General features: G+C 45.1%; 3 protein-coding genes and 1 long non-coding RNA gene across 4 annotated transcripts; all 4 read left to right on the top strand.

Annotated features, from left to right (window-relative positions):
- The first annotated feature begins 43,640 nt into the window (after positions 1 to 43,640).
- LOC115610484 lies at positions 43,641 to 45,440 on the top strand. Its single transcript, XR_003992254.1, has 2 exons — positions 43,641 to 45,059; positions 45,359 to 45,440. It is a non-coding gene; the product is annotated as an uncharacterized LOC115610484 (long non-coding RNA).
- A 1,122-nt stretch (positions 45,441 to 46,562) lies between these two features.
- Positions 46,563 to 49,568, top strand: LOC115610223 (G2/M phase-specific E3 ubiquitin-protein ligase-like). Its single transcript, XM_030491369.1, has 9 exons — positions 46,563 to 46,790; positions 47,396 to 47,482; positions 47,582 to 47,683; positions 47,964 to 48,088; positions 48,170 to 48,329; positions 48,414 to 48,520; positions 48,722 to 48,835; positions 48,991 to 49,132; positions 49,293 to 49,568. Exons 1-9 carry the CDS (start codon positions 46,563 to 46,565, stop codon positions 49,566 to 49,568), a joined length of 1,341 nt encoding a protein of 446 aa, XP_030347229.1.
- Positions 49,569 to 53,543: 3,975 nt separating this feature from the next.
- Positions 53,544 to 56,368, top strand: LOC115610222 (serine/arginine repetitive matrix protein 2-like). Its single transcript, XM_030491367.1, has 6 exons — positions 53,544 to 53,746; positions 54,014 to 54,173; positions 54,258 to 54,364; positions 54,570 to 54,683; positions 54,836 to 54,957; positions 55,140 to 56,368. Exons 1-6 carry the CDS (start codon positions 53,544 to 53,546, stop codon positions 56,366 to 56,368), a joined length of 1,935 nt encoding a protein of 644 aa, XP_030347227.1.
- Positions 56,369 to 56,486: 118 nt separating this feature from the next.
- LOC115610221 (protein SON-like) lies at positions 56,487 to 58,098 on the top strand. The gene is made up of 2 exons (XM_030491366.1): positions 56,487 to 56,581; positions 56,648 to 58,098. The coding sequence occupies exons 1-2, from the start codon at positions 56,487 to 56,489 to the stop codon at positions 57,783 to 57,785; spliced, it is 1,233 nt and encodes a 410-aa protein (XP_030347226.1). The 3' UTR covers positions 57,786 to 58,098.
- Positions 58,099 to 70,239: the final 12,141 nt, after the last annotated feature.

Raw genomic sequence — 70,239 nt, 5'->3', positions numbered from 1 at the left:
CACAAATCATAGCAGGAAGGACAAAAATCTTCACTCTTTAATGCTCTCCTGTTATTCCACAGTCATGAAGCCAGCCAGCATTACTGCTAAATTTCACAGTTCCTTAGCCTGGATCCATCCAGTAGCTTCAGGTATCTAATGAGGGCGCCTACATTAGGTCTTGACCACCATCATCTTTGTAGTTTGTAGGGCTTAAGCATCCCTAAAGAGCCAGGTTCATGCTTAGGAGTGATTTCCCTCTGCTGAGTGCAGCAGAAGCCTAAGGAGATAAAGCTCTTAATTTTGGTCCCTGGTGATAGGTGGGGGGCTCTGCTGTTCTTATCAGCCCATGTCCCTGGTGGCTTCAGAGTGTTATTTTCTCTTGGTACATACTGTACCTTAAGGCAATCACTGCCCGGTGTACAGACTCCAAGAACCAGTCTCCGCCTTAAGGTGCTAACAAGAGCTTCAAAACAGCATCGTAGCCAGTTCCCTGAGTGCCGACAATTTTAAACATGCAATTTAAGTGCTTCCAGGCTGTCTTAAATTTGTAACATTGCCCAGGGTCTCAGAGATATTTATTCTAATTATCATGTTAAATAAAACACTGATTTAGCAAGGAGTTCCTAACATCAATCCCTCTCATCTTATTCTCCGGCACTGTTCTTGCTCAAACCAAGGCTTTCTCAGAGGAAAAGGACATTTTTGAGCACTGGGTACATTGTCACAGAGCATGCACCAAACAATAGCTAATTTACAGTAGCCAAGGATTATACTACATCACCTTTTTATTGCACTGTCCTCTGTGGGTTTGTATTCTTACACAGTGAGTATAACTCTGGCTTTTATGGAAGAAAGCCATCATCCTCTCCTAGATGTTATCATGGAACTGTTTGGTGTAAGTAATGATATCCTATTCAGCTCTTTGATTTCAGCCTTCTAGCCAGCTTTCATTTTTGATTACCTTCAATTAGAAGGTACTTTGAATTTTTCTGCTGTTTAATTGGAGAATGAGAATAAAGAACCAGCTAGAAACAAAGAGAATACAGAAGTATTTTCAGGTCTTTGCGAAATCAGAGCAGCAGTGGATGTGAGAAGGGGCTGTTTCAATTTGTGTGTGACTTTGATAGAAGCAGAGGGACCGAAGTCTTATGGTTTTTAAGTCAAGTGCCTCAAAAAATAAATTGACTGCAGCTGAGATCTGAAGCCAAATACTTTGTTTATTTCCTTTGTATGTGTGAGAGTACACCTTTTAAACTGCCACAGAAACTCCCTAATTTGCAATAATGAGATTAACTGGAAGAGGAAGAACAGCACAAGAAGAGACATCGTATCATGAAGTAATCATATTTATTTATTCCATGCTGAAAACAATTATCCCAGCTTTCTTTTGTCTGATTTCTAAATCACTGGGCCAGAGTTACATCAGGAATAAATGCAAGTAGTTCTGCTGATTGCAGTGGACTGCATTCACCAAAATATCAGTTTCATGCTAGCCCAAGTAAGTAAAGAATTCATAATATGGGCACTCATTGTAGATGTAGCTTTGCTAGATGTTTGCTGTTGATCATCGTTTTTGTCAAGTAATAGAAGCACAGGGAGGCCATAATAGGCATGGAGCAAAGATGGCTAGATGAGAGGCTTTTGGGGTGAAGGTCAGGGTGGGAGCAGGTTGCTTGCCCAACTGCAGGGATGGTATTTATGACTGTGATTTTATGATATTTTTACTTCTTTTCTGGGCTGCAGCATTCTTGGCCAGGGCTCCCTGCGTACACACATGCCATCCAGCACAAGCAGCACGGCGCCTGCTCCTGTCAGAACTGTCTAGGTCCATGTTGTGATATATTTTTAGACCATTTCTAGTACTAGCCTGAGTCGGCGGTGATACAGGTTTTTTGCCTGCACTAGGCTTTCAAGCAAGCCAAAATCTACTAATTTTTCACCAGATCTACTCCGCTGTGTCTTTCCCATCCCTGTTATCTGGGCTGGCTAGATTAATAGGCTTGTATGGGATGGAATCGTATTTTCTCTTTTTATTGTAGGCCTAATGGACTGCACCAGTACCTGCTACAGGCAGAGAGCAGTTGCAGAGCGAGAAAAGTGCATGTTCCGATACACCTGTAGTCATTTGCAATATCATGCTGAGGAGTAAGGCTTTCCCACTTCCTAAAGCTAGACCCTCACCTGAAGTAACATGGCAATACACCACAGAGTTAATGGAGCACAGCCAAACTGCAGCAGCCAAGAGCTGGGCCCTGCATCTTGAAGTGAATTTGCTCGGCTAATTGCATACAATTCCTGCTCGACCAACCTGATCTCCTTCTATGATAAGATGACCCACCTGGTTGATGAGGGAAAGGCTGTTGACATTGTCTATTTGGACTTAAGTAAAGCATTTGACACTGTCTCCCACAGCATTCTCCTGAAGAAACTGACTGCTCACGGCCTGGATGGGTGTATTCTTCACTGGGTTAAAAACTGGCTGGATGGCAGAGCCCAAAGAGTGGTGGTAAATGGTGTCACATCTAGTTGGTGACCGGTCACTAGTGGTGTCCCTCAGGGCTCGGTGTTAGGGCCAGTGTTGTTTAATATCTTCACTGATGATCTGGATGAAGGGATCAAGTGCACCCTCAGTAAATTTGTGGATGACACCAAGTTGGGTGGGAGTGTTGATCTGCTGGATGGTAGGAAGGCTCTGCAGAGGGATCTGGACAGGCCAGATCGATGAGCTGTGGCAAATTGTATGAGATTCAACAAGCGAAAGTGCTGGGTCCTGCATTTCAGCTACAACAACCCCACGCAACGCTACAGGCCTGGGGAAAGCTGCCCAAAGGAAAAGGACCTGGGGGTGCTGATTGACGGAGCTGAACATGAGCCAGCGTGTGCCCAGCCAAACAAGAAGGCCAACAGCATCCTGGCCTGTATCAGCAATGGTGTAGCCAGCAGGACCAGGGCAGTGATCATCCCCTGTACTCGGCACTGGTGAGGCTGCACCTCGAATCCTGTGTTCAGTTCTGGGCCCCTCACTACAAGAGAGACACTGAGATGCTGGAGCAGGTCCAGAGAAGGGCAACGAAGCTGGTGAAGGGTCTGGAGCATATGTCTGATAAGGAATGGCTGAGGGAACTGGGGTTGTTTAGTCTGGAGAAGAGAAGGCTCAGGGGGGACCTTATCACTCTCTACAACTACCTGAAAGGAGATTGTAGGGAGGTGGGGGTTGGTCTCTTCTCCCAGGTAACAAGCTATACGGCAAGGGGTAACAACCTCAAGCTGTGCCAGGAGAGGTTTAGGCTGGATATTAGGAAAAATTTCTTCATAGCAAGGATGATGAGGCATTGGAACAGGCTGCCCAGGGAAGGGGTGGAATCAATGTCTCTGAAAGTGTTCAAAAACCATGTAGATGAGACCCTCAGTGTCATGGTTTAGTGGTGGTCTTGGCAGTCCTGGGGTAATGGTTGGACTTGATGACCTTAAAGGTCTTTTCCAACCTAGTTGATTGTAAGATTCTAAGTGCTCCTTCCAAGCACCTGTAAATTGTTGAGTTTAATAGGGTGGCAGCTGCTGCCTGCTCCCTAGGTTCTTGCTGCCTTGGAAGTATATGGGAGATAAGAGCAGCAACTTGCAGCGTAATTATCTTTTTCTCCATTTCCCTCAATTTCATTGTCATGTTCTTTTCTTTTAAGAGTGCTTAAAAGCATTTGTTGCTCCTTATAACACCCACAGGAGCTGTTGCGAAGTGCACTTTTTGTGCTTAAGGTTTCAAAGCCTAAAATGTCTGACTTTAAGAGTTTTGGAGAGTGGTTTAGTTTGAAGTGTGCTGCCATACAGACACCTGCAAAACAGTGAACTTAAGCTGGCACAGCTGGAGGGACGGATGGCTCATAATAATGGGTGGTTACATTGCTGTGTTTCAGTGCCCTTCTCCTCCTGCAGGAATAAGTTTGTTGCTCACTGAGTGGGAAGTAGATGCCTGAATATTTGGATGGATCTGGCCTTTGGATTTGGAAGCTTGATGCCCATAGTGGGACAATTGCTTTTGCAAACCATAGTAAAAGGGACATAGAGTCACTAGCAATGAATGAGAGAGATTTTATTTGCACAAGTTGATAAAATCGGGCAAAATCAGAGCTTCCTGTATGAGTTTCTGTAAATAACGTGCCTGTGCAGTGGAATGGATTTGGCACACCTGGCTGTAGGATTTACCTGGCTGGAGTAGCCCTCAATCTGCAGATAGCAGAGGGAGCTGAAGCTCTTAATGCAGATACCTCCATCAATTCTTGGACTGTCTTGGCAGAAAACTTCCTTGTGATTCATTACAGACAACCAGGAAGGACTCTGGCAGGTGATGTATTGCTCTAAAGCCCAGCTAGGCTTATCACAACCATTTCACCGCTCCTAAAGTAGGTAAGGGTTGTTGACTCTGCTGTTGTAAAGGTTGAGTGCAGAAAAGTCAGCTACTTCAGTTAAGAGTTAGGATGCTACGGACTTTCTAGTCTTTCTATTTTTGCAGGATAGAAACGTGTGTATGTGCCTGGAGTCTTCCAACAAGCATTGCCTTCACGTGTAGCTTTGTGCTGCCATGTCTCTTCTGCCTAGGTTGTCAGGCATGCGTTGGCTTAAGCACATTTCCTTGTGTTACAACTGCATCTGGGTGTGTGACCTAGGCATATACATGAGTGAAAAGAAGTAAGAGGAGATCCCCTGGTACAGGAGCATTGCCTGTAGTCTTTAGAAAAATGAGCTTTTGTGTTAATGTGTTATTGGTAACAGAGGAACTCCTGACCTTGAGCAGTCAGAGCTATCCTCAGCCAGGGAGTATCTGGAGAAGGCCACCTGACTTTGCAATGCAGTGGGTAGGTTGTTCCCCTGACAGGGAGTGGTGAAGCCTGTATGGCAGGCCCTGCTTCTTAGTACCAACAGCATTTTTAATTCAGCAGGTGAAACAAAGAAAGTACAATAGATCTCATTCCCTGATCTGACAGCAAAATAAGATGGCAACCAAAGGAAATACCCAGTTGAGCTTTTGAAAACCTGGCCATTGGTTTCGGAATTTGATTTATTTTTTACCCCCACTTTGTTTATGCTTTGGTTTTGTTTATGCTTTGTTTTTTCTTTGTTTTTGTTTATACTTCATTTGTACTTGCCTAGTGGCCAGAGTTTCCTCTCTGTTCCTGCACACAGATTACCTCTCTTTGGCTTCAAAGAGAGAATAAGTTTAACTGGTACATTAATAAGAGGACAAGGCCTGCCATGATTAATAGTCGCATGAGAACATGAGAATATTTAGTTATAGCTGTCCTCAGGAGAGAAGAGTTTCCCAAATATCTTAACAGAAAGAAGGAAAAGGGACAATTTGTCTTTCTCTCCAACCACTGTTTGGATCAGCCAAACTGTGTTTAGTTGTTTACAGAAAACTGGGCCGACAGGTTAGGGGCTAGCCCACCAACTATTAGCTGCCTGGACCAAGCTCTTGGTTGGTGTAAATCGAAGAAAGCCAACTTGTCTCCACTGCACATCTGGCCCCATTGTTGTCGCTTGCTTTTTGACTTCAAATCTGGGGAAGGCTGTGCCATCAATTAGCCAAAGAGGAGGGCTGATGATTAAAGCAGACCCAGGATACAAGAGTTGCTTTGGTATAGGCAAACAGCAATTGGTGAGGAATAATGCTACCTACAGAGAGAGTCTGGGGGAGACCTGGCAGTGAAAGAGTGAGGTGGAAAAAAAAAAAAAGAGCTTGTGAAGCTATTAGAAAAAGTTTGGCTTTTGCTAAAACTTGGAGTCGCACTCCACTGGGAGCTCTTCTAACCCCGGGGGGTGTTTGCTGTTTGAGATCATTAATAGGCAGCTCAACTTCCTCCACTGTGATTGGCTGAGCCAGTATATTCCTATTAATTTGACTGAGCTCTGAGACAGAAAGGAAATACAAAAACCTTTTCAAGTTGCTTGGTATCTTCTGGGATCTCAGGCATATGCAGGTCTTGAGAAATTCTAACAAATTCAGGCTTGGGGGTACATTTTCTAAGCAGTTCACAGGGGTTTAGCTGCATGTTAATGGACAGTGTTCAAGTGAAATGTTGCAGAGTGGTTTCAACATAAACCTTGTGGTGTCTAGTTCTGGTTTTTAGTGGGAGTGATACTATCTCCAGGAATAATCTAGCCTTTCAGAGAGGCTGATATTCTTCCCAGCTTTCACAGTGTAAATAAAATTGGTTTGGATATTTATAGCCCAGATCAGCAGCTGCTGTAAGATATATACCCCAAATAATAGTGGTGAGATCTATGGAAATGCCTCTGGGCTATAGCCCTTGAGTAGCTGCCCCAGCCTACTTCCTCCCCCTGTGTTTCACCGAGTGAATAGAAGCACTTGTCCATTGACTAAGCTCTTTTCTTTGCCTGAGATGATTTAAATTACCCTACAAAAAAAGCAAGTGAATTAACAGAGCAGGAAAGTGAAAAATGACCCTTCTGTTTTCCAAATCATTCTGAGATTTGACATCTGGGTCTTGCTGCTCCCTGGAACAAAGTGAGATTTTTTAATTGCTGAATGAAAACAGCAAAAAAAAATTTCCTCACTTTACCTGTCTCTGCATTTAACCTGGAGTTCTGTGCTAGTTACAGTAATGTCCCTGTCCATTTCCACAAAGCGCTTTGCACACCATCCTAAAATTAATTTGTACCTATTGTTCATTCAGGTGCCTTCATGCTTGGCTATGGAAGTGTAGAAACCCCCAAAACAGTTCCTTCCCAGAGAGCTGCTCTCGATGCTTAAGATGCCAGGCAAGGAGTAGATTCAGGTGCAGACACATAAACAGCCAAAAGAGAAGTGATACCAGGAGGCACATGGCACAGCAGCCTCAGCACATGGGCTACTTCACTGTTACCAATGATGTCCTGAGATGATGTATGCATAAGACACTAGTGCGTCAAGATAGAATACAATTCAAGCATGGGTGATACAGCATTTATACTGCATGTAAAAGAGCAGGTATACAAGGTTTAGCTGTCTACCATGAGAAACTAGCTTCAGGGAGGACAATGCTTCACTGATAGAAGAGAATGGCATAGTTTGTATGTGTGTGTATATGTGTGTGTGATTCAGTTCATCAGCAAAGAGTGCAGCAATTTTCCTTAATGTGAAACATGTACCTTGATCACCAAATTATCTGCTTGCACATTAAATTATGCACTGTGATCTCTGAAGTGTATTAAATATTGAAATCAGAAATTTTATCATTAATGAAACCTAATGAACAACATCATTGTGTGCATCAGTTGACTTTTGTCAGAAGCAACCCATTGTAATTGGAAGGTGACTTTTCTGAGTATCTGGTGGTGATATGCCAATTATTTCAGTTATCAATGCCCCTGGAGGCTCCATATGTCTACCATGGATGTTTTGCCTCAGACAGTCTATGGAGTAGGGTTTTTCAGTATGTAGATAAAAGCCAATCTGAATGGACTGGAGGAAAGAGAGACCAGTTTTTTACCATGCAGATTTATAGCTAAAGGCATTCTACCAGCTTCTGTATTTCAGCTTCTTTCATCCTGTGAGGTGACTTTTAGGATGTTCAGTTTCTTTGGACTTTGGGTAATAAAAGCACAAGGTGATGCCTTCACCTATAGTTAATGTGTAGGTGCCTAAATTAGAATATATACATATGCAGTGCAAAAAGTGCCTGAGGATGACTCTAGGTAATTCCATCTTTGAAATGTTTGTTACTGGAATTATTGAGCCAGTCAAGATCAAGGTCCTATTATAGCAGTCTGCCTCTCCTCTCCTTGCTCTACAGTTTAAAGAGAGGGGTAGGAAAGTGGTGTGACTTTTTCAAGGTTACTCAACCTACCAGTGACAGACCAGGAGCTAAATGAGAATCTTCTGCTGTTTGGTTTACATTGCAGTACAGGTGTTGGATTGCAGGTCATATATATTTATGTCTGAGTTAGCTTTTAACTAGCAGTATGGGTTTCATCTACTATAAACAGTGTCTGGGTGGGCTTGTCGAAGCCTAAGTCACTGCTATGCCTACCTATACTGTCCTTTCAGAGTGTCCATATGATCCCCGTTTGCGCTATGAAGCCCTGAACAAATAAAGGTGGAGGCTTTGCAAAATGCTCTCACTGATGAACCTGCTCGCTTTCTGCTCGAGTGGATAAGTTGAAACCAGATTTGGATGTAATTATCCACAACATGGCAGATGTCACAGGCTCACAGTCTGATGGACAGCAAGCTCCAATTTCTGGTCTCTGTTCCTCAGCTGGGGTATTGGCTGCATAGCGGTTCCCTCCAAGGTGCAGTTTGATAAAGAATGAGTGGTGCTGTGTCTCTTGCCCTTTTCTGCTTGGACCTGTGGGGCCAGGAACATGATGGGTTCATTGCATTATAACCATCAGTGTCAGCTATCAGGTGCCTGCCTAGCTGGTGTGTGCCTGTTGGGTGCAGTTGGGTATTGGCTTCCCCGGGAGGCTGTATGCATGCACTGACCATGCTTACAAACAAAGTCCAGCCTGCTGCTGGATGAGACCATTTACAGGATTTAGATATGTCTCACTTTTACACCTTTCTCCATTGCTGCACACTATTAGACTCCCTTGTCTTTTATGAAGGTTCTAAATTACTACAGTAAACAGTATTGTTTTCTGCTGGTTTAACTATTGCATTCCTTAAGGCTTGTTTTTTCAGTGCTACACTTTACTGTCTGTTAACTGGCTTTTTATCTGCTCTGCCTCTGACTGTCTTCTGTAAAAGCCTGTAGTAAGCCACAGTTTGCCCAGAGGAATATTCCAGGAGAGAAAAGGAAGAATTCAGGAACAATAATAATGCAGCCATGGCAATACTATTGCCAAATAACACTACAAAAACATTTAGTCACGAAAGAGTGGTTCCCCCCCTAGGTATCTACTTGCAGTACAAAAAGAATAGCTCCCCAGGGACTTGCTACTGCTTGGAAGAGACTGCAGGTCTAGTTTATCCTCTGTAGATGTGTGTGCAGCTTACAGGTATCTTTGAGGTTTGCATTAATGAATGCGGTATCTTCTCTTCTTCATTGTTTCTGACCCCTTTTTCCCCAAATATTGGAGGAGAAATGGATTATATTCCATCATATACTCCCTTGGGTGTGATAATTGCCCTTGACTGTGTTTATTTAGGAATCTGCCCTCTCTTTGTTTCAGTTCCCAAACCCCTGTTTGATGTGGGGACAGAGCAGAGATGTATGACTTTGCAGCCTCTATCAGCATAGGTGAACAGGGGGCATATGTTGTTCTCCACACCCTGTCTTATAGAAGACAGGGCTGAAATTCAAAATTTCAGCATTTGATGGGCATTTGATGCCCTAGTCTAGTGCTTTATCCCCCTTAATTCAAAGACACTGGGCTATGCTCCTCCGTTGTTTGCTATGGCTTGCTTAAGGGTTTTGCTAACTTTACTCTGAAATCTGTTCCTACAGACTGTTTATGTTATTCTGAGCCAATTAAATAAAAGCAAAGTTAAAATATTTGTGTTTCCTTGCATAGCAGCCACTGAGCTCTTTATCCTACGGCACTAGCAAGGTCTGCTTTGGGAGGGAACTTCAGTGCAACAGTGGGCCAAGGGGCACTTATTGTGCCCATGCAGAACTGATCCCACCAGAGCCCACTCCAGGATGCACAACAGACACAGAGACAATCTACTCTTTCCAAGGCCTTTTGGACCAGAGGCAGGGATTTTGGGAGGTGTCTATATAGGTTGTCAGGGTCTTGTAATAATTTGAGAATTTCAGAGTAGTGGGTGTTGAAGAAAGGATTCCTGGCACTGCTTTGATAGCTGAAGTTTGCGTGATGAAGCTAAGAGTGCTGGAGACCTATTTGTATCAGTTGTATGGCTAAATTTGGCAGTAGATTTTAATATTTTATAAGAAGTTACTTGTAAGCTATCATTGAGGCCTGATCCAAGCAGCAGGCAGCTTGCAAAGAGGTGTTAGTGACAGACAGTGTGTTAGTTGCTCTACGGCATTGAGCATTGGTTGATCATTGGCTAGATGATTAATGTGAAGAGGAATAGAAGATGGGTTTTGGTACCATAAAACTTAGGGAACAACCAGAAGTATTACTGAAGCTCTTGTCTTACTGTCACAAGAATGTAAAGGATTCATTACTTTACAGAGCAAATAATATGTCATTTCACACAACAGGTAACAAAGATGAGAGAGAAGGATCTTTAAATATCAGTGGTCTGTGTTCATGGTCAAATTGCATCACATGAAAGAGGAGACAGAAATCAGAGCAGGAGTTTCAGGAACATTGAAATAAAACCCAAAAACTCAGTGAAGGGGTACAACCAGGGATAGTCCTAAACCAAGGCCAGATCTCAAATTAATGATCCTAGAAATGTAGAGGGGATGTCATGATATTTTATTCTGTTCTGCTTCTGATAGAAGAATAAGAATTACTGCAGGAAGGAAAGGGCAACTTATATTGCCAAACACAATCTCTCAAGTGGTAGGAGTGAGACCTAAATCCTTAGATTTCTTCTTTGGTTTTGTACGTTTGACAGCTTCTAATCTTTCACCAGTAACTTGCTTTGTGTGTTTTAATTTTTAATTGCAGCTCTCTGAGTTTGAAAAGATTGAAAAGAACCCCAGAAATTATCTGATAATCATGAAAGTTAAGGGTTCATAAAATAATATTGTGAGTCTTGCAATGAAATGGTGATACTTGTTCACTGAGAGGGTACTGGTTTAGATCAAAGAAATGAGGAGGAGGAGGACACTGTGGCTGAGTGCACAGTGTTGAAATATTGCATATGGAAGACTTTCATGTGCTTGGTATGGATAGCTAGGAAAGTGCCTTTCCACTGTGCCAAGTGGATTGCATTTAAGGATGTTGAAATATTTATTCAGCAGATGTGTGTCTTCAGATACCAAACTGCTTTCTGGAAATGAGCAATCAATAACTAATAATATTCCAAATGGTTATTTTCAAATATCATCCCTGGCTATTCAAGAGTCAAATGTGCATTAGTTTAGCAATACATTGACAGTTCAGATTGCCTTTTTACTCAAGGGATGTGGGTGGTAATAGATGGTATCTAGTTAAGCTGAGCTGTCCATTCCCATCTTATTGTCTCCAACTTTTTGGCCAGCGTGCTCTTTTTGTCCCTGAGCAGTGTATTTTGAGGAAGGAATAGTCACCCATTTTGACAGAAACTTGCCCATTGTCCACAGTGTGTAATTCAGGGCAAGCCTGCAATGTTGTCTCTGTGAAGAAATGAGTAGTCCTCGTCGTATGTGAAACTGGGGCTGTCTGTGCAGCTGCCACTTGCAGTGATGTGCAGAGTGAGCAGGCCATAAAATGGTCTTTCTAGGTAATGCTACAGCCAATTATAAAACTGATAAAAACAAGGGGTTTTTTTTATTATTTTACCCCCCCTAGGCTACAGAATACACAAAACTAAATATTCAGGCTCTGTGGCTGCAAGTAAGCCCTAGGGCAAAGTCAAATGCAAACATTTTGGTGACTTTTTGGGTAACCTGTAATGGCCTTTTCTGCCTTCTAGCAAGTAAGAGTCATCGGGCTTCTGGTCCGAGTATTGGGTTGTGCTTAGAGGTCATGTTATTTCTTCCCTTAGGCTAGATATTGTGCTTTGTGGTTATTCTACTATAAAGGTCAAGCTGCTGAAGCATTAAGTGCATCCCTCCTTCTCCTGTATTAGCTATTTTCTCTTTTTGGTCTGCTTCATCATTTGGGGTTTGTGCCTTCCTTGTGCAGTTGCAATATGTATACATTAAAAGCAGGTTAAACACCTTAATGTACTCTTATTCTGTCTACTTTTTTCCTCTGGTTTCACAAACTGTTTCTTATGTTGCACACTGACATCCCCAGGAAGGCATTCTTTGTCAGGAAGCAAATTAAATTGAGTGGCAATGCTTTGCACCAAGTTTATGGGTAATTGGTGATCAAATTACCTCTGAGAAGCATTTGGCTCCCAAATAGAGGAGGTATATTCTAAATATGCTCTAGTTTATTTCAAGGTTTTTTAATGGGAGAGGGGGTTATAGGATCATAGTTAATACTTTACAATTAGCTCAAAGTTTGTCTTTCAAAGAACAGGATCTTTGCAGGAGCAGAGGCAATATGGCAGGAAATACAATTATTGTGCTAGTTTGGAGGGGTTCGAGGTGTGTGGTTTGGTTTGGGCTTTTTTTTAATGATTTTTTTTTTATGCTTTTTTTTTTAGGGTTATGATGGATGTAGAGCTACAGTTAATGTCCCATGTGGGATATGATGCTATTGGCATCTTGGTGTAACTTTGGCATCACCTAGCATGGCTAAGGCATAGGCAAGAACTATCAGCCAGGCTATGGCCATCAACCATATATGGCCAGTGACTCCTTTTGCAAAGAAAACTTCATTTTCTGTAATATGGGAAGATTCAAAATTAATTAGGTAATGAACATTTTGTTAGGGGTTTTATATATTTTCCTATGTTCTGTGAAAATTATATGTGGAGATCATCCTTCTCTTTTTCTGAAGTCTGGCCAGAATTACAGAAGAAAAGCTATTAAACTATTTCCTATACAGCTTTTCTGGCTCATCAAGGCAGAATCATGTGTATAGTGCTGAGCTTCCAACCTTTAATTTTATGATTAGCCATAGCAGGATTGCTTGTACCTCGATTTACTGTTCAGAGGTTCACAATTTTAAGACTGAATAGTTGAATTTCTTCTGCCTTGAGTCCTGATTCTGCAAACAGTTCTTCTCACAAGGGGATTTTGTGCAGCTTGGGCACTTGATTTGCTTTTCTATTTTTTAGTATAAACATGAAAACTGCCTTGATGATTATGGCTTTGTGGTACAGAGAAACACAGCAACTGGTTTTGGGGTTTTTTTAGGTTGGTTGTTGATTTGCTTTTTGGTTTGGCTTATTTTCTAGAAGCTACTAGCCCAGATTGGTTTGGGAATTGCCAAAAGACTGCTTTAGCACTCTAAGCACCAAAATCTCAGTCCAGCAAAACTCTTACGCATAGGTTTAACTTTGAACATGTGCTTCAGTTTCCTTCATGCAAAATAGTCTTTGGGAACACTTGAGGGTTTTATTCAACTCATTTTGAGGCCAGCAGCACACCTGGAAGCAGTGTATTTAGCTATGTATGGTAATACTGGGCCATGTTTTCTTTCTCTGATAATGAGGACTGGGACACAATTTTAACTAGAATGTGTGTTATTCTTACAGACTGTCTACAGTATTTAGGATTGAAGGGTGCTCTTCTCCCTAACTGTACTGTTTATTGGCAGTGCTGGTAATGCAGCTGCCTCCTGCTCACCAGTTAATGAATGAAAGGAGCTTGGAAGTGATTTATGCCCACTGAGACAACAGCTCTGAGACAAGAAACAAAGGCAGGAAACATGCAGTTGCTTTGCACGGAGATGAAAAAAACCTGCTGCAGACTGTTGTGCCCAGGATGGGACATGGCAGTTTGAAAAACAGGAATTAAAATAGTCTGGGACTTGATTTCATTTCAGCTGTTGCCAAAATCAGTATTTGTATGTGAATGAGTGATAGCAGGGCTTATATTCCTGCAGAAGGCATTGGGATGAGACGTTCGGAAATGCATGCTTCATTTGCAAGGGAAGACGATACTATTTATTGCAAGAAATTCTTTATTGTGAGGGCGGTGAGATGTTGGAACAGGTTGCTCAGAGAAGCTGTAGATGCCCCGTCCACAGTGTGTAAGAGTTCAGGGCCAGGCTGGATGGGGCTTTGAGCAACCTGGTCTACTGGATGGTGTCCCTGCCCATGGCAGGGGGTTGAAACTAGGTGATCTTTAAGGTCCTTCCCAACCCAAACAATTCTACGATTCTATGAAGACCCCCGTAACACAGGATTTAATCATGTGGCAGTCTGTCTGTAGTTAATAGAGACAGAAGAATCTCCAGAGAGCAAATAAACCCAGCTGAGGTCCGACTTGCTCTCTGGAGTTTCATCTCTGTCCAGTGGCTAGAGAAGACAGTTTTAAGACAACTGCAGATCTCTTTTAGGCATCTTGATTAAATGTCTGCAGGATAGTGGAATGAACCATGATCTTGAGAGCTACAGATGTTACAGAATTTACACTGCCTGAAGTATTTTCCCTGGCTAGCAGGAATTTTGCAAGTGTAATATGCAAAAGACCATTTTCTTGGAGGCACATGAAGAGAGTGGATAATCTCTCCCAGTATCCTGTCGCTTCTGGAGGCTTATGCTTAAATCATCATAAAGAAGAGATCTTTTTCTATTAACATGCAACCAACATTGCATTTCCAAGTGCTAGGTGTCATTTGGGATCATTAAACTGCACTTCTGCTGCAAGCGTGGGGAAAATTGTGATTAACCTAATGCAAAACTAGTGCTAGGATATTAGAAAACATAATTCATAACTAAGCAGTGCCCTGAGTACTGCAGTTAATTAAAAAGCGTTTTTATTGGATGGGGGGTTGTTACTGTTGTTTTGGCCTTTTGTTTAAAGGGTCTGAAGTCTATTTGTTTTTGGAAGGCTTGCCTAAGCACTTGCTAACCATTATAATGCCATTATATATGGGATTCATTACATTAGAGACATTAGGAGAGATTAAAAAGGATCTGTTGGAGTCATTGGCTGCAAAAGAAAGAATAAAGACTAGTTGCAGTTTGAGCTTTTATTACCTGGCTTGAAACAAATGCTGAAATATTGTATTTAAGCTAAGTGTGTTTGCTAGAGGGAGCATTAGGAGGGAAGCGAGTACCACTCCTACCATTACAGAAAGAAATCACAATGCTTTGGAACAGTGTGTTAATTAGCAAACTAATTTCCTTGTACTTTAAGTGCATAACAAGTTTTAAATGCTTTCCGAATGGCTTGATATCAATTGTGTTTTGTTCTTTGAATGTAATTGTTTCCATGGCAATGCTGAGTTCTACTGTACATGGATTATGTCTGTAAAGCCTTCCAGTCGTTTATGGGAAGTCTCTATTAGCTTAGCAGCTGACCTGTATTCAGGTTATATTTTACTTTTGTTGCAATTGTTTTGCAAGCAAATGAACACTCAAAAGTCACTGGAAATGGGCTACATCCTCAGTCCGTCCCATGTGGCTTCATTTCAGTGATTTTAGTGGAGTTGTGCTGCATTACACCAGCCCCTGTTCTTTTGAATATCTTCTCTATATATGCAGGAAAAAGTGCTGCAAATGTCATTTTCCTCCTATTATAGGCTATTGTTCAGGTCACTTTTAACTTGCTGCCTAGTGAGATGCTATCAAGTAACCTTTTGCTTCTCAAGGAGAGCCTGTAACACCAGGGCATTGGTGTAGGGCTGCCAACCGCTGCTGGGCGACTGGAAAGGGCCAAGAGGGGACCGTTGCCTTTGCAGGGCAGTAGTCACCAATTGCAGAGTGACCTAAGTGTTCCTATTAGCGGGAAGGAAAAAGTAATACAGGAAAAGAGCTAACCCACCAACTTCCCTGGTGTGTTTTTTTGAGCAAAGAAACAGCACATCCCCTTTTCTCTGCCAGCTGTGCCTTTTCTCCTTGAGTTTTACCCAAGGTGCGATACTTACGCCTTGCTCAGAATCCCTTTACTTTTCCCATGTTCATTAAATTTATTAATTTTTTTTCTAGCATTGGAAAGAATACTCAGTGTTCAAGAATTTGATAGAAGCCCATGGTTTTCAGCTTGGCATTTGTTGAATTTACCATCACCCCATTTTCTAAAGATCATGAAGTTCAGGTGTTACAAAATATACAGCCTACTTCAGGAAGAAGGGCCAAATACATTAAGATACTGGAGGGCTGAGTTCAAGTCCTAGCTCTGGCACAAGACACTCTTCTAGCCTTGAGTAGATTAGATAGTCCCATAGCCTTGGTTCCCATTGTGTAAACCATTAATTTTTCATTCCCATCACCATTTATCAGTTCATTCTAGTCCAACAGGACCAATTGCCACTCTGTGTTGATGCTGCACTTACTATAAAGGAGCAAGAGATCTTAAAACTGTGGCTCTCACCAGGAAAAAAATATTCTGTATTGGCATTTCATTTACTCATTTCATAACTTACAGGCTTCATTTAAGATTCAGTGTCCCAAAACTGGCACCAGCTGGACACTATGGTGTCTACCATATTTTGGCTTTCTATTTTTCATTTAGAAATGTGAAGCAGTTGGATTAATCAATTTGTTTATATAGTTATAAAAGATTAAATAGAGTAAATACATAGCCAACTCAGGGAGCAAATGGAAACATTTATACAGAAGGCTCAGCAGTTTCTAGTTTAGTGTGTGTTTTCGCTTTCCCATTTACCTTTGTTTGCTCAAGACAAAGTCAGCAAACAAAATTCTGACCTTGAAGAAAGACTGATGTGTGTGACACAGCATTCAGGAAAAAAGAAATGTTGCATAAATGCGTGTGTCAGAGAGGAATTAAACTGTATTTGGGAGTGAAGGAGAAAATAAAAGAAACTCAATTTTACCTTGGCACTATGTAACTCCCACACTGGCACGCCTCCTTACATCAATAGCCTTTAATCTTTATTTGCATTCACTTGTTCTTTGTGTAGTGTGTTGTATTTGTCTTTTATTTAGACCTAGGTGCTCATGTTTATGACTCAGTTCTACATGAGGTGAGGCATAAAGATATAGCGAGGACAGTCCTTGCCCTCAAGCATCTGCTAATGATAAGACAAAATAGAGGAGGGACAAAATAAAAGTTATCTCTGGTTTACATGTAAGAAACTAAACTGTGGAGAGAGTAAGGGGTTTGCCCAAGGTCTCATAGGAAATCATCCAAAGTTGAGAAGACAGAATTCACACACTGTGTAGACTTCACCATCACAATTTGTGGCTAAATATTCAACATACTGGAGATTTAAGATATGCAGACAGTGGTGTCCAGACACTAAACTGCTAGAAAGGTACTTATACTTCAGTGACATAAATGTGAGGTTAGAGCCAGAGGGCCTTTTTCACCTTCTGCCGAGTATTGTCCAGCCATTGAGTTTGAAGCCAGTCACAAGAGCTTCTGCAGTGCCTGAACATGCAGCACTTGGTAATAGAGTGGGTAAGTAACTTGCAGCAAGCAAGAAATCTAGGAAACAGCTCTTCCTTTCATGCTTTGCTAAAATATTGATCTTTTCTAAGAAATGAGGCAGCACCCAAAGGATGTCCACCATGGGAATTTCAGGGCACTTCTCCCTGCCTCTAGAATTCTCCCTTAAAATGTTTAACCTGGAATCGAAAAAAGTTCAATTCTGGGAAGAGACCTGACTTTCATCATTTCTGCTACCCGGCAGTGTAAAAAAGTATTTCAGGCAGAGAAATTGAAGAAATGTTTGGTTTAAGAGCCGTTTATATGGCCAGACTCTAGTTAACTGTGCTTAGCGTAGGCACAAATGAGAGCTGGCATTGTCTAAGACCATCACTCTGGTCCCTCCAACTCAACACTGGCCAAGTTATGTTAGCTCTTATACTACTTGGCCCTGCAAAATGTTGATGGAATCACAGCCAGTGAAGAGCTGTTGGGAAAATAGATTTTTAGTTCATCAGTCAATATGGTTGTCCCAGACAATTTGTTTTGTTCTTTTAGGAGAATGGAGAGAGAAAAAAAAAAAAAAGAAAAAAGAAAAAGGAAGAAAAAATAATTATCTAAGCATTTCATTTGTTCTACTTTTTTAATGCTTTTGCTATTTAATTGTTCCAATTTTAAAATGAAATTTTGTTCCAACATGAGAAGTCGAACACCTTTATCTAAAAGAAGGGTAAACCAATACTTCACATGTGGAATTCATTCCTTCTCTCTCCTCCGCTCCATATGTTTTTTTGGCCATATCTACCTGTCCTGTTTGACTCAAAGTTTTAGTTGCATGAAACTAGATTTTTGGCATCATTCTACTTGGAGAAATTCTTACAGCAGCATCCCTGGTCACACTTCAACTTGAGGAAGGGCTCTGTTTTCCCTCAGACTCTTCCTCTCTCCATGCAGTCAGCCCAGGGCCACCTCCTCCTCTGGAGCTGCCTGGATCTGTCACCAGTACAATACGTGAGTTTGTGCTCATTCAGCTGTTACTGTGACCCAGACCTAAGAGCAGGCAGAATAAAGCTCCTGTATAAAAAAATTCAAGTACTGCGTTTTCCTCAATAGCTTATCCCACATAGGCTGTGCCCTGCCCCAGCTTGGTCTTTTCCTTTCAGCTAGGCCAGGTAACAACCTTTTCATGCCTCCCTCTACCTTGGCCTCATTCAGTTAAGAAACATTGTCTCTTGCTGCTCCAGGTGAGTATCTGAGGCTACAGTTCCATTGTGGAGTGAGTTAGTCTGCATGACATCTAATTTCATGTACTAACTTCTGGAGTTTCATTCACCATGGTCTTTTCTTATCTTTCCTAAAGAGTCCCAGCATTTGCTTCTCCATTGCTCCCTGTGGGTTTCACCTGTTCAACATTTTCTCTACTGATGGCAATAGGGAGCTGCCAGGTAACCTAATGATGTGTAAGTCATTATGATATCTGGACCGCACCTCCAGTAGATTAAAGAAACCTTAAAGTTTAAGACACCTTTCTCCTGAGTTAACACATTAACTGGGTTGGGAGCATCTATTCTAAATTCCTCTGAGTTTTTATCTGGGGCAGATGAGAAGGGGGGAAAAAAGAAGAGGATTTAAAAATAGCTGTGTGCTTTCTGCAGTCAATTCACTCTGCAGGAAATCTGAACAATATTCAGGAAATACTATAACTCCCAGAAAAAGCCTGTTGTTTTTAAGCATAGCCAGTGTGGTCTTATCCACTCTGAGGAGCAAATGGGATTGACAAGCATGTAACAGAATTGAGACAGAAAGTGTGAAACTGTGTTTGAAAGCAGAGAGAGGCTTAGAGACAACTTTCAGTATGATTGAGAAAAGAGGGGGCAGGGAGGGGGGAAGTGGAGTCCTTAAAGAAATTGGATTTGCATTTGGAGAAAGCAGTGGGAACCTGAGGGGGCCTAAAGAAAACCAGACAAAGCTGGACTTATTTTGGCAAATAACAAAACGTTATTTCACATCATTAAACAGATCATGGCTGGCTTGGTGGAGCTGAGCAAATGTATATGATCAAACAGCATGGCAGCAAGTGACATCCACTTTGCATCCCTTATATGAGTGAGTGCATGAGGACTAGGAGCCGGAGTAGAGCCACATGAGCAGTGGGAGGAAAGTCCTCACAGCTTAACACAACCCTCTGAAATAATGCTCTGGATGAACAGTCAAAACAGTCAAATTCATCACTGACTTGAGGCAGGACATCACTCAACTGAAAATTGAAGGTTTAGTTTCCAAAACTGCTTTGCATGACAGTGGGATCTTGTCCACACACGTGCTTTGCACTATACTAGCACTGACATTTATGGCTCTGGTTTTGAATCCTGGGTTTGGAGGGGGTCTTGTAGGATGGTTGGTTTATTTGTTTTTAAGAGTCAGAACAAAATTTTCATGTTTATTTGTCCTGTATGGTGGGAGTTTTAATATTTAACTAGTGGTGACTTGTGAAAATCCTGCAAAGTGTCTCATCAGTCTTTCTTCAGCTAAAAAAACCCCAAACAAATGGGTGTGTTATTTTTCAACTTAGTTATTCTCTTCATTTAAGTGCACTTAGCCATCTGTCATGGGCACAAAAAGACAGAAGCAAATAATTAAGCAGACTAGTTGCACTCCACAAATAACAGATTATTGAAATGAAGTGTTTAGAGTTAGTTCATAGGCTTAAAGTAATTTTTCATGACTAGTGAGTGCTTGTGAAAAATATATGCACTTGTAAGAGAAAGGGAGGCTCCTGAATAGTATGCAAACCTGAAATAAGGTATCAAATCTGGAAAAGGATATTTTGAGACTTATCTCACCTTGCTGTGTTGGTCTAAAAGTCTAACTAAACCTGTAGGCACCCTCAAGCAGAGTGGTCTGTACACTTATTAAATGAGTTGCCTCTCACTTTAAAGGTGTTGTCCTTTCCCATTGCTCCTCTCAGGGTTATTCAAGACATCCTACTTCAAACTGGGTAAAGTCAGGGGAAAAGCGCTGCTCACAGAGTGAATTTCCAGCTCCATTACAGTCAAAGGCAATTTTGCCTTTGTTCAGTGTTTTCTGAACAAGTCTTCCCACATAGGAAGCAACATCCCTCAGAAAGTTAGATTAAATATACAAAATTACAGGGTAGGTTGAGTGCTAAACATTAAGTTTAGAAACAAGCAAAGTGGACAGCAGATAGTCAATATTTCTGTGCCTTCCCAAAAGCCTTATTTATTTATTTATTTATTCCCTTAGAGGGCAATATTTTTGAAACTTGTATAATCCACAACCTAGAACAGATTATTCAAGTGAAGTAGATGAAGTTAAAGGATATCTAGTTTGGGTTGTTGTTTGGGGAGGGAGGGGGAAATTTGTTTGTTTTTTAAATAGTGCTTTTGGGTAGAGTAAGCCATAGCATCATCCAGCTTTACCAGAGTGAATATTAAATATTATGGGGTTTGAAGTGTGCCTCTCTCTAGCAGCATCTCTGTGAGCTTGCCAGAATGTCCCAGTAACACTGGCTACAAACATATTTAGCAAATTTACCCATCCTTAGGTTCTTGGCAGCTGGTAATATTCTCCCCATTCACTGTATGGAAGGGGAATGATGACAGTTTGTGGAAGGCTAACGAACCTGCGCCATGTTGGGAACTAACATAACCTAATCTAGTTGTCTTTTTGTGATGGGTTCTCATACCATTTTGGGAGATGCTGGTGGGAGACACTCCTTACTCATGCTGTTGCCAAATTGTCCAAGGGGGAACATCCCCCACCCTGGTTTGGGTATAATCTGGTCCAGCAGTTCCTGTGGAGCTATGCCTAGGTTTGCAGTATATGAGACATTATCAACTAATGAACAAAATGACTTATCAATGTTATAGTGGTTGTACTTTGACAGGTATTCGAACTGAAAGATCAATTTGTGTTTTCTGAAAGAAAAAGATATGCAGTAAATCATTTTTAAAATGGTTTTTAGTACAAGGAATGAAACTACTTACATCGGTGATTTTCTAAGGTTACATCTGGTTTTGATGTATTTTTTCCTCCCCTTATAGATGCAATTGCGATTTGCTAAGGACACTGAGCATTGCATTAGAATAAGGAAGACTTGGAGGATAATTTTAGAAAAATAGATATCCAAATCACTACCATAATCCTTCTGGCTCTTTGAAAATGAAAAGTAGAGTGTTTCAGAAAGCTGTTTATTAGAAAGATTAGTTTTATCAGGAAATGATTACTTGAGCACATGGTTTGAGATTGGCCGTTACCTTAGAAAGTTCACAGATGAAAAAACAGGGAGAGTTGCCAATAAAAAAGACCCAATGTCTGAAAAAGTCTTTTTCTTTTCCCTGTGTGCTTTGTTTTTACCCTGTAGCTATGTGTTGGTTTCACCTGGGAGAAGTAAATAATCCATTAAAAAAGTCAAGGATGGAAAATATAAGCTAAAGCTCTATTGTAAATTTTGTAAATCAACTGATCTTATGAGTGAAAATTATTTTATTAATTTACTTATTAATAGTTCTAGGTAAATGTTAGAAAAACCCACTAAAATATTTAAGAACAAGTGATTTTTAAAAATAAACTTTTGTGTTCTTTTTTTCAGGAACAATCAGGCTGTGTTTACATGGAAGCCTGAAAAAGAGCTCTTAGTCCCTTTGAATGTGTGTGTATGCATATATGAACAGCATGTGATGATATAACCATCCCATTAAAGTGAAGGCATTACATGCAAAAGGCAAAGACAATTCCTCTGAAATTTGGTAATACGTTGTCAGCCTTAACCTAGCTGCTTTATTAGAGGTGACCTCTTGGGGAAGACCTCACATCACCTAAAACCAGAAACCAGCTGCCAATTGAATGCTTTATATATGAGAGGACCCTCCCTGTTTTCTTGTAGCACCACTTAACCATCTGCCTGGTTTAGTTGTGGACAGACCCCAGGATCAAACTGTCTTTCATTATGTAACAGAGACTCAGTTGCTGTTACTTAAGCTCTGAATTTATAGTCCTTCCACATATGAAAAACTCTGATATCCATAGTGATAGACTTTGGATAAATATGTGAATGGATATGTACTCATGTCCATTCCTGATATGGAGACACGTATTTTGGAAGAAGACTTCTACTGTTGTAGTCTTTCATTGTATTTTCTCATTTGCTCTTGTTCCATTTTAATTTCATTCTGGCCAGTGTAGGAATTTTCTTGAGTAAAACCTAAATACCTCCATCAGGAATATGTTCACCTGTGTTATAAAAATAGAAGTTAAAGGAAAGCAGATTTTGAAGCTCAGGGTCATATAATGAATTTTCATGTCAATATAGTATTTTTGTGATGAGAGGAAGGGATATTATCGAAACTACAGCAGAGAGGGGTGAAAGGAGAATGAGGTCAGTGTCCCTTTAAATGCCTTACACAGGTTGCATGAAAGCAGGATTATGTCAGTCTCAGGATGCCAAGGTTTTATTTATAAAAATAAATTCTTCCAGAAAATGTCCTAAACTGGTGCCATGTTGTTGAGTGCTAATGGCTACATTAGCAGTTCGCTGCGGTTGTACATATGTCCATCCATCTGCCTTATGACATTGTATCGAGGAGGGTGCTGTGTATTAGTTGCTTTATGTAAAAGTCTGCTTTTAATGTGTGTAAAAAAAGGATTGCAGGCAGTGGTAACACACCGGGCTAAAAAACACTCATTGGTGGCCCGATTGAGCACCTTAACTGTAGACACACTTGTCCCTGGGTAGAAAGAACCAGTGTTAAGACCAGGCATGTCCTTTTTCAGTTTTTTTTTTTTCTGTTGATCTTACAATTTTAGTTTGTAACTAGAACACCTTTTAAATTGTCAAAAGAACTCTTTTCTTTGAGTGGGTCAGTCTATTTATCCTGCACAAGGCACAGGAGTGTTCTCACTGGGGGGTGTCACATGCTGCAATATGGCCTTTGTGTATTCTCATTGCAGTTCAATTGCAGTTTGTTTTGCCTACACCTGGGGCTTTTTTTTTACTTACCACAAGTAAAAATTTCCCTTTTGGCAGGGAAGAGAGGATGCAGACTCAAATCTTAGTGGGGCTTTGTGCCGAGTCTTCCTGCGAGGCTAGAATTTATAATAGAAGACATGTTGTTGCAATGGGAAGAATAGAAGTACCTGGATAAGAACGGGTAAATGTCATGGGAACATGTTGTTTATTCATTTTTTACTATTTCTTTGTTTAAGAAATTTCAGTCTTCCACTTAGAGAGAAGACATATGGACATGTAAGACATTCAATTTGATGTAATGCATTGTGAGTAGTAAATGACTGCTTTGAAGATGTCTCAAATTCTGCATTGGGTGAAAAATCTTTCTTATGGACACTTGATGAGCATGCGTGGAATTGAGCTTGCAAATATATTCTGATTTCCAATGGTCAGTGAAAGGAGATAAATTTACAGCTAATCTTATTTTCCATTAATAATTCAGGCTTCTCTATATCAATTAGTTTGTCCCAGCAGCCTAAGAGGCCACAGACATGAGCCAGTTTGCTGTACGTAGTGGTGTATGTCCAAGTTTTTGTACATAGGTGTTTGATTCAGCTTCAGTTCTGCAGTCCTCCTTAGAAGAACATCTGAGCTGGAGCACAGGTTTTAGCTATTGGAAAGTCATTATTATCCAAGAAAAACTATGCTTTCTTCAGAAGATTTCCCCTTATGCCCCGTGCTTTTTAGAAACATAAAGCTTCTGAGGACAGGGGAAATATCTTGCATTCACTCTTTAAGCAGTTTCTGTTTGTTTGGTTGTAAACTGCTTTTGCAGCAGTGGAGAAGAGAAACAACTCATGGAAAGCAATGTTGTGAGTGGTTATCCTGCCTGCATCCTTCATGGTCTAGAACAAGTCTTTGACTACATTTCTTTTAATGGGATGTTGTTTGCTCTCATCTCTTATTCACAGTGTTTCAAGATGGCAAACTTTTTTAGTTGTTTTTAAAATCTGTTTGTTGTCTGGTGGTATCTAGCTGGGTCGTTGGCTCATCCAGATGTTTGTAATCTTCTCTTTGAAGTTTTAGGGGTTTTAGGAAATTTAGTTTATTGCTTTAGGAAAATGGATAAAAAATTGATAAATTCTTCCTTTTTGCAGAAGTACAGGTCACTAACCTGTCTTCATGGCAGCTTCATGCAACTCTGTCCATCCAGGAAGATTTTTCCCTGTTGTTAATCATCTTTTATGTGGTGTGTGATTTTCCCTTTGAAAAAAAAAAAAGGGGGGGAGGGGGGAAACAACAACAACAAACACACCCCCCACCCCCCCCAAGCTATACCAAAATGGTCAGCTTTTTTTTTTCCCCTTTTATTCTTACTTTATTGCTCCTCCCAATCTGTTGTTATCTCTTGTAAAAAGAAGGAAGAAAATTTCATGTGAGGGAATGGACTTTGCTAAATATAGTGTTAAATTTAGTAGAGGTACTAAATATACTGTTGCCTTCCAGTGAAAGCCTGTGGATCTCTTGATGGGAACAGACATTTCCTGACTCTGGCACCAATAAGATGTCTGAAATTTGTAACACTGCAGTCCTCTCTTCCATCAGATCAATTCCAAATCGATATATGAATCTAAGGCAAATCCAATGTAACAGGCAAGCTGCAGATAAAATGTGAAATGAGCATGCAGGATTGCCAGCAGTGGCATTTAAATATCACAAATATGTCCACTTCTCCACCCACTCATTCCCACAAGGAAATATTTGGCTGGAATACTGTAAGAATAGATGCCCTCCTCCCAGTCCTAAATTTATTAGTTTTAATTTACCAGCAGTGATAGTTCATGTTGTTATTGATTTCTGTAAAGAACGTGCTTTGGTTGGTCTGTGCTTCCCATTATTGACCAGGACTTCACCTGATTATAAAGCAGAGGCAACTGGCTTGGGGCCAAAGCTTTGTGAACTGGGAAAGTTAAAGTAGATGTGGTGCCCTCAGGGACAACCAAAACAGTGAAACTTGGTTCAGAGGAGTTTGAATTAAGTTGGAACATTAACACATTCAGTAGCTGAATCTTACAGGATAAAAGCATGTGTTGTAAGACTTGGGGCATGACAACCCTGCCCAGGTAGCTGTGAGCCTGAAGCCCTAAAGCATGTTCCCAGGTGAGCATAGGCATCACTGATTTGTGCCCAGTGCAGTGGTATGATTCAATGAACTGTGAAGCAAGGACTTAAATGTGTGGGATCTGCTTTCCAAGAAGGACTTTCCCCAATTTCCAGTATGGTAGCTATTTTTGTGTGGATTTCTGCTCTGCTCACTCATTTTCCAAACAGCAGTTTTGAAAGTTGTCTCTTTTTTTCAGAGGACCTTTTTGAAAAGTGGAGAGTTTCACATGGTGCAGAAGAGGAAGGAAGAACCAAGAAAACGTCCAAAGCTCCCCAAATCCAAGGCAATTGTTTGCTGCTCAGCACTAATTAGGCTAAAGAATAACAGTAATAGTAGTAATTTCAAATTAATTTCTGTGCATACTCATGCATGTAAGTGGGAATCTATTTCCTGCCAACACTTCTGGTAAGATTTCAGAACTTGCATCTTTAGAGAGAAAAAAAAGTGTCCAAAAATGAATTTATTTAAACATACAGATGTATAATTGTAACAGTCTTCCTGCATTATTTGCCTTTAATGAAACAAACTGTCATTGGCACTGTTCCCAGGCAAATACCAAGGAATGCTTAACTTTACATAGGGGTCTCGTGAACCACACATTATGCCAGGTAAAGGATGTCTTTGCATGAAACTAGCTCAAGAGATCAATGTAGAAACTGTTTATTTAATCTTATTTTTAATTAGAATTTTACCCTGATTTCCTGGGCAGTTATTTTTTCGTCAAACACTTGCTTTACTTAACTAGTAGAAATCAAGTAAATCATATTTTTCACATTCTGGTTATAATATTTAAGAAGCCAAGAAGTACTCTCAGCTACAGTGGTTACTGTGGGGTCATTTGGAAAGATTTTGACAGTTTCAGAGCATTCTCTCATAATGAAAGTGGCAAGAGCCAGTAAGCAAAGTATGACGCTCAATTTTAGAAGCTTCCATAGACACTGGAGCCTCTTTATGCATCATGCATACTGCGAATGCCTTTCTCTCTTAACAGGCTATAGCTTGAATGAATGAGAGATTGATGGAGAAATGAGTGACACAACTTGCAATAGGCTACTGTCTTCCAAAGTACATAACAGCATCTCATGAACTGAGGGAGGCTTCAAAAATTAATCCAGTCTGGCAGTGACTGAAATTAGTTTTCACTTATTTAATGAAAAAACATATATGTGTTATTGAATATTACTATGCTTTAGGTTTGGCAGCATCTTAAATCAATTTTTGTTGTTCTATTAGAATCTGATCATCAGCATGTTTTCCATCCAGACTTCTAAATGGTGCTTGATGACTAAATTGGCAAATAACCTAAACCTTTCTTTAGCAATTCACTAAAGTTTACATTTTCTCATCACAATATTCTCTTTGAAAGCTCTTATTACTTAGTGTAAACAGCTGATAAAGCAATAAAATAGCATGCAGTGAGAAACCCTATTCACTTTTTTACAACCACAGTCCTGAGGATGGTTCACCCAACTGGGCCCAAGTTCTTTGAGTCTTGCTGTAAACCCATTGAGGAGTCAGGGGAGAGGTACACATACTGGCTTCACCAGTGTCAGGTATCACTTCACTGGGCCAGAATGTCCTGTTTCTTTTGGTGGGTACTTGGTTTGAAAGCAGGGCACATTGGGAATGGGGAAACTTGTAGAGCCTGACCCCAGCATCCCTTTTATGCCAGTGTATTCAATGTTAAAAATTCAGTGAAATACCTTCAATTTTTTCATTATCAAAGTGAGCCTGAACCCGTGCCCCTTTATTTCAATTGTTAAACTGTTCTTATCTCAACCTGTGTGTTTTACATTCTTCTGATTCTCCTCTCCATCCCAGGCAGGGTGGGGGGAAGGGAGAGGAGTGAGCGGGTTGCTGCATGGTACTTAGTTGCCATGTGGGTTTAAACCATGATACAGGGATCAGCTGGTCCCCAAACCCGTGAACTGAGGTTAACCATCAAGCCATTGTAGCTTGGACTAACTCCTGTTTACATGATATCACTTCTGGGCTTGTTGTCTCTTTCCCTGTCATAAGGACTGGCTGCTCTGGGAAGACAAACAGGGTAACTGGTGAAGTATTTAGTATTCCAAAGTGGAAATCACCAACACCACCAGCAAAAGCTCCAGTACATTTTCTTACCCCGTTCCCTCAGCCTCCAGAGGAAATGGAGGAAAAGTGGATAAAAGGTTCAAGAGACGATATTCTTGTTGACAGTCAAGGTTAAGTTGTACTAATTTACATGCTTTTCTAGCAAGAGAAAATTTTCTGATGGCCACAAGTCCCTCAAAACCTGAAGCCAGAGAAGCCTTGCTCTCTTGATCTCTGCAGAGATTGACTTTGCTGAATTATCCATGCCAATATACAGACGTGATGTCTTTTTTCTTCTAGCTGAAGAAATTCACGTAAGGCCTGCACATCGTAGCCCAAAGTGAGAAAGAGATTTGTCATTTTTCTGGTAATAATTCACACAGACTCCAAAACAAATGTACTTCTGAGCAGTGACTCTGCGAACAATAAAGCAAACACTCTTGACTGCATACAAGCCCATCCATTTTTTTAAATCATGTCAGCAGACTTCAAATTGTTCACAAAGTTTTATTGTTTCATAGAGAAAGAAATAATTTGTGGTGAAATACACTGAGCCATTGAACTTTGCAATTGTTATTACTTGGTCTTGATTTCTTGCACACCGTGTTTTCATGATTCACCTGTCATTTGTTTTGGATGATGTGGTTTACCTCGCTTCATAGCTATCTAGCTTGAATAGGTAAATTTGTAAGTTGAACTGGCTTAAGCCTTTCTGCTTGTAATAGCATCCACCCACTGTCTGTAAAATAGTGCTGTGTGTGCAGTTTCGTTGTAGGCTAGGTGTGAATTCTTCCTTCTATCAAGAAAAACACGTTTACGCAGCCTGGTGTGAAGCTTACTGGCAAGCAAATGAGTCAGGCTTTGTTTGAAACTGGATGGCTGATGAACAGACTTTTTAGAAAGTGAGAAGGTACAGACAATGTAACAGATAGAACAGAAAGTGGTCACATGGCAGGTAAGGGTAGGCTTTGTGCCATAAGCAACATCTTATAGTATATGAACCGCTTAGATACCGGTCATTTCTGTGATATGAGGGAGAGAGAGGTGACTGCATCTGAGCTGAGTCTGCTGTTATTTCTCCTGTGTTGTTATTGCTGTTGTAAATGAGTGCCCTAATTAGAACCAAGGGAATTTATGGGCAGATATGAAAATGTGGTTACTATAGTTACCAGGTGCTCCAGCTCAGTTGGGAAATGTCGCTAGTATAATGATAGCCCAAGGGTAAACACATGAGGTAAATGATGAACAAGCCCCGTGCTCCAGGAGAAAATCTTTTTCTTCACACTTTTTTTGGTGGCTTGTTCAGCAAGCTGACATCTACTGCTACAATTCCTTTTCTGTCCTTACCTTTCAACAGACTGGATTTGGTTAGACTATAAGGAGCTCTGGGGAGAAGAAAGCACAAAAATGAAGTAGCATTTAGAGCAGGGATAAAGACCTATTTACCTGTCTTTCAAAGTTCTCTGCTAAAATCTCTCTCTACTTCTTCGTACATAAGCTAGAAGGTAAGGTGAACTATGTGTATTTCCACAAGTTCAGAAACAGAACTTTTATTGTGTTGGTATTTTTATTCTCCTGACCCTAATTCTGGCAATGACCTTTGATGCCCATCTAAGCCTATGGATAGGGAAGGAGGAGTATGAGTAGGGACTCTGTTGGCTCTCCCTTTGTATCTGTTGGCTGAGACAGGGGACATCTTTGTGCCTTGCTGCTTTATCCAAGTGTTAACATTAGTTGCCAAGTGTGGGAGAACTGAATGAGGAAAAGCTTCTCAGATGTAGCTGGAGGGACCTCATGCTCAGTGCTGCCTACAGGCAGGATCTACATAGGTTATTCCATTTGTTGCAGGGAAAGGAAGAATTGTGAAGTCAGATTCATTCCTGCTGCAATTTCTCTGAAGTCAACAAGGTGACACTACTGATTGCTTTGACATAGATTTTTCAGTCCTGAGTAATTACCTGGTCTCTTAGGAAAAATACAGGAGGAAAGAGACAATCAGAACACTTGCTGCTGACCATGAGTTGCTCTCTGTTTTTGGAGGAGGCATGGAATCGGAGAAAGAAGCTTGAAGCATCTATATCTTGCTCAACCAGAGATAGACTTCAATTATGTTTAGCAGTATCCAGCATGTTGCTTCCTGCTACTTATAGATAGCGACTGCAAAATTAATGCTCTGTGATTCCTTTTCTGAGTATAGGGCCAGACTCTGGTGGTGTATAGAAAAGCAGAGCCACAGCTGCAGCAATGAGGTCAGTGTTAGTGCTGTTGCTGGCCATGCAAACTCCAGCTCCTCTTTAGGGATCACTTCAGGCTGATCCTTGAGCTTTCTAAAACCAGAGAGCATTGCCTATCCAGTTTAGTCTCAGATACCTTGTTGAGGAGCTTTAATCAGACTCCATAACCTTGGTCTCGATCCTTAGAGACAGGAGCTCCAGAGCAGTTTGTTTCCCCCAAGTTCTGCAGCCTCGTATCTGTGACCCTCCCTTGGCAAAAGATGCAAGAAGGCTTTGAATGTGATTGCTTCAGCTAGGGTCTTAGTCGCAATCATTGCTGTCTTGATGAACTTGGCCACCTTCCTTGGGCTAAATTACTTTGGATGATGGTTTTGCTTCATTAGCAAGAAGGTGACATACCAGCTCTGTCACAAGCCTTCCTGCAGGAGGAGTGGAGTGCTGAGGTGCAATGCCTGGATTTCAACATTAGTGGTGCTTTATAAAATGAAGCAACATGCATGTGAAAAGGCCTCTGATTAGGCAGTGCCTTGTTTCTGCAAACAGTTTCCTTTCTACCCAGAGCTTTATGGAATGCTGTGCCAGTGCCAAATGTACTTAAATCAGGTTCTCAGTGGAAGTAACCAGCCAGAAATTGCACATGGATCTGTGTCTGCATGCGAGCCTCTGCTTTGCTGCAGGCTATAGGCATCACTGTGGCTGCACAGGGCTCGTCTGCTGTAGCCAGTCCTCCTATGCAGAGAATACCAGGCTCCACCTCTCTGAAGATGGTCCTTCGCTAAGTGTCCTGGGGAGTGAGCATCAATGGTCTGTTGTTATAGACTAGCTACTGTTCCTTGTTATCTGCTGTTTGCAGTGAGGCACGAGTTGCCCTCCATAGCTCATCTTTTCAGCAGTGGGCCTACCACAGCTTGCCCAAATGGAAGAAATAGAAAATATCTAGAAAAAAAGACTTTAATAATGATTAGGAAAGGAGGGAGGGAGCAAACAGGTGAGATATGCACTAGTGATGAGGATGAGGTTGCTTACATTTTTCCTGTGAAACAAGAGATATCAGTGAAACTAAAACATCTCAAAGATGTTTGCTGTTGTAGTATTACTTAGACCACCGGTCCGACCTAGTATAGCATGTTTTGCTCTCTTTGATTTTAGTAGCTGAAGAAAGCTGCAGTGACCTGGGAATTTGGCTTTGTCAGTGTGGTGTTGCTGGGCTGGGAAGTCATAGCCTCAATAGGACCATTATATTTCCCTGTTCAGTGAAAAGGTTCCAGGCAGTGAGCAAAACAAGACTTTTGCACTTCAACTGGATCTCAGGATTCATCTTCTCTGGACCTTTTTTTTGTTTGATCTCTCTATGGCTTAAGAAACAACATGAAAATCCCATCCTACCCACTTCTCTGTCTCTTCTGTGTATCTTCTATCCTGTTGCTGTAGTAAAGTGCTTCACAGCTGGTACATACATTTGAATTTTTGGTCAGGTTTAAAAATGTTCTGTTTTTCCTCAAACTCAAAGTAAAGGAAATTTGTGTCTAGTTGTTTACTCTGGGTTTCAATTTTTGCATATTTTAAAATGCACACTGAACAGATAATTTTATGAAAAAAAAAATTATTTCAATCTGAAAAAAAAAATCAGCATTTCCTTTTGTAAAATCTTGACATTGACTCTTTTGAACTTCTTAGGATCTTGAGTCTGAATGAATTCAGCACTGATATAAGTATTTTGTGGGAGAGACTGGGAGGGGGGGGAAATTCTTTAAAAATGTTCAAATAAAGAAATCATGCTTGGCCTCAGCAACCCTCAGTGATCCATCCCCTTTTGACAGCACCAGAGAAATCCCATCTTCCTCACCTCATTAAGACCAAGGGCAACTGCTGTGTGCTGAATCTCTGGAAAAAAATGTGAAACCTGGTGGTTCAGGCTTCCCGTTCTTTGCTGAGTTGATTATATAGATCCCACCCCTCTCCCCCAAATTAATACTGCATTAAAGATGCTGTCTTTCTTTTTACTGTAAGAATACAGCACACAGCCTTTGCCTGGTGGTAAGCTTCTCCCTAACTGCCTAGGCTAGTTCCACTGTTTGAATTTTGGATTGGGCAAGTGTCGTGAGCCAATTCTTTATGCTTTGGGGCTTTGGCCCAGATGCCAGACTGTGGGTGAGCTCTGAAAACACTATTCTGTGGAGCTTAGCTATTTATCTTGGCCACATCATTAATGCCAAAACAGTCCAGAAGCATCTAGCTCTCCTGTGGTCTATCAGTCTTAAAATAGTGCTGTGGCTTAGACTGCAGAGCCAGTAGAAGCAATTTTTTCTGTACAGTGCCTATACATTTTGTTCTTGCAGGATTTTTTTGGAAGTGCAGTTCATGTGGCAGCCTGAACAGCAGTCTGTTTGTCTATTTTCCCTCTTTGGAAGACAAAATTCAAGAACCCTTCAGTATGTTAGGACCCAGAAAATGGGGTTTTGCTCTGATAGCTGAACTGGTATTATAATACCGTGGACAAGGGTTACTATTATAGAAGTCAGTAAGGCAGATTTGCAGCCTGCCAAGTTTTCTGGGTTAGCTTGGCGTACAGGCTGACAAGCCTGATCACTAAGATTGGATAAGTACATACCTCATTTTCACACCTTGTGTTAGCACCAGGGTAAATAAGCCTGATTTTGAAAAACAATAAAGCTAGCAGGGATATGATAGCTCTAAAAATGTTCAGGTTGTCTGTGGGATCCTTGCTAGAAGAAAATGGGCATGCTTATATGGAAATGGAGTAGGCCCTGTGCAAGAGTTGTGTACTTGACAGAAGTCACTTAGGCCCGACCCTGAAGTGCATCTAAAGACACTTGAGGATGTGGAATGAGGAAGATAAGGACGTGGAATGAGGAAGATAAGCAACGAAGCAAGAACAAAAACAGGATGGACAATTGCGATAACCAGGAACTGGGCGGTAACGCAGTATAGCTAACCAACCAATCATGTATTAGCTCAGAGCGCGTGAATGGCACGTGGAAAGCAAATGTAACCAATCAGCTATGCTTAAGGCACGTGGTAATAGGGCTCAAGGATATATGCTGGAGCAGATGATTCAAATAAAGGTCTTCAACTATAACTCTTACAGGGTTGCTTGGAGTCCGATATTGTCTGTCTCGTCAGTTGTTAACCCTTTGTGACTTGATTTCAGCCAAAGCTAAGGACATGCAACATCCTCTCTTACATGTCCTAACATCTGCTTTTTCTCATGCAGATTGGGCCACATGGATCCTTTAGCTAGAAGATGAAGCTGCAAGGAGCCAGCAGCTCTCATGAGAGCAGCAGCAGAGGCTTGTGTGAGGCCGGGAGTAATGGCAGCCACCTCCCACTCCCACGAAAGGCAGCCCTAGAGAGCATGAGTGACCAGGAGCACCATGAACAGAGTGTGGCATATCAGCCAGGGCATGGTGCAGCCAGTTTACACAGGAGAGCACAAAGGGAAGAGCACCTCTTTGAAGGAGGGACATTCCACTGGTTGAGAGATTTGAGATACACATAACCCAGCAACCAAGCACTGTTGCGTGAACATCCGCACAGAGCAGTCATCCGACCTGACCCTCAAGGCAGAATGGTGGGCACTTGTCTGAGAGAAAAGGCTGCAGATCCAGCTGGGGCGTCTGTGCCATGTATGTCATCGGTGGACAATGCCTTCAACTGGATGGAGTTGCTGCAGGGAGAGGCTGCAGCACAGACCTCAGTCTTCAGGAGATGCTTAGAACTGTCTCCTGGGACAGGGACAGGCATCAGACCTGCCTGCAGATAGTATGCCCAGGTAGAGGACATCCTGGAGCAGGTGGCTGAGCTGCAGGAGATAGTAAGGAGGCTGAGAAGGAGTTGGACACCTGGTTCCAAGCACAGACTGCAGACGAACAACCAAAAACTCCCTCAGTGACACACACAGAACGGAGGGGCACCAGTAATGAAGGGGAATGCAAGCTTGCAAAGGCAAGGACCTGCAGGAGGAAGAGATTTCCCGAAGGACTGAGGTGCCCTTGCAGAACATCCTCACCACTCTGCAGGCTGAAGAGGAAAGACGCTTCACAGCAGGAGAGATGTTAGAGCAGAATACAATAGCCCAGCCTGTTCCTTGTGTAACTAAGAAAAGGTGATGGGTGACAGTAGCAGACAACTCTCTTCTGGGAGGTATGGAGGCACCATCTGATGACTTGGCACACTTTCTAGAAGGACTTGCAGAAATCTGGTATGGAGCAAGAAACACTTAGCATTTGGAAGTACCTTAAACTCTTTCCTGACTTTCTGAACCTGAATTAGGCAAATCCCCATTAGCCTTATTAGTGACATGGGATGCCAATGGAGCTGGGAAGTTGATTTGCAATAGCAGCAACTCCTATTTTGCGAGTCAGACTCATGTCACAGAGCTGTGACCCTTCGGAGTTGACAGCTCCCTTGCCATCAGGAGAGGGTAAGTGCTTTATGAAAGCTTACAGGTAGTGTGTAAGATATCACCAAGCAGACAGTTTCTGGTTGCCCTGGTCAAACAGTTGTCTTTCAAGATTTTAACCTATTGAACAAGAACACAGCAAATCAAATGGAAAACACATGGTTCGCTGCTCTCAGTTTTGATAGCATCAGAAAGGTCAATGAAAGATTAATGGGTGTAACTATTTTCTAAGCCTATCTTTGGAAACCAAGCTAATGCTTTTAGCTTGGTTTTGAAAGGAAATGTGGTGTATGTAGTAATCTTTTTCTGGTTTTTTCCTTCCTAGTAATTCTTACTCTGAAAAAATCTGACAAGTATGTCAATTCTTACAAGTTTTGTCTAGCCAAGTATAAGAGAGTGTCTCTCTCAGTGTTGTTAGTGGGGAAAGATGATGTTTAAGCTCAGCAAAAGACAAGCAGAGCAATTCTGTAAATACTACAGCTGAAGAAAGAGCTTCATCCTGAGTTTTCTTGTCCATCAATGGAGTTTTATAAGAATGTAGGGCTCAAAAACTTTCTTTTGGGTACTATCCATTGCACCTCCGTCTTTTTTGCAAATGAGCCAAAATGTTTAAAAGCTACTTAGGAAGATGAGGGCTGGTGTTTGCAGCTCTATCTGGGTAAATAAGGGCAGTAGTTGCTAGAAAAGGAGGGTGGCATCATCAGGCTTTGCTTTCTAGAGCTAGCACTGCTTGACACAGCGAGCTGCCTGGTCCTGCAAAATGCTGTGTGCTCAGAAAACTCTGCATGCTGCAACTTGTTCACAGTGGCAACACATGATCAGAGAGGTGTGTTCTGCTCAAAATGGGAGATTTGAGAACACCATTTTTGAACGTGCCCTCTCATTTCTGTGACCTTTCGTGTTTCATTTAGGATAACAGCTTAAGTGTAAGGCCAGGATAACGGAGTGCATGCAAAACCTTAGACAATTTTCAGGAAGGGAGAAGGCAGTAGTTAGAGGTATGGCTTGTTTTCCACATTTTCTCCTCTTCTGTTCATTTCCATGTGTGTGTCAGCTTTCTCAGTGCCTCCCAACCATCTTCCATTTCTCTCTTCTTTTGTGAACTCCTTTGCTGCTCACTTCGGATTTTTTTCTCCACTCTCTTTCTCCCCATTACTTTGTTATTCCAGGTATAATGTATTTATCTGTTTTGAGCCTTCTTGTTCCATTTAACTCTTTCCTGAGACTTTTGTTGTTGTTGTTGTTCTCTCTTTATTTTGTCTTTGTCTCTGCTGATACTGCCTAAATTCAAACATTGTGACACAGGTGGACAGCAGACTTCCCTGAGTACTGAAGAGACCCTTCATTTGATGGGCATTGACTTAAGACCAAACTTGAGCATCTATATTCTAACTTAATCAATATCATGTCTTTCCCTGACTTTTCTGCAGCCCTAAGGGGTGTGAAGAATTGGATGCTATGAGGACCAGTTGTCTCTAACTGGAAATAACAGAGCTGAAATCTGTCAGAGCAGAACTACACCTACCCAGTGTCATTTGACACACGCATGATGTTTTTGCAATTGTGGTGAACCCAGGAATGGTAATGGTGCTTACATCCAAGAGACACAATGAAAATGAGCACTTGCTTTCAGCTGTTTCAGTTTGCTATTATTTTGGACCATTCGCTATGAATGAAGTTCAAGCCAAATTGAATACAAATCACCTAGAACTGCATGTAAAAGGTCTCAGATAAAATTAGCAGTAGAGCCACTAGCCTCATTCAGCTTACGTGAGCCATCGTTGCATATCTGCCCCTAAATGTCAATACTGCTCTTCCTGCCTCCCTGCTGCTTCACATTTGAGAGCACATAGCCTTGGCAATGCTTGATTGCCACTGCATGCTCAAATGCTGGCTATATGGATTGCCTTCCTGTATGGCATTTTGTGAGCATGCCGAGTGACCACTGAAGATGAATAGGATTTGTGACAGTGGGGATTAATGTTTGTTATGTCTCCAATGGCACACAGGTAGCGATGGAGAGGCTTTTCTGCATTGTCCTTCAGGTGACCTTTCTCCTTTGCACAGGAGGAAGGCTCATTCCACTGGCTACTCACCAGCAACACAGGAGGGCTCTGAAATTACAAGCATTGGCCACAAGAACTCCAACCAGTTTCTGGACTGGGGGAGGGGCAACAGTAAAAAATGCAGGAGTTTGGGAAATGCTAGAGGACTAGATGGCTTCTGTTCCAGATCCCGGAGCTGAGTAATCAGGAGTAGGAAAGAGATGCTCTTTTCTTTATTATTAAAGAAATAATTTAATAATATTAAAGAAATAATTTTATTTATTATAAGAACTGGCTCTTTGTATGGAGATATCTCTCTGCTGGGCAGGTTAATGCTACCAAAAGCTACTTCAGGCATCTTGTGCAGCACTCAAATGAATGGGAGGAAAAGTGACTTGGCTGCATGGCATTTATATGGCATTTATTCGTTGCCTCCTCCTTGAGACAGAGGTTAGCGTATTGCAGCATGATTGTGGCAGTGTGCTACACCACCACCACCACCTGCCTCATTAGGCCATAACCACGACTTGGGGTTGTGATGGCTGCATCCATCTTACTCTGGACTTTGGGGTATGGATGGCAACATGTCAGCCAAGGGCTGTCTGTAATAGTGACTCAGATATCTTGTGGATATGCAAATATGACCATAAGTCAATAATTTTATTTTATAGTGGACAGCACAGCACCTCTCTGCACTGCAATGGGCTGTATGCCAGAATCTCCCCTTGGGTAGGCACACCTTTTAAGGTTACTCCGAGAGGATGAGAGATTCCTTGCTGCAACAAATTCTTGGTAAGTGATTAATAACATGCTGAACTTTGAAATCTTAGCCAAGTGATATACAGGATTGATTGGGCATATAGAATCCTTCAGACATAAATGATCAAGTCTGGGACTAGGAGTGGATCCATCTGCAACCTAGACTCCCATCAGAGAAGGAGTTCAGAAAGTAAGGGGGTCTTTTCTGAAGCTCATGACTCAACAGGAGGGTCTCCCTGGCAGTTTTGCCTGACCCTGTCTTCTATGCAGTAAATAATTAAGTGTACCTTGCCACCAAATCTTTTTAAACCACAGTCGCATTTACCATTGAAGTTAGTTTGTTAACTTATTACTTTATATCAATAAAGTATATTGTTGCTTCTTTCTTAGGAGTGAAGTGCATGACTCCATCCACCACAGTGATTCAGGGCAACAGAATATTACCCTAAATCAGGGAAATCTTAGGAAGAAATTAAAATTGACTTCCTCAGGCCACGTATATTTGGTTTCTTTCTGCTGTCTTTCCCCTATGACAGAGCTCTAGCATTGTCGGCACGTACAATCTAATGGGTAGAGCAGGGCTAGCAGTGTGATGGATTTTAACGTCACAGAGTATGGAGTGAAGCACATAGAAAAAAAGCAGAAAAGATCCTTGGATTTCATTGCACAAATAAATGTCAGAATGAAACAGGTCTGGCACGACTTCAACTCTCTGTTACCCAATGTCAGTCACACTGAAATGCTCATATAAGCAAGAAATACTGTACTGCTCTGGCACAGGTGAAATATGGGGTCTAGAACAAACCTTGTTGACCATTTAAATGCTGCTTAAAATTGAAGAGTAGTTTTAGTAGCACTTTAGTGGAGTCTGGGACTTTCCACCCAGCCTTTTAGCAAGAGTAACCAATACTGCAGGTTATTAAGTCTGGGTTGGAAGGGTGGGTCCGATGCTGTGCTGTGGGACCCCAATTGAACCTTCTCTCACTCCTTTTAAGTCCCATGCATTGAACCCAAGAGGTGTGTGTCTTACATTGTGCCATGACCAGGTCTTAAGTCTGTGTTTTTGTGAAGCACAGGCATGTATTTCCCAAGCTGAGATTGGGCATCCCCAGCTCTTGCAGCCAGCACCTCCAAGAACCAAGAGCAGGAGAACATCTTTCATAGACAAGACAAAGGTGATTTGGTGCTTTGATGTGGTGCTGGCTGAGTTGGGGGTAAGGGTATAGTCATAGAAACATTTAGCAATGTGTAGTGAATTCAAATCACATATATGTCCACCTCCAGATTGTTGCCACTGCATTACGGCATCACAGGTCAGCTCCATTCAGTAAAGATTTAGCTTGGACTTACTTGGCTTAGGAGACCAGCTATCGCTGTATAATGATTTTCACTAGAAATCCTGTAAGTAGAAAAAGCCTGGGCTTGTTTTGCTTTTTCTTTTTTCCTCGTTGCTTTCCACAGGCAGGCTCTTTTCCCAATCAGAGCAAAACACTGCATCCTTATGGAATAAAAAATTAAAATAACAAAAAATAAAGAGCAAGATTTAGAAGTACAAGAAAGTCTGTCTTTGCAAAATAAATAGCCTTTAAGACCCATCAGAAATATTTTTGAGCTCTTAGTTATAATATTGCTTGTTACTGCACAATCTCTTGTGATTGCAGAGTCTTTCCAGAATCTGCAGTTGTTGGAGGGTAGATAACTAGGAAAAGGCACAAAGCAACAAAATATTCATTAAATACCTGGCAAGGATACACTTGTGGCCAGGTCTAGATCCCAAAGATTTTTTTTTTCCTTCATTAGTTTCTTCATTTCTGCAGGCATTACAAAGGGGGCTTAGCATATCCACCTTGGTTTGGAAAAAGTCTAATCTTTATTTGCCAAAACAATAGCTTAAAACTAGAAACTAGCCTAAGAGGCATCATGTCAATTGAACAAATAATTGTAACAGTTTCTGTGTCTCCTGCAAGGTTTTTCTTATTTAAAAAATAGTAGTAAAAAAGCTGAAAGAAAGCACTTCATCTTTGCGTAACCTGGTGAGTGCACAGACAATAAAATTGCTTTCTATGTGTCCCTCTCATACCCTTATTTTTCTTCAAAGTATCAAAAGAGGAAGGCAATAAAAATAAATATAGCACAGTAACCTCTAAACTGCACTGTTTTAAATGAGTAGCCGTATGATCTAACACAATATGATGGTGCTGTTTTCCACACTGATGCCCAGCTGAAATGTAAGGCGAGGGGTTTTGAGCTCCTACTTGAAAATTTGGTTTAGTTAACGTGGTACAGATGTCTGAAGTTACTTGTATGGTGATGGTCTTAGGGGTTGCTTCAATTAAAATACTATAGTATAAAATCAAATCATTAGTACAAAATCTTAATGTAGAACAAAACTATATAAATACTATGTTGGTTTTTTTTCCACAGGCCAAAAAAGGAAAAAAGTTAAATAAAACCTCTTGTTGTTCTCATTGGAAGAAAATACAACCCCAGTGTGTTAAAAGAATTTTATTTCACCTAAATCACTGAATTGTTGACTTTTGAACATAACATTTATCTTGAAATTTAAATTCTGTTTACATTGAGTGACTCTTTTCAGATATATATAAACAAACCAGGCACTTTCAATACTCACCCATTCCTCTTCCCCACCCCTTGTTTCTGTCAGCATCAGCATCATCAGTTTGCCACGTTGGCTGTATGGGGCAGCCAAGAGAGCCTGGCTCTTTTTAGGGAAGATAAAAAGATATTGCATATCTCAGAAGATATCTTTTCAAAAGTGCTTGTGATCACCTACCTGGTCATACTTAAAAAGTAATTCTTTTTTCAGTTTCTTAAACCGTACACTTAATCTTCTTGTTCTTTCCTTTGGAAGATAAATACCTATCAATAACCTGAACACGCTATATAGGAACAGAGCAATAGCTTCTGATGAGGTCATTAAATCCTTCATAAAAGAGTTTGCCTTCAAGCTGTCTGATGCGCTTTGCTGGCATTATTCTTTGCTGTCTGGGTGAGTTTCTGTAGTCATTGCTGATGAATCCCTGGGTGCCTCAAACATGTCACTCTTGGACATGAGAAGTGAGGGGATATTTCATGTTGTTCTGGAAAATGTTTTGGTGTGAAAAGAAATGGGCCAGATTTACCCATCTCCACTATTTTATGATCCTATATATAGCAAAAAGAGGCTGGTGATAGCACAGCTTAAGAGAAAAATATGTTCCTCAGTAGTGCAGCCCTTCAACATCAGGCAGGAGTAGAATTGAGGTAATTTCCAGCAATGTGCTAACAACTTAACTTCAGGGGAGAGACATGTTACACCCATGCTGCTGTTACTGACTATTGGAGAAACTTTCAGGCTTGATTTTATTTATTTTTTTTAGCCTGGATTTGGACAAAAGTACTGTGACATTAAACATCAATTTGGAAAGAGTTTTTGGGCGGTCCGTTATGTTTCTTTTATTTCCTGCAGAATTTTTTGCAGAGATGTCAGCTGCTGTGGCAAAAAGCATAAAGTTAAGACATGACAGTGCTTGATTTGCATCTGATCTTGGGTATCTCTTTTCTGATAATAAAAGTCACTGAGTTTTCGCACATCTTTGGTTTCATCAGGTGATTCTCAGTGTTCTGGGATACAGGCTTCAAACTAGTAATCCTCTAACAATAAAGAGGTTCAGTTCATCTACCAGATGCAGCTCTAGCAATCTCTTTTTGTGTTTACGTTGGTGACAAGATGTTATCTTCACCTGTGAAAAACAATCTGGATACTTTCCAGCATGGTAGTGCAGAAAGGAATTAAATTTTCAGTTGGTACTTACGGACAAGTGTCAGTTTAGCAACCTATGTCTTACTGATGGCAAATGAAAAGTAAATATTGTGAGTGATGGGGTTGTTCTAAGGGCTGAAATGAAGCTTTGCTCTGACACTTCAACATGCTTTCATTTCCAGGCTGAGGAAACCCCTGCCCACCTTGAGACATGCACCAAGAACAACTTAGGAGACTGAAGGAAAGCCAGCCTCAAAACTGCAGTTTTGTCACTCATAGGTCCATTACATGAAGAGGAAGGTAATCAGAAAGTGCTGCTGGTGTTTGGTGGGATGGCTTGATGGTGAGCATCTTCCCGCTTTTGCTGGGTCTAATGCCAATCCATAGATGTTAGAGTATTGCAAAGTTCTTCCAGCAGCACCAAAGCCATCTGAGTGGTTTTTAAAGGAGATGTGATAGAGTAATAGAGTCTTTGTTTGGCACATGTCTGTGGAACAGATTGCTTCTGCAACCAGATCATTTCATTTACTTGTTTTCAGGCCGGGTTCTCATCTCTTTAAAATGGGCACTGTAATGCTATCTAATTATGCACAGGGTTTATGGGAGAGGTTCAGTAATCATTATGAAAAGGTCAGATGTTTCTGTGAAGGGCACCTATAAATAAGTCTATAAATAAATAGTCTGGAAGCCTTTAGGAGAGGTTAACAACTTATTTATCTTTTATCCTGCTGGTTGCAGGGGCTGTATAAAAGCACTAGCATACTGCTAATTAGTTTAATGCTCAAGTTTTGGTCTGTGGGCACTGAGACACTGCTGGGTGTAGCAATTGGCTCAATATGAAACCTGACCAACACTGAGCTCATACCAGTGCTGAGTGTGGCTCCATGAGATCTGTGCTAAGCCTTGCTGAGGACCGCGTTTCTTAATTGGAAATGCATGTGTTTTATTGAGATGATGCTAGCTGCAATATGTATCCTCAGCAACAATGTGGCACCGTTTTTTCCACTTGGCTTAGAGGAGAAAAGTGACCATTAGTAATGCTTTTTATTGAGTAGTCTGAATGCTGTTGCTTGGGTAGTGTTCAATAGAGTCAGGTCTGGGCTTGAAACACTCAACTGTTTAGCAAGAAGCTGGCTTCATTCCCCACTCTAGTGGCGTTTAAGGCAGGTAGTAAGAAACACCTCATTTGCTTTGTGGTCATTCCACTTTTTATAGAAGAAGACATTCCTGATCTGCCTGTATACCAATGGGATGGTTACTTTCATTTGCCATCTGCCTGCGCAACAGAGTTTGGCTGCCATGGAAAGGGCTGTGGTGGAGCGCAAAGGCAGTCCCAGTTCTGAGGGATTCCAAGAGATAGGGGAATTTGCAGGGTGACTGGGGAGATGACTCTCTGAAAGGCTTTACCTTGGGTGGCTCTTTTAATGGCTCCTCTATCGCTTAGCTTTTTGTCACGTGAGATTCAGCACTTCCAGTTGCAGAGAAGCCAACAGTTTCAGTCTTGAGGTTTTCAGAGCATCTGGCACCTGATCCTTAATTACACTACTCCTTAGGAGACACCATCCAGCTCCTTGATCGCTGGCTGCAGACTGAAGCACAAAAATGGTGCTTTACTTGAAGTGTGGGACATACAGTGCCCCCCTCCTTTTCTCTCCAATCAGGTTGAGTGGTGTTACAGAGGGAACTCAGTCCCAAAGCATCCTGGTGTTTCTGAACCCATCCTGCTCCAGGTTGCAAATATGCTTAGGCCTCTGACTGTTCCCGCTGTCACACAGCTTAATGCCAGGTAAACAGAGAATATGGCAGTTACTCACTGTTGTACCTTTGTCAGTCTTAAAGCATTCAGCCAGGCTGGGTGTTTATTTTCAATCTGGATTAAATAACTGAGTTAAAAGCTTGGCCTTTTTCTTTGACAGCCTGATCCCATCTGGGTTTGCTTTTATCATCATTCTGAAGGAAACAGGGCTCAAATGTTCAGTTGTTTCATGACAGACAGGCTTGCTTCTACCTGCAGAACTTGCATAGTAGGGTACTGGGTGTTGTAGTCTTTGCAGGTTGGATTTTAATGATTGCGTCCTTTCTTCTGTTGCAGCCCTTTCTTTCAGAGGGGTGGGAAATGCATGTGCATCCATGAAGAGAAAGAGCAGGGACTACTTAAAAGGGCCTTTTCCCTCTGGTTTTCAGTAGTCCTTAACTGTGTTTTTCAGAGTGCACAAGAAGTGAAATCAAGACGAGCCTATCTGACAGTAGTGTAGAAACGTCAGGGTACATGTATCTGAATGACTTGAAAGCGTCTTTTGAAGTTAGAACTTGAACTTTGGATGTGAACTTTCTTGTTTAAGGTTTGGGTGTTAGGATGATAAGGGGGCTCAAGCACCTCCCGTATGAAGACAGGCTGAGAAAGTTGGGGCTGTTCAGCCTGGAGAAGAGAAGGCTGTGTGGAGACCTCATAGCAGCCTTCCAGTATCTGAAGGGAGCCTACAAGGATGCTGGAGAGGGACTCTACATTAGGGACTGTAGTGATAGGGCAAGGGGTAACAGGTTCAAACTTAAACAGGGGTTCAAACTTAATCAGTTTAGGTTAGATATAGGGAAGAAGTTCTTTATTTGTGAGGGTGATGAGATGCTGGAACAGGTTGCCCAAAGATGTGATAAATGCTCCATCCCTGGCAGTGTTCAAAGCCAGGTTAAACGGAGCCTTGAGTGACATGGTTTAGTGTGTGGTGTCCCTGCCCATGGCAGGGGAGTTGGAACTAGATGATCTTAAGGTCCTTTCCAACCCAAACCATTCTATGATTCTATGACTTTTCACATAGAAACTTAAATCAAGTGAATAATAAGATCATGCTGAAGAAAATTCTAGAAGGAGGCATAGTTAAGCCTGAGGTGTATTTTTTTTTTTTTTTTTTTAATGAAGAAATTACTCATTTCCCATCTCCTTGTTTTACAGGAATGTCAGTTTTTAAAAAAACAAAATGGAATGGGTGGGGGAGGATATGATTTTATTTTTTTTTTTATACTGGGAAAAGTGCAAAATGATAGTGATCCTGTCTGTATAGTTACCACTATTGTTCATAAACCAAAAGCTTTAGATTAAAATTAGTACTTGTAAATCAAAGAAATCCACTTCTTTATTATCACTGTTTGTTTGGAGGTTGTAGAAATTTGTGGTTTTGGTTAGTTGGTTTTGGTTTGTTCTCAGTTTTTGCGAAAGAAGCTGGCTAACTTGCACAGTACAAATACATTTCACTGAAGAGAGTAAACAAATAAAGAACTAGTCACAGATGGTTCTTTATGAGTGTTTCTGTTATCCAAGAATTTATGTCTTGTTTTATTCCAGGGTTATATCCATTCCCTTCTTTGTTTAACACTGGTTATTTTTCTTCTCTTTCAGAAATGGGTTGTTGGTAAATTTGACAGAGTCTTGCCTATCCTGCACCTTAGGAGTCGACAGAAAAAGAAAGTATCTTTTTCCCTTTGGTTGGGCATAGGCACGATTCCCTTCTTTCTTTTGCCATATGGGGAAACGTTTGCTTCACAGTCTGGAAGTGTGACGTAATAGCCAACGTTGATTCACTGTATTCCCAAAGTAAATCTTGAAGTAGGCTTGTGTGATTTGAATACATTGTTTAGACTGCAAGTCAGTTGCTTAAAGGCTTGTGGTCCAGACATGAAAAAGGACTCTGGGTTGTCCTTTCGCACAGAATCCAGCCTGTTCATAAAGACTGGAAGTTTGCTTGCTGAAAGCATCATGTTGGATTAGTTCCTTAACTCGGACCCACATTGTGAAATATGATCCATCAAAATACTGCCATAACAAAACTCTCTAAATTTTGCCCTGCAGTTAGGAAAAAATGCATCTGTCCTGAAGATGTAGTTGCTGCGATTTTGGCAGCGGGGGAGGATGCTGAGGAAGCAAGCTCCAAGGGACAAAATGATTTGTGTTTGAAACATCAGCCCTTCAGAGAAATGGGCTCCCTTTGTGAAAAAGAGTTACCGAGGGACAGCGCTGGTTTAGAGAAGAGGTCTGGAGAAAGTTTAGATCTTGAAGCTTGTGTTTCTTACTGCAGGGAGGAGTCATCTCAAAGACAGCGGAAGAATCATCCAATGTATTCACTTGAACTCAGCAGTAAAAAGGGACAAAATACGTGTTGTGAACCACACAAGGAACTGTCAGATGCCTCCTCCTTTGCAGATGAGAGAGGTCAGCCTGTGTCCAGGCCACACTTGCAAGGAAAGAACAAAGATGTGACTTCTACAAAAGACAAGCAAAATTCAGAAGACGGAGATGTTGCTCCTCCTACGTAACACAATGAAGATGACGTGGATAGTAATGCTGCAGTGCCACAGAAACATGCTAAATGACAACTGACAAGCACCAAACTGCTTTCAAAACAACTGAAGTGGGATGTAAGCAATCAAAATCCAGAATATGAAGCTGATAAACATGAGGATGGGAAGAGAAGCCTTTTGGAAAATAAAGAGCTTTGTCTGCATGCTACTGTTTCAAAGGAACGTAGACCAAAAAAGAAACAGTTGCAGGATAACCAGAGGAGGCTAGCAGGCACCTAGAGAGAGAGACAGAGAGAGAGAGGGAGTGTTACAGAAGAAACTCATTCAAGGAGCTCTCTCCAATCTGGTAATGGACACTCAGAACTTTCTCTCTGAATAGTATGCAGTAAAGACAGAGGGATTAATAGATGTGGTTTAAGATATTTTAAAAATCATATTCCTGTTGATTTCAGATTATGTTTTCCACTTTTTCTTGGTGAGATGTATAACAAAATGATGCATACCTAATTCCTTGAACATGTCTAGAGTTTGCAAGAGGAATAGTAGATTCCTCCTTTCAATGTCATGGAAATGTTTTTTAGATACTGTGTATGACTGTAGCAAGTATTTGCTAAGTTTTGACTTCAGAGTTTCACTCTTCCACAGGACAGCCACGCAGCAAAGCAAGCATAAACACGTGATGATTCCATTCAGATGTGGAAAGTGAAGCTGAAGTAGATGAGACGTTGAAGGAAGATGCCAGTTTGGGGAATATGCATGGGGACATAAGTGTTGTTAGGAACAAGTCCAGTATTCTGTAAGGTAATTCCATACATGTGTGACCGTGCCTCTTGTTCTGAAGATTGTTTTTCATAGTGAAGTGGCAGAAAAAAGTAGGTAAGGTTTGAATTAATAGGAAGGATTACTCTTTTTTTGGAAATGTGAATCAGGTTTCATAGAATTTAACGACACATCTGATGTCAAAGGGTGGGGAAGAGATTTGACTTAAGGAATATAGAGGGACTCTGCTCTTTCCAACCCTGTGGATGAAGAATCTGTATTAATGCAGTGTTGACCTTTTAAAGTGATGTTGGGATGCAGGTAAGTTGTGTGGGACTTCCTCCATACACCACACCTAACTGTGACCTTATTTAGCAGTCTTCTCAGGCTTTCACTGCCATGATTTCAGCACAATTAAGTCTACTTTTCTGGAACAGAACTTGTTGTATCATCATCTTTTTTTTTAGTCACATCTCTCCTAAAGGGTCAAACCACTGGATTTCCTTATGTTGGTATCCTGTGAAAATCTAAGATTTGGATCATTCTCATTATTTAACTAAAACCTTCTTTTCTCATTTTTACTTTGTTTAGCACTCCTTCTATACATATATCCCTCACCCTGTATTTAGAATCCATGCCCTATATTTTCCCTTTTCTTTAAAAAAACCCTTATTTAATGGAAAATTGTTTCAAACCCATAGAGCACTTGCCTTTTGCAATCATTGATATTTATCAACTGACTTAAACTATGTCCTACAGTTTATACCATAGCTGAGGCTTCTTCAGAAAGGGTATAATATGACATGGATATCTTTAAATTGGTCTCCCTGACATAATCAGAAATTTGGATTGAAAGGGCTTTCTTCATGATGAAGCGACGATCAAATCGACAACTGAAGGAACATCAAAGGGTATGCAAATGGTGACTAAGCAACCATGGAATGGTAATTAGAATCACAGAATCATTCAAGTTGGAGAAAACCCTAATGGTCATGGAGTCCAACTGTTGACCTAACACTGCCAAAGTTCACCAGGAAGTCATGTCCTAAGCTGGCCCTTGACTCTAACACTTGCTGCGGGAGCGGCTGCCATGGTGACATGGGTGCCGAGGCCTTATGGGCCCCCATCTGTGCGCTCACAGCCTAGCCCTGTGAGGCGTGGCCGTGTCACAGTGGGTGACGTGTGGCCCGAGGGTGCCCCTGCCCACTTTTGGGACACACATGGGCCAGCGGTGCTGAATGTCACAGTGGCCACTGTGACCCTGTTGGGGCAGGCCTACAAAAAAGAGCGCCGGGCACAGTGGGTCACTTGCAACCTGGTGAGGTGCGGAGAGGAGAGGACAGGGGAGGGACGGGGCCTCTCGTGGGGCATGCCAAGGGAGGAGTGGGGCTTCACACTCCGGTCCTCTGAGCCTCTGCTGCAAGTTCACGCCACATCTCGCTTCTCCCTCAGAGGCAGCAGAGGAGCATTTGGAGAAGAACGCCCCAGCGGTGCTGGGACAGGGGGCTCTCCAGATGCTCACTGTTGATGTGTGATATGTCCGCCAAGCGAGTGTACAGCTCCCAACTCAATGGAGCACGTGAGAGCAAAGTCCCCTCCCACAGCCTAAGCCAGAGGACTTCTTCGAGGCGGATCAGCGTGGGCTGGGAGCATTGGCAGGGGGAGTCAGGAGCTCCCCAAGCACTCTGGGGGAGGGCCCTCCTCTCCTCGGCAAGCGGGGCCCAGGCTGGGACAGTGGGCACCTGCAGGAACAACACCCGTGCCTGCAATGCTCTTTGCTCTCCAAGGTCTCCAGCCCTGCCAGCAGCCCGGCTTAGGCAGGGATGGAGCAGCCCCTGGGGGCAATCCGTCAGGGAACAGCGTCCCTGGCCCCGCAGGGGTACTCATTCCCGGTGGCATATTGTTTCTCTCCCTCCAGCATAGCGTGCTGTGTCAACCGGCAGAGAACAGACTCAGACGTCTGTGGGCAAAAGTGGACAATCAAGGATCTGTGCCCATATCTTTTGCCTGGTGAGTTCCCCCCTGGGGCTGGCTGCAGCTTTGCCATAATGCCAGCCCTACCAACACCCCCCTCCATCAGCTCCTCGTCTCGTCTCTTCTCTTCTGCAGTTTTTTGCCTATGAACTTCCTCGAGAAGTGACTGACTATGAAGGACAGATGAGATTTTTTAGTTTGGATATTCCACATACAGTGGAGCATGCAGCCCAGATGGTAAGAGTCTGAGACGATGAGAGAGATTTGTGGCAGGAGAGGTTTGCAGGAGCTTAGCCTGGATGCCAAGAACAAAATCCCAGCCCCTCCAACCAGCTCTGGGACAAAAGTCTTGCTCCCAGCAGCTCCACAGAGACTCCGGCACAGGAACCTGCTCTGCCAGGCGGATCTGCAGCCTGTGACCCAGCAGCGGCCACATCCTGCGCCCTGCCCCGAGGTGTGGGGCTGGCTGTGGAGGCCCTGAGACTGCCGCTGATGGGGGCTGCTCTGCTCTTTCCAGGCCTGCTCCGTGTGTGGCGAGAACGGGGCCACCGTCGCCTGCTGGGAAATGGGCTGCACCCGCAGATTCCATCTCCCCTGTGCCACGGAGGGTGGATGCGTCACCTGTTATCTCCCACCGTTCAGGTACCTCCTCTTCCCTCCTCACCATCAGTGGGAAGGACCCAGCACTTGCCGTCTCACCCATCTCTTCCCTCTTCCCCCCAGGTCCTTCTGCTGGGAGCACCGCCCACAGCAGCAAGAGGAGGTGGCTCCAGAGAAAACCACCTGCCTCATCTGCCTGGACCCTGTTGAAGGCAGAACGACCTATGGGACCATGGTGTGCCCAGCATGCAAACACGCCTGGTTCCACAGGGCCTGCATCCAGGTAGGAGCCGTTGCCTCCTCCCGGGCACAGCAGGCTCTCAGCAACACCAGAGCCTCCCTCATGCTCCTTATGTTTCTCCTGCAGGGACAGGCGCTTCGCTCTGGCATTTTCTGCATACAGTGCCCCCTGTGTAGAAATCGGAATTGGTTTCTTGTGGAAATGTTCAACATGGGGATCCGAATCCCCTTTCGGTTCGTGTCGTCCTGCTCGCCACTGTGCCACGCCTGGAGCTGCTCCAGCAGTCGTGGCCCTCCTGTGTCCCCCGAGCCTGGGCTTTCGCCGCATGGAGGAGTCGGAAACATGGCGCGGGTGTGGGGGGGGAAAGCAGGTAGGCCCTGCATCTGCCTTATGCTGGGGCAGCAGGGGCTCATCACTTTTCCTTTCTCCATCAGACCTCCATCGTGGGACGACAACAACGCGTATGCAGAATTGAACGAGAGGCACAGGCGCTGCGATGCTAGGGAGTGCCTTTGTCCAGGAGGCAGAAGCGTGGCAGAGGAAGAGGGGTAAGTTGCCAAAGCTGCACCCCGGGGCTCAGCACGGGATCTCTGTCTCAGCAAGGTCTCGAAGCAGAAGGGCTGAGAACAGGAGCTCTGCTGGACGATCCCGGTGGCAGTGGGCACTTTATCCGTCAGAGACATGAACCGTTTTCTTTCCCCAGGCCCTGGCAGCTGTTCCTGTGCTGCTCCTGCGCTGCTGAGGGCACACACAGACACTGCTCCAGCTTGGGGTACAGCCATTGGGTCAGATGGGAGGTGGACAGCTGTGCTGGCCCGGGCACCTGTAAGTGTCAAAGCACCCAGGTACTCCTGGGCTAGGGCCAGGGCCAGGCAAGGTCTGGCAGTGGGTGCCCGGGTGGGCTTGGCAGAGCCTATCTGCTCAAGGAGAGCTGGGGCACCGCTCCAGCCAACCCTGCCCCAGGCCTGGCGGTCGCACCTTTAACCTTCCTGCTTCCCCTTGCAGCCTCTGGTGCCACTCAGAGCTTGCTGGTCCCAGCACCACCAAGCCCAGCTGCATCAGGGTGGTCTTCCTGCATCTGTGGAGCTTGGATTCCAGCAGCCCCAGCACCAGCAGACAGCAGCATCGGGCAGACGCTGGGGCCTCCAGCAGAGGGAATTCAACAGCCCCAGAACCTCCAGCCCAGCAGCATCGGGGCCAAGTCTGGGGCCTCCAGGAGAGGAGTTCAACAGCCCCAGCACCAGCAGCCAGGCAACTCGGGGCAAACTCTGGGGCCTCTAGCAGAGGAATTCAACAGCCCTAGAACTGCCAGCCCAGCAGCATCAGGGCAGAGTGTTGGGCCTTCAGCAGAGGAGACCGCAGCCCCAGCAATAGTGGACAGATGTTATCAGGGCCATGCCAGAGCTCCCCCGTGCACGAGGGCAGCAGCCACTCCAGCTGCCCTGGGCCCGATCGACGGCGAAACGCAACCCGGATCAGCCGTCAGACACAGACTCCGTACACACGGCCCAGAAGACAGAGGGAGAGAAGCCGACCACCAGCACCATGTGCTGAGAGCAGCACCCGCAGCCAGGCAGTGCCGGGGCTTTCCCGATGCTCCCCCGCACGGGAGATCCGCACCCGCTGCACCAGCAGGCAGCAGCCATCAACGTCATCCCGTGGCTCCAGAGCACTAGAAAGAAGCAGGAGCTCCAGGTCCACTGTGCCCGTGCGGGTGCGAGACCGCTCCCGCTTGCAACGACGGGACCAAACTCCCTACATACGGCCCAGAAGACTCTGCGAGAGCAGCCGCATGCCAGCAGCACAAGCTGAGAGGAGCCCCCGCAGCCAGGCCGTGCCCAGACTGTCCCAGCGTCCACCAGGACGTGAGAGCCGCAGGCGCAGCACCAGCAGACAGCGGCCATCAACATCATCCTTTGGCTCCGCAGCTCTGGAAGGAAGCAGCAACTCCAGATCCACCGGGCCTGCGCGAGTGCGAGACCGCTCCCCCTTGCAACGTCGGGACCAAACCCCCAGCACACGGCGCAAAAGACGCCGTGAGAGAAGCCGCACCCCAGGACCACGTGCGAAGAGGTGCACGAGCAGACAGGCCGTGTTGGGGCGATCCCAGCGCTCCCCAGCACGTGCTACCAGCAGCTCTAGCAGTGAGAGTCAAGAGTCATCGGACTCCTCCTGTAGCTCCCAGGAATCGGAGAGCAGCAGCTCCAGCACTGACAGCCAGGAGGCATTATAACCATGCCACAGTTCCCTGGCACCAGACACCAGCAGCTGTGGCACTGCAACAAGCGGGCCATGCCACGGCTCCCCAGAGTGTGAGGGCAGCAGCGGATCCAGCCCCCAGGGCCTGACTGATGGCGAAACTGCTCCTGGTTGAAGTGGGAGACCCAAACTCCCTACACGAGGCCCAGAAGGCAGTGGGAGCGGAGCCAACCACCAGCACCACGTGGTGAGAGGAGCACCCACAGCCAGGCGGTGAGGGGCTGTCCCAGTGCTCGCCAATACCCGAGACCAGCAGCCCCAGCACCAGCAGGCAGCAACCATCAGCGGCATCCTCTGGCTCTGCAGCACTGGAAAGCGGCAGCAGCTCCGTCCCCACTAGGCCCATGCGGGTGCAAGACAACTCCCACTTGCAACATCAGGCCCAAACTCCCAACACACGGCCCGGACACGTCCGTGGGACTAATGTGCTTCATCTCCGAGCGACAGCTCTGATCCCCCTCCACCGGCACAATAAATGTCATCTCTAGACTGGGAGATTCCAGGCTCGCTGGTTGGCTTCCTCCTCCTCTCCCTTTCTCAAGGGGCAGCGTCAGGGCCTGGGCCCAGAGCGTTGTCCTCTCCCCAGAGGTTGGCAGCCCCTTCCCCAGACCTCCCTCCTCAGCTCCGGCCGATCTCGTGGTGCTTCGTCCTGGGTTGTGGGGGAGGCGCGTCATTTCTGGCCTCGGGGGTTGTCGGCAGTGTGGGGCTCCCCCGGGTTGTGGGGAGGTGTGTGTGGGCATGGGGAGTGCTGCCGGGTCTGGGGGGTGTCTGTGGCTGCTGGCTGCCTGGGTTAGGGGTTGTCTCTTGGTTTGGGGGTGTTGCTGGGCCTGCAGTATGCCGCCAGCTTCAGGGGTGCTGCTGTCCGTGGGATGTTCCCGGGTTTAGAGTTGGTCCTGGCTTTGGCCACTGCTGCCTGGTATTTGGCCTTCGGGGGTGCTGCCAAGGCGGGGTGTGCACAGAGCTTGTGATTTACACGGAGCAGGTTTCCGAGCTGGATCCCAGCTGGCTTCTCCCTGCTGCCCGGCCACAGTAGGAGGCCTCGGTCTCCAGGCCTCGGTCACAGCCGCTGGACGAAGCTGTGTTTTCTGGCCCAGCTTCTCAGCCTCCTCACCTGCCTCGGGTCAGCTCAGTTTAAGGTCTGGCTTCCCCCGTGTTGTCTGTTGTGCCCTCCTGCTGTAAACTACTTTCTGTTGCCCAGAGAATGGAGTTCAACCCATGGCCAGCCTCAGAGCTGGGTGTCTTTGCTGGAGCTGCTGCGGCTGGTTTTGCGAATTGCACATTGCACTAATGTGTGTTGCCCCACTCACATTAGTGCAGGACGTTCACATTGGGAGGGACATTCCTGTGGTAATAAGGACTTCAAAAAGCCATGTCACAGCGCCCTTTCTTCAGCACAGAGCCCTGCCTCGTGAGGCTGGAGGATGTGTTGTTGCCTGCCTTCGTCCACCTGATTTAGGGAGTTCCCCTTCCAGGAATGGACTAGGAAGAGAAGAAGTGAACCTACAAGCTTTGTTTCTCACTGCAAGATGACACATCTTAGGAAGGAGAATTTGGCAAGTGGTTTACTTTGTCTTCCGTCCATTGTCTCTTCTTATTCCCTCAGAATACCTCTTCTTATTACCTCAGAATACCAGAATATTACCTCAAAATAGACTCCTACTTTGGCATTTGCACTGCGTCAAGGGACCAATCAGTTGAGACCAGATAAAAATTATTCTTCAAATTCCATCAACATCAACTACAGGGATTCATCATGGCAGGGGGGTTGGAAGTAGATGACCTTAAGGTCCTTTCCAACCCTAGCCATTCTATGATTCTACGATTCTACACTGCTGATTCAAGAATCAATTCTTAAAGGGCGTGACAAGAGCTTCCTGGGAAGTTTTTGTCGACTTTTGTCAGGTCTTTGTTAGAGCGGGTGATGTGCCACACACTGCTTTGATCAGCCTGGAGAGAACTGCTCCTTTCTCCAAAGGGGCACTGAGACAGCCTAAGAATGCCCTTCAGCCCAAGAAGCAGAACACCCACTCCAAAAAGATAGAGGCAACAGGAGCAACAGCGACAGGTAAACTGAAGAGCGCCTGCATTCAAGAAGGTTCCCACCCTGGCGCTAGAGGAAAGAATTAAGCAGTATGTTACCGCATTGCCTGGTTAATCTAGCACCTAGCAGGCCTTCCTGAGCACCCAGGGCAAGTGTGTGGTTGGAGTTCAATTTCTACGGACTGGCAGTGCCTGAACTGATGTGATTGCATGTATTAATTCAGCAATGTGGGAGCTTTTCTACTGGCACATGCAATAAAACTGCATTACGCTGTGTAAGATACAGCAATACACTGCACTCCTCACTTTGCTGGAAAAACATAGGGCTGAGAAGAACCTAAGTCTGGGCCCCAACTAGCTGGGCAGTGCTCACTGCATGTTACCTATCAGTGAGATGAAGGACTGCATCTCTAGAATGACTTGGTCATTTGACTTTCCCTGGAAGCGTCTCCTTCTTCCGTGATTTTTCGTTTTTCCCCAGAAGATCCCTTTCTCCCAAGGGACACCCGTGCCCGCAATGCTCTTTGCTCTCGAAGGTCTCCAGCCCTGCCCAGCAGCCGGCTAGGCAGGGACGGAGAAGCCGCTGGCGGCAGCCCCTCAGGGACGCATCCCTGGTCCGCAGAGGTACTCATTCCCGGTGGCATTTGTTCTCTCCCCTCCAGCATGCGTGCTGTGTCACCGGGCAGAGACAGACTCGGACGTCTGTGGGCCAGTCAAGTGGACAATCAAGGGATCTGTGCCCATATCTTTTGCCTGGTGAGTTCCCCTGGGGCTGGCTGCAGCTTTGCCATACGCTGGCCCTGCCACACCCCCCTCATCAGCTCCTCGTCTCTTCTGCAGTTTTTTGCCTATGAGCTTCTTGAGAAGGAACTGAGTACAAAGGACAGATGAGATTTTTTAGTTTGGATATTCCACATACAGTGGAGCATGCAGCCCAGATGGTAAGAGTCTGAGACGATGAGAGAGATTTGTGGCAGGAGAGGTTTGCAGGAGCTTAGCCTGGATGCCAAGAACAAAATCCCAGCCCCTCCAACCAGCTCTGGGACAAAAGTCTTGCTCCCAGCAGCTCCACAGAGACTCCGGCACAGGAACCTGCTCTGCCAGGCGGATCTGCAGCCTGTGACCCAGCAGCGGCCACATCCTGCGCCCTGCCCCGAGGTGTGGGGCTGGCTGTGGAGGCCCTGAGACTGCCGCTGATGGGGGCTGCTCTGCTCTTTCCAGGCCTGCTCCGTGTGTGGCGAGAACGGGGCCACCGTCGCCTGCTGGGAAATGGGCTGCACCTGCAGATTCCATCTCCCCTGTGCCACGGAGGGTTGATGCGTCACCTGTTATCTCCCACCGTTCAGGTACCTCCTCTTCCCTCCTCACCATCAGTGGGAAGGACCCAGCACTTGCCGTCTCACCCATCTCTTCCCTCTTCCCCCCAGGTCCTTCTGCTGGGAGCACCGCCCACAGCAGCAAGAGGAGGTGGCTCCAGAGAAAACCACCTGCCTCATCTGCCTGGACCCTGTTGAAGGCAGAACGACCTATGGGACCATGGTGTGCCCAGCATGCAAACACGCCTGGTTCCACAGGGCCTGCATCCAGGTAGGAGCCGTTGCCTCCTCCCGGGCACAGCAGGCTCTCAGCAACACCAGAGCCTCCCTCATGCTCCTTATGTTTCTCCTGCAGGGACAGGCGCTTCGCTCTGGCATTTTCTGCATACAGTGCCCCCTGTGTAGAAATCGGAATTGGTTTCTTGTGGAAATGTTCAACATGGGGATCCGAATCCCCTTTCGGTTCGTGTCGTCCTGCTCGCCACTGTGCCACGCCTGGAGCTGCTCCAGCAGTCGTGGCCCTCCTGTGTCCCCCGAGCCTGGGCTTTCGCCGCATGGAGGAGTCGGAAACATGGCGCGGGTGTGGGGGGGGAGGAAAAGCAGGTAGGCCCTGCATCTGCCTTATGCTGGGGCAGCAGGGGCTCATCACTTTTCCTTTCTCCATCAGACCTCCATCGTGGGACGACAACAACGCGTATGCAGAATTGAACGAGAGGCACAGGCGCTGCGATGCTAGGGAGTGCCTTTGTCCAGGAGGCAGAAGCGTGGCAGAGGAAGAGGGGTAAGTTGCCAAAGCTGCACCCCGGGGCTCAGCACGGGATCTCTGTCTCAGCAAGGTCTCGAAGCAGAAGGGCTGAGAACAGGAGCTCTGCTGGACGATCCCGTGCAGTGGGCACTTTATCCTCAGAGACATGAACCGTTTTCTTTCCCCAGGCCCTGGCAGCTGTTCCTGTGCTGCTCCTGCGCTGCTGAGGGCACACACAGACACTGCTCCAGCTTGGGGTACAGCCATTGGGTCAGATGGGAGTGTGACAGCTGTGCTGGCCCGAGCACCTGTAAGTGTCAAAGCACCCAGGTACTCCTGGGCTAGGGCCAGGGGCCAGGCAAGGTCTGGCAGTGGGTGCCCGGTGTGGGCTTGGCAGAGCCTATCTGCTCAAGGAGAGCTGGGGCACCGCTCCAGCCAACCCTGCCCCAGGCCTGGCGGTCGCACCTTTAACCTTCCTGCTTCCCCTTGCAGCCTCTGGTGCCACCTCAGAGCTTGCTGGTCCCAGCACCACCAGCCCAGCTGCATCAGGGTGGTCTCCTGCATCTGTGGAGCTGGATTCCAGCAGCCCCAGCACCAGCAGACAGGCAGCATCGGGGCAGACGCTGGGGCCTCCAGCAGAGGAATTCAACAGCCCCAGAACCTCCAGCCCAGCAGCATCGGGGCCAAGTCTGGGGCCTCCAGGAGAGGAGTTCAACAGCCCCAGCACCAGCAGCCAGGCAACCTCGGGGCAAACTCTGGGGCCTCTAGCAGAGGAATTCAACAGCCCTAGAACTGCCAGCCCAGCAGCATCAGGGCAGAGTGTTGGGCCTTCAGCAGAGGAGACCAGCAGCCCCAGCAATAGTGGACAGATGTTATCAGGGCCATGCCACAGCTCCCCCGTGCACGAGGGCAGCAGCCACTCCAGCTGCCCTGGGCCCGATCGACGGCGAAACGCAACCCGGATCAGCTGTCAGACACAGACTCCGTACACACGGCCCAGAAGACAGAGGGAGAGAAGCCGACCACCAGCACCATGTGCTGAGAGCAGCACCCGCAGCCAGGCAGTGCCGGGGCTTTCCCGATGCTCCCCCGCACGGGAGATCCGCACCCGCTGCACCAGCAGGCAGCAGCCATCAACGTCATCCCGTGGCTCCAGAGCACTAGAAAGAAGCAGGAGCTCCAGGTCCACTGTGCCCGTGCGGGTGCGAGACCGCTCCCGCTTGCAACGACGGGACCAAACTCCCTACATACGGCCCAGAAGACTCTGCGAGAGCAGCCGCGTGCCGGCAGCACAAGCTGAGAGGAGCCCCCGCAGCCAGGCCGTGCCCAGACTGTCCCAGCGTCCACCAGGACGTGAGAGCCGCAGGCGCAGCACCAGCAGACAGCGGCCATCAACATCATCCTTTGGCTCCGCAGCTCTGGAAGGAAGCAGCAACTCCAGATCCACCGGGCCTGCGCAAGTGCGAGACCGCTCCCCCTTGCAACGTCGGGACCAAACCCCCAGCACACGGCGCAAAAGACGCCGTGAGAGAAGCCGCACCCCAGGACCACGTGCGAAGAGGTGCACGAGCAGACAGGCCGTGTTGGGGCGATCCCAGCGCTCCCCAGCACGTGCTACCAGCAGCTCTAGCAGTGAGAGTCAAGAGTCATCGGACTCCTCCTGTAGCTCCCAGGAATCGGAGAGCAGCAGCTCCAGCACTGACAGCCAGGAGGCATTATAACCATGCCACAGTTCCCTGGCACCAGACACCAGCAGCTGTGGCACTGCAACAAGCGGGCCATGCCACGGCTCCCCAGAGTGTGAGGGCAGCAGCGGATCCAGCCCCCAGGGCCTGACTGATGGCGAAACTGCTCCTGGTTGAAGTGGGAGACCCAAACTCCCTACACGAGGCCCAGAAGGCAGTGGGAGCGGAGCCAACCACCAGCACCACGTGGTGAGAGGAGCACCCACAGCCAGGCGGTGGGGGCCTGTACCAGTGCTCGCCAATAACCGAGACCAGCAGCCCCAGCACCAGCAGACAGGCAGCATCGGGGCAGACGCTGGGGCCTCCAGCAGAGGAATTCAACAGCCCCAGAACCTCCAGCCCAGCAGCATCGGGGCCAAGTCTGGGGCCTCCAGGAGAGGAGTTCAACAGCCCCAGCACCAGCAGCCAGGCAACATCGGGGCAAACTCTGGGGCCTCTAGCAGAGGAATTCAACAGCCCTAGAACTGCCAGCCCAGCAGCATCAGGGCAGAGTGCTGGGCCTTCAGCAGAGGAGACCAGCAGCCCCAGCAATAGTGGACAGATGTTATCAGGGCCATGCCAGAGCTCCCCCGTGCACGAGGGCAGCAGCCACTCCAGCTGCCCTGGGCCCGATCGACGGCGAAACGCAACCCGGATCAGCCGTCAGACACAGACTCCGTACACACGGCCCAGAAGACAGAGGGAGAGAAGCCGACCACCAGCACCATGTGCTGAGAGCAGCACCCGCAGCCAGGCAGTGCCGGGGCTTTCCCGATGCTCCCCCGCACGGGAGATCCGCACCCGCTGCACCAGCAGGCAGCAGCCATCAACGTCATCCCGTGGCTCCAGAGCACTAGAAAGAAGCAGGAGCTCCAGGTCCACTGTGCCCGTGCGGGTGCGAGACCGCTCCCGCTTGCAACGACGGGACCAAACTCCCTACATACGGCCCAGAAGACTCTGCGAGAGCAGCCGCGTGCCAGCAGCACAAGCTGAGAGGAGCCCCCGCAGCCAGGCCGTGCCCAGACTGTCCCAGCGTCCACCAGGACGTGAGAGCCGCAGGCGCAGCACCAGCAGACAGCGGCCATCAACATCATCCTTTGGCTCCGCAGCTCTGGAAGGAAGCAGCAACTCCAGATCCACCGGGCCTGCGCAAGTGCGAGACCGCTCCCCCTTGCAACGTCGGGACCAAACCCCCAGCACACGGCGCAAAAGACGCCGTGAGAGAAGCCGCACACCAGGACCACGTGCGAAGAGGTGCACGAGCAGACAGGCCATGTTGGGGCGATCCCAGCGCTCCCCAGCACGTGCTACCAGCAGCTCTAGCCGTGAGAGTCAAGAGTCATCGGACTCCTCCTGTAGCTCCCAGGAATCGGAGAGCAGCAGCTCCAGCACTGACAGCCAGGAGGCATTATAACCATGCCACAGTTCCCTGGCACCAGACACCAGCAGCTGTGGCACTGCAACAAGCGGGCCATGCCACGGCTCCCCAGAGTGTGAGGGCAGCAGCGGATCCAGCCCCCAGGGCCTGACTGATGGCTAAACTGCTCCTGGTTGAAGTGGGAGACCCAAACTCCCTACACGAGGCCCAGAAGGCAGTGGGAGCGGAGCCAACCACCAGCACCACGTGGTGAGAGGAGCACCCACAGCCAGGCGGTGAGGGGCTGTCCCAGTGCTCGCCAATACCCGAGACCAGCAGCCCCAGCACCAGCAGACAGGCAGCATCGGGGCAGACGCCGGGGCCTCCAGCAGAGGAATTCAACAGCCCCAGAACCTCCAGCCCAGCAGCATCGGGGCCAAGTCTGGGGCCTCCAGGAGAGGAGTTCAACAGCCCCAGCACCAGCAGCCAGGCAACCTCGGGGCAAACTCTGGGGCCTCTAGCAGAGGAATTCAACAGCCCTAGAACTGCCAGCCCAGCAGCATCAGGGCAGAGTGTTGGGCCTTCAGCAGAGGAGACCAGCAGCCCCAGCAATAGTGGACAGATGTTATCAGGGCCATGCCACAGCTCCCCCGTGCACAAGGGCAGCAGCCACTCCAGCTGCCCTGGGCCCGATCGACAGCGAAACGCAACCCGGATCAGCCGTCAGACACAGACTCCGTACACACGGCCCAGAAGACAGAGGGAGAGAAGCCGACCACCAGCACCATGTGCTGAGAGCAGCACCCGCAGCCAGGCAGTGCCGGGGCTTTCCCGATGCTCCCCCGCACGGGAGATCCGCACCCGCTGCACCAGCAGGCAGCAGCCATCAACGTCATCCCGTGGCTCCAGAGCACTAGAAAGAAGCAGGAGCTCCAGGTCCACTGTGCCCGTGCGGGTGCGAGACCGCTCCCGCTTGCAACGACGGGACCAAACTCCCTACATACGGCCCAGAAGACTCTGCGAGAGCAGCCGCATGCCAGCAGCACAAGCTGAGAGGAGCCCCCGCAGCCAGGCCGTGCCCAGACTGTCCCAGCGTCCACCAGGACGTGAGAGCCGCAGGCGCAGCACCAGCAGACAGCGGCCATCAACATCATCCTTTGGCTCCGCAGCTCTGGAAGGAAGCAGCAACTCCAGATCCACCGGGCCTGCGCGAGTGCGAGACCGCTCCCCCTTGCAACGTCGGGACCAAACCCCCAGCACACGGCGCAAAAGACGCCGTGAGAGAAGCCGCACACCAGGACCACGTGCGAAGAGGTGCACGAGCAGACAGGCCGTGTTGGGGCGATCCCAGCGCTCCCCAGCACGTGCTACCAGCAGCTCTAGCAGTGAGAGTCAAGAGTCATCGGACTCCTCCTGTAGCTCCCAGGAATCGGAGAGCAGCAGCTCCAGCACTGACAGCCAGGAGGCATTATAACCATGCCACAGTTCCCTGGCACCAGACACCAGCAGCTGTGGCACTGCAACAAGCGGGCCATGCCACGGCTCCCCAGAGTGTGAGGGCAGCAGCGGATCCAGCCCCCAGGGCCTGACTGATGGCGAAACTGCTCCTGGTTGAAGTGGGAGACCCAAACTCCCTACACGAGGCCCAGAAGGCAGTGGGAGCGGAGCCAACCACCAGCACCACGTGGTGAGAGGAGCACCCACAGCCAGGCGGTGAGGGGCTGTCCCAGTGCTCGCCAATACCCGAGACCAGCAGCCCCAGCACCAGCAGGCAGCAACCATCAGCGGCATCCTCTGGCTCTGCAGCACTGGAAAGCGGCAGCAGCTCCGTCCCCACTAGGCCCATGCGGGTGCAAGACAACTCCCACTTGCAACATCAGGCCCAAACTCCCAACACACGGCCCGGACACGTCCGTGGGACTAATGTGCTTCATCTCCGAGCGACAGCTCTGATCCCCCTCCACCGGCACAATAAATGTCATCTCTAGACTGGGAGATTCCAGGCTCGCTGGTTGGCTTCCTCCTCCTCTCCCTTTCTCAAGGGGCAGCGTCAGGGCCTGGGCCCAGAGCGTTGTCCTCTCCCCAGAGGTTGGCAGCCCCTTCCCCAGACCTCCCTCCTCAGCTCCGGCCGATCTCGTGGTGCTTCGTCCTGGGTTGTGGGGGAGGCGTGTCATTTCTGGCCTCGGGGGTTGTCAGCAGGTGTGGGGGCTCCCCCGGGTTGTGGGGAGGTGTGTGTGGGCATGGGGAGTGCTGCCGGGTCTGGGGGGTGTCTGTGGCTGCTGGCTGCCTGGGATAGGGGTTGTCTCTTGGTTTGGGGGTGTTGCTGGGCCTGCAGCATGCCGCCAGCTTCAGGGGTGCTGCTGTCCGTGGGATGTTCCCGGGTTTAGAGTTGGTTCCTGGCTTTGGCCACTGCTGCCTGGTATTTGGCCTTCGGGGGTGCTGCCAGGCGGGGTGTGCCACAGAGCTTGTGATTTACACGGAGCAGGTTTCCGAGCTGGATCCCAGCTGGCTTCTCCCTGCTGCCCGGCCACAGTAGGAGGCCTCGGTCTCCAGGCCTCGGTCACAGCCGCTGGACGAAGCTGTGTTTTCTGGCCCAGCTTCTCAGCCTCCTCACCTGCCTCGGGTCAGCTCAGTTTAAGGTCTGGCTTCCCCCGTGTTGTCTGTTGTGCCCTCCTGCTGTAAACTACTTTCTGTTGCCCAGAGAATGGAGTTCAACCCATGGCCAGCCTCAGAGCTGGGTGTCTTTGCTGGAGCTGCTGCGGCTGGTTTTGCGAATTGCACATTGCACTAATGTGTGTTGCCCCACTCACATTAGTGCAGGACGTTCACATTGGGAGGGACATTCCTGTGGTAATAAGGACTTCAAAAAGCCATGTCACAGCGCCCTTTCTTCAGCACAGAGCCCTGCCTCGTGAGGCTGGAGGATGTGTTGTTGCCTGCCTTCGTCCACCTGATTTAGGGAGTTCCCCTTCCAGGAATGGACTAGGAAGAGAAGAAGTGAACCTACAAGCTTTGTTTCTCACTGCAAGATGACACATCTTAGGAAGGAGAATTTGGCAAGTGGTTTACTTTGTCTTCCGTCCATTGTCTCTTCTTATTCCCTCAGAATACCTCTTCTTATTACCTCAGAATACCAGAATATTACCTCAAAATAGACTCCTACTTTGGCATTTGCACTGCGTCAAGGGACCAATCAGTTGAGACCAGATAAAAATTATTCTTCAAATTCCATCAACATCAACTACAGGGATTCATCATGGCAGGGGGGTTGGAAGTAGATGACCTTAAGGTCCTTTCCAACCCTAGCCATTCTATGATTCTACGATTCTACATTGCTGATTCAAGAATCAATTCTTAAAGGGCATGACAAGAGCTTCATGGGAAGTTTTTGTCAACTTTTGTCAGGTCTTTGTTAGAGCGGGTGATGTGCCACACACTGCTTTGATCAGCCTGGAGAGAACTGCTCCTTTCCCCAAAGGGGCACTGAGACAGCCTAAGAATGCCCTTCAGCCCAAGAAGCAGAACACCCACTCCAAAAAGATAGAGGCAACAGGAGCAACAGCGACAGGTAAACTGAAGAGCGCCTGCATTCAAGAAGGTTCCCACCCTGGCGCTAGAGGAAAGAATTAAGCAGTATGTTACCGCATTGCCTGGTTAATCTAGCACCTAGCAGGCCTTCCTGAGCACCCAGGGCAAGTGTGTGGTTGGAGTTCAATTTCTACGGACTGGCAGTGCCTGAACTGATGTAATTGCATGTATTAATTCAGCAATGTGGGAGCTTTTCTACTGGTACATGCAATAAAACTGCATTACGCTGTGTAAGATACAGCAATACACTGCACTCCTCACTTTGCTGGAAAAACATAGGGCTGAGAAGAACCTAAGTCTGGGCCCCAACTAGCTGGGCAGTGCTCACTGCATGTTACCTATCAGTGAGATGAAGGACTGCATCTCTAGAATGACTTGGTCATTTGACTTTCCCTGGAGGTGCCTCCTTCTTCCAAGATTTTTGTTTTATCCCCAAAAAACCCTTTCTCACAAGGGACCTCTCCATTTTACTTAATGCTGGCCTTCTGAGACGAGTCAGGGCATGTAAGATGATCTGGGGCAAGCTGAAGAAGAGCATGGATGGTGACACCATTCTACGATTCTATGAAAGAAATCATTAGGTTCCTTAGAAGTTTACAGCAACCTTCTTCTCTCTTTCTGATATGGATATAGCCTGTTTCTCCGGAGGCTTATTTTCAGTCGAGAACAAGGAGGTAACTTCTCTTTGCAACTTTAATCACCACTGGTGAGTATTGGATCTTCCCTGAAAAGAAACAACATATTTTTGCTAGGCAAGAAACAAAGTGCCCTGATGATAACTAGGGTAGACTTTCCTTTCAACTCAAATGAAAAGAGTTTGTCGACCTGAGGCTTCTTTGCTTTTGGAATCTTTAATAATGGGGTTTATAGTCCTTGCTAGCTGAAATATTGTCAGTCCTTCAGGCTCCCTTTGCAGACAGTAGTATGTATCTAAATAAGAGTTTTCCATACCAAGCCTCGCACCATATAAAAGCCTATGGAGCCAGGGCTAGATGGTACATAGCTTTAGCTGGACTTTCATTTACGGTGTGTTAAGGTTGTAGGGATCATTTATGCAAGACCCAATTTTGCTTATTTTTCATTACTGCCCACAAACTCTTCTGGAAAATTTTCACCTAAAAATTTCAAGTAAAGAACTCAGGTTAGATGATGATCAACTTGCTGCTGGCTGACAGTCACACTTGCAGTTTTTTCATTCTTTTAGGAAAGAGATTTTTTTACATTTGCTAAAGGAGGAGAAGTGGGGATATTTGTTCTATAAATGCCTGCTCCAGACAAAATATTTCATCTCTGTTTATATTCCCTCTTTCTACAATGGGAGCTGTTACTTTTGTCTCATTATTCATAGACCTTTGGAGGAATAATGAAGTAATAATTGTTGAATAGGCCAGATTTCTTATTTAAAGGTTCCAGATCAACAAGGCAATGAATAAATAGGACAAACAGATTTAGCCAAGGCTTGCAGTGTATTAACTTGATCTCATTTCTCATTAGTTTGGTATCGAGCTTGTCTTTCAGTCTGCTGGAGTTGCACTGTATATAAAAATCTTCTCTCAAAAGCAAGTTGGTAGTTTCTGGATTTATAAATATTGATGGCTCAATGTGGCTTTTGCTTGTGTCATGACATTTCACACTGGTAAAGAAGAAAGTTGCAGCAGCTGTGCAGCATCCCAAGATCCCTTGTCACCAGCCTTTTTTCCTCCATTGTTTAGTCTTCCTTTTCAGCCCTCCTGAGGACAGAGACTTTTTTTTTTTTATGGGCTCAAACCTTCTTGGGAAATAAACACTCTGTGTATACAAAGGCTAATAGCTAACTGTTAGTTTTATGCTACTCTTGTCAAAAACCCTGCCTCTTATGCGTGCCTTTATATTGTGCCCTCAGACGTGGTTGGAGGTTATGCTCTTTTGTGGTCTTGGACCAAGATGTCAGGTTCAATGCTGTGAATTAGCTTCTTGAATTCTTTCTCAGACCTGGAACTGAGCAATGAATATGCTATGTAGCTCTTAAGAAGTCAAGTACACCTCTTTCTGTCTCTCTGCAAAGATCATCACATTTAAGAATACAAAGCAGAAGATACTTGCATGTATCTTGCATACTTTCTGAGATACAAGTGACGCTGTTCTTAAAAGCTGACATGCAGAGAACAATCTAGGCTATCGATTTTTGACCCAAGTTTTTTTGCTCCAAGGGAGAAGGTAATTCATCCTTACATTTAACTGTGGTTGCATTGCACAATAGAAATTTGTATAGCAAGGCAAAAAGTAATGACTGCCATAAAACTTCATAAGAGTCTGAATCCTCTCTGGGAAAATCCCTGTTGTAGCTACAAGAACTGGTGCCATCTTACCAGTTCTGAGCAGGAATTGTCCCAAAAGGGGTTTCTTGTGTGCTTGCAAGCTTGCACCTTGGAGAACAGCTGAACACTGGTCACTGCCTGACAGTTGCCTGTGCAACAGCTTTCTCCTGTAATGAGCAAGTCAGGATATTTTTGTGCTTATATACTTCTCTCTGCCTCAACAGCTCTTGTAACAGTCTCACCATGAAAACTTACTGTTATGACAAATGCTGTAATAACTGCAGAGATCAGCTGGTTTAGGAAGGAGCTCCACTTGTACCCTGGCAAATAAATAGAAGGCCTGTTTCATAGCGCTTTCAGGGGGAGAATAAAGAAGTCCTGTTTCCCCTCATTGTGTCTATTTATGAAAAAGGTTATTTTTTGCCCCCCCCCCCCTTTTTTTTTCCCCTGACCACTGCACCACCAGAGCAGCACAGTATTTGGGAAATTTTCCCAAAATAAGTTGACACAATCAGCTGTTGTCTGCCAATGTCCACAGCTGCTTTTCTGGGAAAGGAAAGGGATCTGATTGTTATCCAGTGATGGTTTGTTGCAAGCTTAGAGCAAGGATACTTGGTTTTTTTCTCCTTCGCCTAACTCTTTCATTTACTCCTCCAAGGAGAAAGCAAGCCTGTTTGGGAGATACGAAAGGGATACAATAGGGTAGAGTCAGGATAATTCTTTTCTCAAGGTAATTCAACCTTTACTGCAAGAGACATCTTCATATAGGTGGACGGGAAGAGTTTTCTTGCCCAAATACTGCTCAGTGGTGTGGGGCACGCAGTTAAAACTTCTGGCTATCTGCAAACACAGTGGTTCAGTTTTGTCTCCTGGTGCCAGTGAAGATTATAAAAAATACAGTCTGGATCCAGAGCTGAAGTGACATTTCTTGCCTCATGTTGTGACACATTTGTGTGCATATATGCGTGTGTCTGCCTCCCCATGATTAGTTATACTCATTGTCTGGATTCAGCCCCAAAGTTTCACAGGTGCTCCTGTGAATTTTGTGACAGTAGAGGGAAAAGAAATGCCCTGCTGAAGGAAGGGTTTCCAAATTAATGCTTTATTAGACTTGGGGAAGCCACGCAGTAGAGCCTGTTGGGTAATAGGATACATTAGCTCTGTTGAAGTCAAACCCCCACCTTTTAGGTGTGTTTGTTTTTCAGACTGCCAACAAACCCCTCAAATCAATTAGTCACGCAGCTTTACTTGCAGTGCATGTTTTCCTGCTGTTCACGGAGAGAAGCTTTTTTATGTTATCCCTAATTATTTTTACATTCAGCTTTTCTTGCTGGTTAAGGCAGGCATTTCTTTTTGTTGGGGAATTAAATCGCAGGTAGTTCCTGGGCTTTTCAAATCTGCTCTAATCCCTACTGAATATCTGCACTGGTATCAGACACTGGTTTATATTATTGTCTAGCACACTTGAGGGGAAGGAGAGAGAGTGGCAATTGTTTAGTCCTCCCCAAACCTTACTCTTTAGGGTAAGTAGAAGTCCACTTCTTCCTATGGCCAGATCTCAATCTCTCTTTCCTAGGATAAACAAGAACCTCAGGGTTCAGCTCAGAAAGCAGGAAAATATGATTGTTTGGTTACATTGATTTTTGTAAATTGTTTTTATACATATTGGTATATGCATGTGTATTGTGTGTGTGTATTGGATTCTGTTGTATACATGAACCTCACTTGGCTTAGCATCTGTAGATAGTTTCCTCTTTTGAGTGCACTCAAAGGTTTTTCCCTCTTCCCTTTGAAGAAATTTTCAGCTCTCAGATGCTGGCTGTTTGTTAGGTTCCAACAGGAAGAGGTAACCCAGATCAGTGATCTGCATTGGGATCATTGTTTAAGGCTTGTTGGTAGGCACGTATGCAGAACTTTGAAGACAGGGATCCTAGTCTAATGTAGTAGCTTGGCTTTCTAACTCTAATTTCAAAACCTTCAACTTTTGCAGCTTCTTTCTCTAGTTCTGCTTCTGTAAGTGGGAGATACTGGTCTACAAGGGTCTCTGATTTAGTGAGAGCACTGTCCACTCCACCGCTCACCATTTGCACCATACAACTTCCTAGGTCAGTGTTAATGCTGCCATTGACAACTGACTTGGTCATTTCTACACTGTCTTGCATTGTTTCTTTAGTCTTGCCCATAACTCCAGAGTGAACAACAGTTTCCTTACCACCAGATACAGTCGTTCTTACAGCTCTGGCTCCAACAATCCTTGGCATTGGAGACACATTGGCAACAACCTCGTTAGTGGGTTGATTCAGTATAGGCAGTCTCTCCTCAATTTTGTCTAGACCTATAAATGCATAGTTGTTGGCAACAACAATTTGTGGTTCCAGTTTCTGGATGATAGGCATGGCACTTGTCATGGTCACTGTGGAATTTCATATGTGATCCAGGCATAAGAAAATGTTTTCTGTCCACTAATGGCCCCTGTGTTTTTTTAAAACTTAGCTTTAAAAACAAAGATGATGATTCTTTTCTACCACAACCCAAAGAGATCTGAAGGACGTGGATATTTCTACTTGGAAAATTTGACCTCTACAGGGACCTACATGCCTATTACACGTTGTCCTGGGTTTTTTTTCTTAATAGGTGGTACAATGTTGTGTTTTGGCTTTAGTCTGAGAATAATGCTGATAACACACCAATGTTTCAGTTGTTGCTAAGTAGCACTTACGCTGATCAAGGGCTTCTCAGTCTCTCATCCTCTGCCAGTGAGGAAGGGCACAAGAAGCTGGGAGGGAGCAGAGACAGGACACCTGACCCGAACTAACCAAAGGGGTATTCCATACCACAGCACGTCATGCCCAGTATATAAACTGGGGGGAGTCACCCAGGAGGCCCAAATCGCTGCTCAGTTATCAGTTGGTGGGTGGTGAGCAATTGTATTGTGCATCACTTGGGTTTATTGTTATTTTTTCTTTCCCGTTTTAGTTTTATATTCTCTCCCCTTGTTATTTCCCTTATCATTATTATTAGTAGTAGTAGTAGTATTATATTGTACTTTAGTTATTAAACTGTTCTTATCTCAACCTGCGGGGTTTATTCTTTCAATTCTCCTCCCCATCCCTTCCAGGGGAAAACGGCAGAGAGTGAGCAAGCAGCTGTGTGGTGCTGAGTTACTGGCTGGACTTAAACCACGACAATAGTCCAAAGTTTGCTTGCAAAACAAACTGGCAAGTGATGATCCTTTTAAATCTGCAGCAATCTCTCCTTTAAGCAGCTTTGTCAAGCTTCCACACCACAGGGCAGAGCATAGCCCTTGTTCAGTAGCTCATGATCCTTTGCAGCTGTGCTTGAGGAGAGAGCAAATATGTATGTCATTTTAGTCATTCAGTCAACAAAAAAATAACAGTCCTTTTAGCGAGATGTATCCTTTTGGCTGCTGTATATTTCACATTGGGAGAATTCCTAGATAGAGGGATTACATCACCCTTATTGGTAAGATTTATCTTGGATGCACTTTTACATCCCTTAATGTTAAGCATTTTCTTTTGCTGTAAGAGCTCTTTTGCTGTGGTGTGGGTTGTGGGCTTCAAATCTGTGGCTGTTTCACAATGGGGTAGTTCAGTTGCTCGTCTTGGAGGAAGCAATGCAAGGCTGGATGGTAATTCTCCAACAGTTATCCTGGCACTGAAGTTTGGATAACCAGAGCAAATGTGGCTATGTCTCTTGCTGACCATTGTCCTGCTAAAGAAAAATGTAATAGAGGAGAATGTTTCAAGTTAATTTGATATGTTTTCCCAAAAAAAACTTCCATTAGTTTCTTTATTTGCAAAAGTACGTGAATGCTTCTCAGTGCTGAAGGGAATGCTCCTCATTATCTCACTCTCATCCATCCACTTGCTCCAGTTGTTCCTCGTCTCCCCTGCCTCTTTTTTCCCTTGTCCTCATCTCCCTGACCCTAATTCCATCCCTCTGTTAATGGTTGCCCAGGCAGGAGACAGCACATTCTGAGGCTCACTCTGAACTGCCCAATGGCTGCTCTGCTGCTTAGCAAGATATGTGGCGCAAAGGATTGCTGAACCCTTCTCATTAGACCAAATTTTCACAGTTTGCTGCAATTCATCTTTAAGATTTCTACCCTTCCTTCCAACTTGGTTGAAACCAGCTGAGCAGCTCAGATGCTGTTTGGAGAGGCTTTTAAGACAGCCACAGTGCAACCATGCAAATGCATGTCCTTAGAAAACTAGGGCCAGAAATACTCTCTTCCAGCTAAAGAGTAGGAACATAATAGGATGTTCTCACCACAGTGGAGTGTTTCATTGTGATCTGTGAGAGCAAAATTGGAATCACTGTCTCTGTCTCTGCCCTGTCTAGTAGCTGTCCTAGGAGTAGCCTAGAACCTGAGATAATTTGGTAATTTCATTCTTATGACTTCAGTTCCCCTTAATGACCTTTAAAATTGATTAGCTTCATTTGCTTGGGTTTTAAGAGATTTTGCTTAAGTAATGCTTTGCTGCATTTGATATTTTTTAACTTACTGTGTAATGACTCTCTATTAAACAATAGTAACAACATCTGAAATTATTAAGCAACAAATGATGGCAGATTATGCATGTTAAGTTCTTTCTCTATTTTGAATAGTTTGTCTCCCAGGTAACATAAGAAAACTGTTAAATCATACTGGAACATTCTTCAGCTGATGTAAATCAGCTAATGTACAGCAGCTGAATTTCTGGCCCATTATGTTTTTCCATGAAAGATGTCTTTGCCTTTGGAGTATCAATTATCGTGATTCTTTTACTTTTCCTTTTTTTCCTATCTTTGCAGGTGCTGCTAATTCTCCCAATTTCTTCCAGAAATGGAAAAAATTTATCTATATTAGGAAATGTGTTGTTCCTTTCATCAGTAAGCTACATTTTCATTTTTGGCATCCACATTTAAATCCTAATGCACATACAGGTATGAATGATGTGGGCTTTACTGCTGGCAGTTTTCAATCCTACCATGTATCAGCTGCATAGAGATTTTAACCCCTTCTTGCTTAGGCAGAAGAGCATATTTTTTTTTGCGGAAGACATCGATGGCGTACCCTTTGTGACACATTGCATAGAGGTCTCTGACAAATGAACCTCCCCATTTTCAAATTCTGCCTCTCAAAATCAGTTAAGTCGGGTAATAAATGATGCACCAAGCCTGGTTAGTGGAGGGGGGATGAAAGCAAAGCTCAGAGGCTCTGATGCACCAAAAGCTCCTACCCAAAGTGACATGGCTGCAGAGGCCCCTTTCCCCGCGCTTGATGCCCCCTTCAGCAAAGCTGAGGCTGAAGCCCACAATACCTAGCTCTGGCATAACTTTTCCACTGCTATACATCAAAATCATTTCAGGCAAGAGTGGGTTTTACACCAGGACAAGCATCCCGTGCTGCTCTGGAGGATTTCATCACTGATGACCTGCATCCATCAGCTGCAGCCATGGGGGAGACTTCTCTTGCCATAAGCCTGCGTGTGCGATTTGCCATTCTGCAGTGTTGTCCCCTGGTAGCTGCAGGGCGCACATCTTGGACAGAGGATTAATACTCCTGTCTCTACCAGATTTTAATTGGAAGGGAATCAGTCTGTGACTTAATTTCCTCTCTTGTCTCAGCTGAAGTCTAGTGGATCAAAAGAAATGCAAATTGAAATATAGTATTTTGGATGTTCCTGATTTTCAAGTTGAACATGAATAATCTTTCATGCCTCTGACTTAATGTCTGTACCATTTTTTTCACAAAAGTCTTGAAAGAATGAATATTTCCTTGTGTGACAAAAAGAATTTACTTTTCATCAAGAAAGGAAGCCTGGGTAGTGCTGTTGCCATATTAGAACGTAGCTACTAACTGCCTGATGTTATCAAACCTGACATTATCCTTTACATTAATATACTGTATGTTTTATTTTATAATGAGAGGGCAAATACCAGTTACTATAAAGTATCAAGGTACTGTATGTGGGCTGCCATTATATAGCAGGGGTTATTCACAAAGAAATTTAATCGACTGATTATTAGATTACTGGCTAATGAAATTTAATATAAAATCTTTCTTTTTCTTTTTGTTTCCTTTTCCTTTCTTTCCCTGTTATTTTGAATTACAACACTAGGCAAGTATTTTTCAGGTGGTTAACTTGAGTTTGCTTTCCAACATCTCATTATTTGGGAAAAAATGAATTCAATGATTCTGTTTTCTTTTCAGTGCTTGTGAAAATGAAAGGTAGTTGTGCCGGCACTACAAAAAAGGTGATTTAGGTAAGTGTCTCTGAGGGAATCTGAGTCAATTTACCTTAGACTTGTCCTGAAATTCTCTATTGCTTTGCTGAAAACCTTCCCAAGGGAAAAGATTTACTCTTGCTGAGCTGTATTGGAGTAGAGGGTGGTTTTGCTGGTTATAGCTGAAGAAAAAAGACATCAACGGGGAGAAGAAAAGATTTAATTATTTTTTGTCCATGTATTCGATCTGGGGGTGATGGATATTAGGTGTATCATCTGTAAAATTCACATTAGACTCATCCAAGAAATTTATAAGGATTTTTTGTTCCAGGTTCCCATATTGCTGATTTTCCAAGAGTTCATTTCCAAGTACACACCAGAGATTTTCCTGCGAC

This window comes from Strigops habroptila, chromosome 7 (genome assembly GCF_004027225.2).
Source record: "Strigops habroptila isolate Jane chromosome 7, bStrHab1.2.pri, whole genome shotgun sequence".
NCBI lineage: Eukaryota > Metazoa > Chordata > Aves > Psittaciformes > Psittacidae > Strigops > Strigops habroptila.
Note: the sequence above shows the minus strand (reverse complement) of the source record. Positions and strands in the feature narration are given on the sequence as shown.

What these genes read in the sequence shown, in the direction of transcription:
- LOC115610223 (XM_030491369.1), top strand. Translation starts at nt 46,563, where the DNA reads ATGGTGACATGGGTGCCGAGGCCTTATGGGCCCCCATCTGTGCGCTCA. An exon ending in TCCACAGGGCCTGCATCCAG is followed by an intron (nt 48,330 to 48,413) that starts GTAGGAGCCGTT and finishes TTTCTCCTGCAG; the next exon opens with GGACAGGCGCTTCGCTCTGG. An exon ending in AGCGTGGCAGAGGAAGAGGG is followed by an intron (nt 48,836 to 48,990) that starts GTAAGTTGCCAA and finishes TTCTTTCCCCAG; the next exon opens with GCCCTGGCAGCTGTTCCTGT.
- LOC115610222 (XM_030491367.1), top strand. Translation starts at nt 53,544, where the DNA reads ATGAGAGAGATTTGTGGCAGGAGAGGTTTGCAGGAGCTTAGCCTGGAT. An exon ending in GGGATCCGAATCCCCTTTCG is followed by an intron (nt 54,365 to 54,569) that starts GTTCGTGTCGTC and finishes TTTCTCCATCAG; the next exon opens with ACCTCCATCGTGGGACGACA. An exon ending in CTGTGCTGGCCCGAGCACCT is followed by an intron (nt 54,958 to 55,139) that starts GTAAGTGTCAAA and finishes TTCCCCTTGCAG; the next exon opens with CCTCTGGTGCCACCTCAGAG.
- LOC115610221 (XM_030491366.1), top strand. Translation starts at nt 56,487, where the DNA reads ATGGCGAAACTGCTCCTGGTTGAAGTGGGAGACCCAAACTCCCTACAC. An exon ending in CCAACCACCAGCACCACGTG is followed by an intron (nt 56,582 to 56,647) that starts GTGAGAGGAGCA and finishes AACCGAGACCAG; the next exon opens with CAGCCCCAGCACCAGCAGAC.